Here is a 56,846-nt window from a genome sequence, read left to right as displayed (position 1 = left end):
CTAACTTCCTTTAGCATTACCCAATGAAGTGGAACTCCTCAGAACTGGAAAATGTATTGGGATCCTAATTTTGTGGCTTTCTGTCTTGTGTGCTAACATCATGAAAGTGTAGGAGAACTTAAATGAGATCGGAAAGTTGGTGACCTCATTAGTATATTAAGTGATATTCCCCCCCTTCCTCTCCTCCTGCATCCAGATTCAGAACAAGAGCCTGACTCCTTTGATTTCTTTCCAGATTTTAAGTTTTTGCCCAGTTTCCTCCAAATTTCAAAAATTTTTATTTCGAAAGAATGAGAGAAATAAGACACAATTATCAATTACCAAGAACAGTGACACTGAAGAAAATACAATAACAAGTACTCTCCCCACACACAACCCCCCACCCCTTCCCCCATCCCTGGCACAATAATATTAAAACCATCAAAGCACATCTAACAAGGAGAAACAGCAGTATGTAATGAAGAAAGCAAATTTTCATACTGGTCAATCCAACTAACCCATACCAAATGTCCTTCCCCCAGCTAAACTCCACCCACTGGAATGATAAAAAAGTGTACAGGAGATGACTTGGAACTCTGCTTACACTAGCAGAGTTTAGTGAACAATCAATAGGCATAAGTGAATCTGTTTGGCAAGGAAACACTAGATCCAGCTTGTCAAATTTCAGATGATTTCAGAGGACAGCTAAACTTTGAGATTCACAGACTTATAACAGGACTGATAACTGGTCCCTCAACCACACCAGTGGAGCAGCTGCCAAATCCTGGGTGGCTTCTGAGAATAGTGGAAGTAAGGCAGCTTTGGACTTCAGAAAATCTGAAAAAGATGACAAGTTTACTATTTAGTTTCAAACTATTGAGTAAAGGAGCTTAGTAGGTGGGTCTCCAACAAAAGCAAAGTGAAACTTTCTATTTTTTCACTTAAACAATTAAACTATCTGCTAACTGAATATGCCCCTTGTTTTAATTAAATTCAATATGGAGTGTTTAAAATTTAAACAACTCTTAGGGTAGAGGCTAATTCATTTTATATATAACTCAGTATCTCAAATTGACATAAATGTTTTTCCTAAAGTGGTGAGTTTTTTAGCTTAATCTGTTGAGGAATTCCCCCACTGTGGGAATAGGTCACTTGTTTCATACCAGAAGTAACAGGATTCTCTTTATAGGAGCTTTACTTTATTCTGTCTTTGCTGGAATCAACCTATAAAGAGAAGGATACTTGTGCAGGATTAGTTCAAGATCAGAGCTTTCTCCACACGTGAGTGAGTGCACACAGGCGCACACACACACAGTAGTTAATACATTTTCCCACATATAATCTCACAATCACATGCTTGCTGGAGTCCATCTCACAATTACACTTCCATAGTAGCCATATACATGTACATGCAGCAAGATGTGCGAATTGCCCCAGAGTGATTAAAGGTGGTGCACAAATGTCAATGTGGAGAAGTCATTTTAGGGTGTAGATGTACACAAGCCAATAGGGTCTTGCAGATTATATTTTTCCTTTCCCCAAGATAAATAAATCAAAAGAAAAACACACACTGACATCTTCCTGGGTGTCAAGGAGGCAAGTGCCTGAAAAGTCCACTTTTTGCACTTCTGCTTTCTTATGACACCTTCACTTTGCCCTGAGGGGCCTTCTCATATAAGGAAGGCTGCTCCTCAGCACTCACAGGCAAGGGCTTTTTCTCAGAAGACCGATCTTCAGGCTTGCGAGCAATCAGCAGGCGGCAGGTGAGCAGGATTCCAAACACCAGAGCATGGGCATAGCGTTTGAGAGGATCACCGACCAGCTGGTGGAAAAAGAGCACAGCCAACACCAGCAAGAGTAGGAAGAAGTTGGCCACATCTTTGGGACGCCCAGGCACAAGGGTCATGACGATGCCACAGGCCACCTCAAGGGCACCAATGCTTTTTCGGAGGAGAATGGAATTGATCCCCATTTTCTTCAGCAGAGGGAGAGCTCGGACATAGCTCTTGTAAGCGCGTTTCTAGAGTGGGAATATCATAAGGAAATCATTGCATTAACCATGATTTTAACATTCAAATGAAGTAAACACAAGCAGGGTCCTCCTTCCCTACTGTTCCCCTTCCACATCACCTAAGAGTGTCCCATTTTACAGTTTGTCCCCTAAATAAAAGTTGTAATTAAGACAAGAAAAAAAAGGCTTGGCACCAGTACACAGTGGTTACAGCACTGGCCACATGCACTGAGGCTGGCAGGTTCTAACCCTGCCTGGGCCAGCTAAACAACAATGACAACTGCAACCAAAAAATAGCTGAGCATTGTGGAGGGTGCCTGTATTCTCAGCTACTTGGGAGGCTGAGGCAAGACAATCACTTAAGCCAAAGAGTTTGAGGTTGCCGTGAGCTGTGACACTACAGTACTCTACCCAGGGTGACATAGTGAGACTGTCTAAAAAAAAAAAAAAAAAGACAAAAAAATTAATCAGCCTTGGCGCCAGTAGTCAGTGGTTAAGGACACCAGCCACATGCACCTGGGGTGGCAGGTTCGAACCCAGTCTGGGCCTGCTAAACAACAATGACAACTGCAACAAAAAAATAGCCAGGCGTTTTGGCAAGGCGCCTGTAGTCCCAGCCACTTGGGAGGCTGAGGCAAGAGAATTGCTTAAGCCCAAGAGTTTGAGGTTGCTGTGAGCTGTGACGCCATGGCACTCTATGGAGGGTGACATAGTGAGACTCTGTCTCAAAAAATAAAAATCAATCAGGCCAGGCACACTAGCTCATGCCTATAATCCCACATTCTGCGAGGCCTACGCAGATGGACTTCTTGAGCTTAGGAATTGGATACCAGCCTGAGCAAGAGCGAGACCCCCATCTCCACTGACAATGGAAAAACTAGCTAGGCTTTGTGGAGGGTGCCTCTAGTCTCAGCTATTGATGTGAGATGATTGCTTGACCCCAAGAGTTTGAGGTTGCTGTAAGCTATAACCGCACAGCACTCTACCCAGGTGACAGAGTAAGACTCTGTCTCTAATAAAAAAATAAAATAAAAGATCAATCAACTGGGATCCCTGCAGGTCAAACCTTAGTAGTATCACTGCTATGGTCTGAATGTTTGTGTCCCCCCAAAATCCATATATTGAGATCCTAACTCCCAAGGTGATGGTATTAGTAGGTGGAGTCTTTGGGATGTAATTAGGTCATGAGGGTGGAGCCTTCAAAATGGCATTAGTGCCTTTATAAAACAGTCCCCAGAGAGCTACCTTGCCCCTTCTCCCATGTCAGGACACAGCTACAAGGTGCCATCTGTGAAACAGAAGGTGGGCCCTCATTTGAAACTAAACTGCTGGGCAGCACCTGTGGCTCAAGGAGTAGGGTGCCGGTCCCATATGCCAGAGGTGGTGGGTTCAAACCTAGCCCTGGCCAAAAACCACAAAAAAAAAAAGAAACTAAACTGCTGATGCTTTGATTTTCAACTTCCCAGCTACTAAAGCTGTGAGAAATAAATGTCTGTTGTTTATAAGCCACCCAGTTTATGATATTTTGTGATAACAGTCAGAATGGATGGAGGTAAGCACCAATGGTAGTAAGCCAGAGAATTTCGCTTTACAGTTTTAAAAGTTTCTGACTATAAATCATAAGTAACATTAAGAATTCTTTAAAAATACATTGACTCCATAAAAACTGGCAAATGTTAGCCACATCCATATTTTCTAGTGCCTGTCTTGTCCAAACCCAGATGCATATGAATACCAAGCACAGTGAAACAAGGCAGGACACAGTATAGTAAAGCCTCACTTTTGGACTTCCCTAATTTGGAATCTGTGACATTTTAGAAAAGAGCTGAGCTGGAGTTTATATTTGCGCAACCTACAAAAATAAAAGTTTTTGCTGAGCAAATAGAAAACTTAAAATGTGGCTCGGCACCTGTAGCTCAGCAACTAGGGGGCCAGCCATATACACCAGAGCAGGCATGTCCGGACCCAGCCTGGGCCTGCCAAACAACAATGACAACTACAACCAAAAATACTTGGGCATTGTGGAGGGCACCTGTAGTCCCAGCTACTTGGGAGGCTGAGGCAAGAGAATCGCTTAAGCCCAAGAGTTTAAGGTTGCCATGAGCTCTGACGCCACGGCACTGTACCGAGGGTGACATAGTGAGACTCTGTCTCCAAAAAAAAAAAAAAGAAAAGAAAAGAAAACTTAAACTGTATGGAAATATAAACACCTTATATATCTTTTTAATTTTTTTTCATTTATTTTATTTTATTTTTTTTTTAGAGACAGAGCCTCGCCTTATTGCCCTTGGTAGAGTGCCGTGGCATCACAGCTCACAGCAACCTCCAACTCCTGGGCTTAGGTGATTCTCTTGCCTCAGCCTCCCAGTCCCTCCTCAGCTGGGACTACAGGCACCCACCAAAACGACCAGCTATTTTTTTGTTGCAGTTTGGCTGGGGCCCGGTTCGAATCTGCCACCCTCAGTATATGGGGCCGATGCCCTACCCACTGAGCCACAGGCACTGCCCAACACATATTATACATAGGCAATACAAAGATGAATAAGACAGGATCAAAAAGGTCTTGATCACTTGGACTTTATCTAACAAATGCAAACAATGTAACTAATCATTTGTACCCTTATATCAATCTGAAATTAAAAAAAAAGAAGCAGCAGCAGCTGTTGGTCAGCCTGGTACGGTGGCTCACATCTGTAATCCTAGCACTCTGAGAGCCTGAGGTAAGAGAATCACTTGAGCTCAGGAGTTGAAGACCAGCCTGAACAAGAGTGAGACCCCATCTCTAATAAAAATAGAAAAATTAGCCAGGTGTGGTAGAGGGGCACCAGTAGTCCCACCTACTCAGGAGGCTGAGGCAGAAGATCACTTGAGCTCAGGAGTTTGAGGTTGCTGTGAGCTAGGCTAATGACATGGCACTCTAGCCTGGTCAACAAAGTAAGACTCTGCCTTAAAAAAAAAAAAAAGAAAAGAAAGGAAAAGGAAAGAAGCTCTTGGTCTACTACAGAGAAATAGATATGCAAATAGCATTATAAAAAGCAGCACACTTAGTGGTATATAATAGAAGTCTATACAAGATCCAACAGTAGCCCAAAGGCAAACATCATAGGACAGAGTAGGGAGTCACTGTATATATCACAAAGCAATAGAATTATATTGACCTGAGAGTAATAGATCATTCATATTGTTACTATTCAGATTGACCTGATCCTCATTTTTAAGTAAATTGATAAGATTTTATCAAGTATCTTATTGTATTGGCCCACTGCTTTGTTTTCATTAAGTATCCATTCATTCAACATTTCTTTCTTTTTTTTTTTTTTGAGACAGTCTCACTATGTCACCCTCAGTAGAGTGCTGTGGCATCATAGCTTACAGCAACCTCTAACTCTTAGGCTCAAGTGATTCTCTTGCCTCAGCCTCCCAAGTAGCTGGGACTATAGGCACCCACCACAACACACAGCTATGTTTTTGTTGTAGTTGTCATTTTTGTTTGGCAGGCCCAGTCCAGGTCCGAATCCACAAGCTCCAGTGTATGTGGCCAGTGCCCTAGTCGCTGAGCTACAGGCGCAGAGACCATTCAACATTTCTTGAGTGCTTCCTTGTGCTAGGCACTATACTAGGTACTCTGGATATAAACATCAATCATTCACAGCTTTAAGTTTATAAGGAGAAGAACAGATATGCAAATACATAAGTGCAATAAGGTGTTAGGAGTGATGAATAAAATTATGTAGCACATTAATAGAGGTCCATGAGAGGAAGTGGTCAAATCTCCCTGGATGATGACAGAAAATCAAGAGAGGAATTTTAAAAGAAAAGCAGGTGTTCCTAAGATCAATAATGGAAGGACAATTGCAGGCAGAGGAAGCTGGATGAGTAAAGATCCTAAAGCACAGGTTCGGCACCTGTCGCTCAGTGGCTAGGGCACCGGCTGCGTAGACCAGAGCTGGCAGGTTCAAACCAGCGGGGGCCTGCCAAACAACAATGACAACTACAAAAAAAAAAAAAATAGCCAGGCATTGTGGCAGGTGCCTGTAGTCCCAGCTACTTGAGAGGCTGAGGCAAGAGAATCGCTTAAGCCCAGGAGTTTGAGGTTGCTGTGAGCTGTGACGCCATGGCACTCTACCAAGGGCGACATAGTGAGACTCTGTCTCAAAAAAAGAAAAAAGATCAGGTGGCGCCTGTGGCTCAAAGGAGTAGGGCGCCGGCCCCATATACTGGAGGTAGTGGGTTCAAGCCTGACCCCAGCCAAAAACTGCAAAGAAAAAAAAAAAAAAAAGATCCTAAAGCACAAAATAGACTGGTGTACTACAAATACTGCCTCAGTTCAACATAGGTTGTAGAAGTGATAAAGAAAGGTCAGATGTCAAACAGGAAAGGTATATATGAAAAAGACTGTGGACACAGATCGGTTGTGCTATGAAGCTGGACTTTGTTCTTTTTTTTTTTTCAATGTCACAAAACAATGTTTTATTTCTTTAAATACTTTTAAGACAGGGTCCAGGATGGCCTCCTGGGCTCAGGCAACCCCCAGTAATGCCCGTCTGTGCAGAAGGCTTATGGGGTGGAGAGGGCCTGGCAGGTAACAAAGTGGAAGAAACCCAGGCCAGACCTAAGTGAAGCTCAGGAGGTCAGAATGGGAAGCTGTTTGGGGGCACTGTTGAATCCATCCTTCTAAGTGGAAACAAGTTGCTCTTGTGATGCCAGTGCTGGACTTTGTTCTATAAGCCATAAGGAACAACATAATCAATTTGCTTTTAAGGAAGGACCTTTGAAAATAGTGCAGAGATGAGCGGCGCCTGTGGCTCAGTCGGTAGGGCGCCAGCCCCATATACTGAGGGTGGCGGGTTCAAACCCGGCCCCGCCCAAACTGCAACCAAAAAATAGCCGGGCGTTGTGGTGGGCGCCTGTAGTCCCAGCTGCTCGGGAGGCTGAGGCAAGAGAATCGGCGTAAGCCCAAGAGTTAGAGGTTGCTGTGAGCTGTGTGAGGCCACGGCACTCTACCAAGGGCCATAAAGTGAGACTCTGTCTCTACAAAAAAAAAAAAAAAAAAAAAAGAAAAGAAAATAGTGCAGAGAATAGATTTGGAAGGAATGCCTAGAGTCAAGGAAATCAGGTAAGAGACCTGGACTAGCCAAATGACAGTGAAAATGAAGGGAAGGGGACAGAGCTGAGGATAATCTTAAAGCAAAATCAACAGAATTTGCTGTCTTGCTGGCCATGGACACCATGAGAAATGAAGAGTGAAGTAAGATTCTCAGATCTGTCACTTGGGTGCCTGGAGAGACAGGCGTTACCATTCTACAAAGGTCTATATCAGAAGGTACAGTTTTGGGGGTGTTTAGGGGGGTAACAAGAATCAGGAAAAAATAAGAAACCCAATGTGCAGGGTTTTTAAGTTGAAGTATCTCTAAAACATCCAAGTGGAGATGACCAGTAGGCAGCTCAGTAAGAGAAGTCTGGGTTAAAAGAGAGAGAATGGATGGATAGTCACCAGTGTGCCTAAGAAGGGTATACATGATGGGGAAAGTGTGACAGACAATTAAGAAATGGGGGAAAAAAGAGAATCTACAAAGCATGTAGAGAAAAGAACGGTCAGAAAAGCAAAAGGAAAACCAGGAAAGATGGAGTCATGGACACTAGGAAGAGTAGTCCCAGCTAATTGGGAGGTGGAGGCAGGAGAATCGCTTGAGCCCAAGAGTTGGAGGTTGCCGTGAGCTGTGATGCCACAGCTCTCTACCCAGGGTGACAGCTTCAGGCTCTGTCTCACAAAAAAAAAAAAAGAAGAAGAAGAAGAAGAAGGAAATGGTCAAAAGTACCAAATGCAGCCGGGGGAGGTGGCTCACACCTGTAATCCTAGCTTTCTGGGAAGCCAAGGCAGGTGAACTGTTTGAGCTCAGGAGTTCAAGACCAGCCTGAGCAAGACAAAGACCCTGTCTCTACTAAAAATAGAAAAAACTAGCTTGGTGTCATGGTACATGCCTGTAGTCCCAGCTACTTAGAAGGCTGAGGCAAGAGTTTGAGGTTGCTGTGAGCTATGACTCCATGGCATTCTAGCTTGAGGCAACAGTGTGGACTGTCTCAAAAAAAAAAAAAAACTGGCCAGGCACACTGGCTCACACCTGTATCCTAGCACTCTAGGAGGCAGAGGCAGGTAGATTGCCTGAGCTCAGGAATTTGAAAACAGCCTGAGCTAGAGCAAGACCCCATCTCTAAAAACAGCTGGGGTGGGCGGTGCCTGTGGCTCAGTGTGTAGGGCACCGGTCCCATATACTGAGGGTGGTGGGTTCAAACCCAGCCCCAGCCAAAGTGCAACCAAAAAGTAGCTGGGCGTATGGCAGGCACCTGTAGTCCCAGCTACTTGGGAGGCTGAGGCGAGAGAATCGCCTAAGCCCAGGAGATGGAGGTTGCTGTGAGCTGTGACGCCACAGCATTCAACCGAGGGTGATGAAGTGAGACTCTGTCTTTAAAATATATAAATAAATAAATAATCAAAACAGTTGGGAGGGTGGCACCTGTGGCTCAGTGAGTAGGGTGCCGGCCCCATATACTGAGAATGGCAGGTTCAAACCTGGCCCCGGCCAAACTGCAACAACAACAAAAAAAATAGCCAGGCATTGTGGCAGGCACCTGTAGTTCCAGCTACTCTGGAGGCTGAGGCAAGAAAATCGCCTCAGCCCAAGAGCTGGAGGTTGCTGTGAGCTGTGATGCCACAGCACTGTACCGAGGGTGACAAAGTGAGACTCTGTCTCTAAAAAAAAAACAGCTGGGAGTGTGGCAGGCACCTGTAATCTCAGCTACTCGGGAGGCTGAGGCAAGAGGATTACTTGAGCCCTAGAGTTTGAGGTTGCTGTGAGCTATGAAACCATGGCTCTCTAGTGAGGGCAAGAAAGTGAGACTCTGCCCCCCAAAAAGAAAAGTGCCAAATGCATGACAAGTATTTTAAAAATGAGGCAGACACGGCTCGGCGCCTGTGGCTCAAGCAGGAGCTGGTGGGTTCAAATCCAGCCCTGGGTAGCCAAACAACAATGACGGCTGCAACCAAAAAATAGCCGGGCATTGTGGTGGGCGCCTGTAGTCCCAGCTACTTGGGAGGCATAGGCAAGAGAATCGCTTGAGCCCAGGAGCTGGAGGTTGCTGTGAGCTGTGATGCCATAGCACTCTACCCAGGATGACAGCTTGAGGCTCTGTCTCAAAAAAAAAAAAAAAAATCAGGCAGACAGCCAACTTGACCTCTCAGAAGCATCTGGCACTTAAAATAGTGTTCACACACTCTAGATTTGGAACAAATGTTAAGTCATTTCTTTCACATCTGGACAAGTGAATGCACCTTTATTCATGGATTAATTATCATAAGTGGCACAGGATAATCCTCTATGAGGACTGTTAAAAGACTAACGGTTTAATAAAAAAAAAAAAAGCGTGTTTTTGGATCTAAACAGACTTGGTGTCAAATCCCAGCTCTGCTAGTTTCCAGTTGGGTGTTCACAAGCAAATTATTTGACCTTTTAGAACCTCATTTTCCTGAGCAAGACATGGACAAAAGTGAAGTAAATGAGGTTATTTGCTTTGGGTGGAAATTTTAAGAGGGTACCACAAACACTCATTAATTAAGGTAAATAATACCCATGACAAACAAATATCAAAGTGACACATGAGCCTCCCTTTGTCGCCCTTGGGTAGAGTTCTGTGGCGTTATAGCTCACAGCAACCTCAAACTCTTGGGCTGAAGCAATCTTCTTGTCTCAGCTCCTCAGCAGCTGGAACTACAGGTGCCCACCACAATGCCCAGAGACAGGGGTCTCAATCTTGCTCAGGCTGGTCTTCAACTCCTGAGCTCAGGCAATGCACTCACCTCAGCCTCCCAGAGTGCTAGGATTTCAGACATGAGCCACCATACCTGGCTCTAAATATCAAAATTTTAAATAAAGACAAGCTTCAACTTGGCACTTCCATGACCCTGCTTCACTCACCTCTCCCTAACCCCCACCCTGTCAGACTGTCTATTTAAAATTTTATCTACTCCCTACCCTGTTCCTGTGCTTATAAGGAAATACAAAATGTTAATTCTTCCTCCCTCCTGCTTAGGTTAAATCAGAGATTTTTTAAAATTTTTATATTTCATATTTTTAATATTTTGGGTTTTTTTTTTGGCCAAGGCTGGGTTTGAACCCACCACCTCCGGCATATGGGGCCAGTGCCCTACTTGAGCCACAGGCGCCGCCCTAAATCAGAGATTTTTTAGAGGAAAATTAGGAGATCCGTTGGCCAGTAGGCAGAGTAAAATCCTGGGCTAAAAGGACCCAGATCCTGTGGAGCACAGCAGAGCTAATCTGAGGGTTAGAGTACCTGATGCTGGTGAGAAGCCCTGAAAACATACCACCTGCCTGTTACTTCCAGCCCTTCACTCTGATGAGAGTAGCTGGGAAACCTTAGGGAATGGAATCTAGACTCAGTAGGCTTTGGGAAAACTTTTAAGTAAGGGCCATTTCTTTTTTTTTTTTTTTTTTGTAGAGTCAGAGTCTCACTTTATGGCCCTCGGTAGAGTGCCGTGGCCTCACACAGTTCACAGCAACCTCCAACTCCTGGGCTTAAGCGATTCTCTTGCCTCAGCCTCCCGAGTAGCTGGGACTACAGGCGCCCGCCACAACGCCAGGCTATTTTTTGGTTGCAGTTTGGCCGGGGCCGGGTTTGAACCCGCCACCCTCAGTATATGGGGCCAGTGCCTTACCGACTGAGCCACAGGCGCCGCCCAGTAAAGGGCATTTCTAATTAGCAACACAAAGTTTCTCAAGAGGCAGTTTCTACATCCTAAGTGTAAGTGTCTGATGTGATGAACAAAGGAGGCAAGGTAAGCTTCTTAGTCGGTTCAGAGCCAAGACTTCCAGATGCTGGCTGAGTGGCTTCTGGAAAAGCTACTTTTTTGCCTAGGACTAACAACCCATCATTCAAGAATAGATTCTTATCCATACTATAGTGAAATGTTTTTCAAACTTTATCTCACAGCACACTGAACCTATAGTTAAACTTCCATGGCACACTTAAATTATGTTGATTTTAAAAAGAGTAAAAAGAAAAGACTATACTTACTGTGCTTTAAATTTCTTTTGAAAATAAATTAATTAATGATCTTTAAAATTTTTTGTGGCACACCTGTTGAAAATCATTGCTATGGTGGAATCTGTATCCTAGGATCAAACTCCAGGTCTTTAAATTAAGTTCCTGCCACTTCAGTGATTTTTTTTTTCTCCATTTGGTTTAAGTGCATATTACTTTTTCAGTTGTTTAGTAAACCTCTTAAACTGCAGCTGTGGATATTTCTATGCAGCTGTTACCGCTTTCTTTCCTTCTTTTCTCATGAGGAAACTGCATATGGATAAGCCATTTTATCAAATCTTTAGTTCAAAGCTGAATGGGTACAGATAGGATTTATTCTCTAGGACTTCAGACAGAGAATGTTTAGTTTATTAGAGATGGGTCTAAACTTGGATTGGTCTTGCAACATTATAGGAAGCCATTTATTGTTCTCCTGTGGAGTAGGATGGAGACATCAAAAGAGTCCTATTATTGCCAGCTTCCTCATTATGCTTGTTCCAGGCCACCTCAAGTTTAACAATAGACGGGTCACATGTCTTGAGTCTATAGTGTCTAGGTCTCTTAAGACTTTAATTGTACTTATAGTAAGAATAGAGTTGACAGATTCACTTCCTAAAAGACTCTTGGAATACACTTTATTAGGTCTGTTTTCTTTCCATTGCAATGACCCGGACTCTGAAACCATAGTTTTCTTATAGGGAAAGGAGGCAGGAAAGAGAAGGGTTTAAGCAAATCAAAGGCAATCATCCAGCAATATCCTTAGACTGATTCTTAAATTGAATTCCAGTTTCAGTTTTGCCCCTAAATTGCTTGGAGAAAATTACTAAGTATTTTGTAAATTAAATGAGTATTTTGGAGATTTAGTCAAAGAATCAAAGTGTCATAAGATCAACTGAGGGACACATAGACACATCTTATTACTAATGAACCACGCAATTAGAAATCCATACATTTGCAAGCCACAGTAATTATTTTAATAATACCTATGAATCAAGCAGGTCCATTCTGTGGTATGAGGACATGTGATTTAGAAATGAGTCAAAAGCATATGGAGCATTTCTTTAGTCACACTTTTTGTCACTTATTATTCACAATACCCCAAGGTCTATTATTTCATATTAATGACATTAAACTTGAACAGCTCAAAACTATCAAATAATCAAATAATATTCATCTTCGATCATACTTGATAATTGACACAAGCCAGCTAACAGGACAAAATGGGAACAGGGCAAATGCTTTAGTCCACTTAAAGTTCACTTACACCAATTAGGTAAAAAAAGAAATTGGCTAGTATACTGTATAATTCCACTTACACACAGTTCAAAATCAGGTAAGACTAACTTATGTTGTTAGAAGTCAGGATAGTAATTACCCTTGGAGACAGTAGTAAATGGAAGGGCATGAGAGAGGTTGCTGGGTTCTGTTCATGTGCTAGTTACATGAGAGGTATTCTAAAAATTCCTTGAGCTGTACACTTATATGCATGTTTCAGTATAAAACTTCAATCAAACGTACAGGGGAAAACTATTTGAAAATAGAAGGGAGAACTGACAAAAATATATTTTGGCTAAAAATCTTGGCCTGGTTGCTAATCTTAAACCATAAAGCCTACATAAAAGCTGCAAAATTTACTGACTCATGTATGTTTTCTCTGAATCTCTATAGGAAATAGAGCTACATGTGAATTATATATAATTGTTTAAATGCAATAAAGAGCCATCACGTTTAATTGCCAATTTATCAATTTATCAATGATAAATACTTTGTAAGCAATTCTACTTCCACTGCCATATAATGTCCACCTAAAGAGGAAGCTGGCAAGCCTGGTACTACTAACCAGGACTGAATCTTAGGCAGAAGAGTCTGACTCCTGCTGTCAGTCAAAGGTCACTCTGAAACTCAGCTGTTGGCCATGGTGAGAAGCTACAAGCTCCCTGACTTAAGCTCCAAATGTGTAGAAGTAGTTTAGCTTGTGATGGCAGGCTGTGTGAACAAAGCAGTCACTTCACATCTCAGGGTCTCAGTTTCTTTTCTAAAGGAATAAACATACTGTGCCACCTCAAAGAGCAGTCAAGGCTGGTCTCAAACTCCTGGGCTCAGGCTATCCTCCCATGTCAGCCTCCCAAAATGCTGGGATTACTAGAGTGAGCCATGGCCCTTAAAGAGTAGTCTATAAGCATTAGTGAATTTTATGTTATTACCTACTTGAAAAGCAATTAATGGAAGTAATTGGGAGCTTAAAAGATTACTTATGAACATTAAATAAACTGCGCAAACATGTTGGGAGTGTTTCCTAAAGTTTACACAAACAGGAGAGCACTGAATGGCGCAGTGGCTCATGGCTGTAATCCTAGCACTCGGGGAAGCCAGGGCGGGTGGATTACTTGAGCTCAGGAGTTTGAGACCAGCTTGAGCAAGAATGAGACCCCCCACCATCTCTACTAAAAATAGAAAAAATTAGGCAGATGTTGTGGCAGGTACCTGTAGTCTCAGCTACTCAGGAGGCTGGGGCAAGAGGATTTCTTTAGCCCAAAGAGTTTGAGGTTGCTGTGAGCTATGATGATGCCATAGCACTCTAACCTGGGATGGTGAGAGTCTGTCTCAAAAAACAAACAAGCAAACAAACAAACAAACAAAAACAGGAGAGCATTTAACTACAGATGAGCAAATCAATCAAATTAACAAACATTCCCTATCAGGGGATGCAAAGAATCATTGACTTGCCCATCTTCTTCAGGGCCAAAATCCCTTGGATTTATTGTGACAGCATTTTGGCATGTTCTTACCTGTCTTTGTGTGGCCTCCTGTGTTTACGGGATGAAAACTCTACCACAAAAAGCTGAATATCAAATTTATAGCAAGTCAATATTCATGTGTTCTCAGGCCAGAAGCACAGGAAACTGCTAACCAGCACTTGTTAAGTGCTGTCTCCCAATTTCAAGTGAATTGATGGAGGCATTTAGTCAAGGGAGTGGCCAGTAAGGTTGAATTCACATGGGATTTAGAGTACTCCATAATCATACTTGCTAAATCTGGAGGTGGTATGGGACAACACATGCCAAACAGACTATTCAGAAATGCATCTGGACATTCTACACGGGATCCACTGTGCATTACAAAGCAGCAAGTGTGGATTTTTCAATATTAGCTGATTGCATAAAGATCTGTTCATGAGGGCACATGAAAATAGCATCTTTGTTCTTCTACATGCTTGATTTTGATCCCTTAAATTGGCCATTCAAATTAGTTAGAAAACCACTGCATAAAATAGAATTACTTATCATAATCACCTTACCCAGAGCATTTCTTGATCACCTACTATAGTGAACACTGTACCAGATACCTTTACATGTCATTTCAGTCAATATTTACAACCTTCTGAGGTTTCTTATCCTCATTTTATGAATAAAGAAACTGAAACACCAAGTGTACCAGGACCTAAATCCAAGCCTGTGTAACTCCAAAGCCTATACTCTTTCCACTAACCTTTCCTGGCTTCTCCAGTAGAGGCAGAAGAAAAATTCATAGCTATTTGTCTGGTTTTTATCAGTGATTCCCAATGGAAAGGATAAAACCTAAGCATAACACTAAGAGTTTTAGAACAGGAATAAAAGAATAGTTGGCAGAAAAGAAAAAAAAATCTAAATTTGAAAAATTGGTTTTAAAGTAAAAGAAAACCCCCAAATATGGATTGGGCAGTTACACTGGTACAAAAAGGGAAGAAGAATGTGTCAGATATTTTCAAGAATCAGTATAGATTCTAGCATCTATAAAAACTCAACAGTTTTAACCATAATGACCCCCTTCCTGGGATTACTGAGGCATGGACTTGGTTTCTAACCTCTGCTTTGATAGCTTATCCTACCAGCCTTGGATAAGTCATTAAATTTGCTCTGCTTCAATTTATCCATCACTAAAATAACTAATAAAATAAATCTACCTCCCAGAGATGTTTTAGAGAACAAATAATCTTAATAACAAGAACAATACTTTGAGATCTTAAAAGAAATGCCACTACAGTCGATACATGACTAACCCCACCAATGCAGAGTAATCATTCCTAAATGGAAAACAGAAAATCCTAGATAATCATCCCAGCTGATGCAGGGTTGAGGTTCTGAGGGACTTGTGGTCCTCTTCTAAAAAGCAATAAATGGCTACTGAACTGCATAATCAGGAACCAACCAGAGAAATCTGAAGGGTGGTGACTAGTTCAAGGCAATGCTACATCAACTCATTCACCCATCTATTCCATAAACATATTGAGCACCTTCTTTGTGCTAGAACTGAAATTTCTTCCCTTCCTAGGAGTTCAAGGATAAAGTTGGTGCCATGATCGTATAGTGGTTAAATTAAAAAATAAAATAAAATAAAAAGAATAAAGTTGGGCTAACCAGGCACTATGCAGTAGGCTTTATGCTAGAGAGCCATCTCTGGTCTATGGCCGGATGCTCGATGCAGGAGGGGACCCTGGAAAAGAGCAGTCTGAAAATCCTCTTCAAGCTTCAAACCAGTGTGATGCCTACCTCCTAGTTAGTCTTTCCATTCCCTCCAGATGCCCCTGAGCACAGAAGTACAGAAGTGTGTACACATGCACATACATACACAATGGTTCTATACTAATTAATGTATTAGATTATACTTATTTAGATATGTTCCTATGTATGATATGAAATCTTCATATTTGTTTCTTCTGCCTTTCATTAGGTTACAATAGACAGCTCCATTCCCTAGAAGAAGCCTACTGTAAACCCATTTGTGGCAGGTCCTCATCTTAAGCTCCTGCCAAGCTCGTAGGAAGCTTCCCGGTGACTCCATCTTAGTTGGATTGCCTACAGAGCCTAACACTGTAGGGTACAGCTTGGAGGGACTCTAAAGCAGCTGACCAGGGTCTGGAGGGCAGGGAGTATACTAAAGAAAGGTACTATGTCCCTGAGGCAAGGGAAAGCTTACAAATGCTATGGTGCACACACACAAATATATAAAATACCCATATAAAAAGTAAAGCAAGAACATATTTATTTATTTATACTTTTAACACCAAACTACTACTGCCAAGGCAAAAATATAGTGCCATTTCCCCTCCGTCCTGTCTTTCTGCCCAAAACTCTTCAAGCCCTTAGGTCGCTTCTGCTACCCCACCCGGCCCCTCCTCTCCCCAATGGAGGCTGCCTTGGATACTCATTTTGACCTGATTTCAATTCCATCTGGTCAAACATGCTGGGAGGAGGGGCGGGGAGGAGAAGTATATTAGGATTTGCTACTGGGGCCAGACCTAAACGCTCGAGTCCCAGCCACCCTCCCCCACCCCAGGGTGATCCTGTGGTACGGAAGAAACAGAAAGCTCCAGCTCAAACCCCAAGACAGAAGCCAGAGATGCCTGAAAACATTTTCTGAATGTCCACAATTTTCCAGTCTCCATCCGTTTGCAGCTCACGTTAAGGGGCCCTGGAAAGCTCTGCAGTGGCTTCAAGAGAGCTATTAATTTCTCTTAACATGTGAAGCTATTCCTCCCTGCCTCAGCTCTAACAGGGAGTCCCTTTTGCCTCTTTTTTCTCTCTTCTCTTCTGTTCCTCCCCTAAGCTCCTTTCCTTCTTGACCTTGAGAGTCCAGTAATGTGCTCCCTCTCATTACTGGCAGTCTGGCACAGGCTTCCAGAAACAAGGTCCCTTCAGCTGGGGTGGGGAAACGAAGAGGCAAGTGACGGGGTGAGACCAGAGACGGAAAATGCTGGAAACATCCCTTGCTACCTTCTAGTATTCCACAGCATAAGAGCAAGTCCTCATCACGCCCAACTGGGGAAAGCAGCCCAGCCCCCAGGTTGCAGAGATGTTTTGGCTGGTCACCTTTGGTGATTCCAACTCTGCAGAGGGGAAAACCTGCAGAGGGCCTGGCCTTGGGTGTCCACAGGAGGCAATGTGGAAATTATGGACTGTTTTGCAAGAGAGGAAAGGCAGACTTTAAAGATTTTGCAAATTAGCCTACACACAAAACAAAATAAAACAAAACATCCAGGTCTCCTCTGAGAGAAGAGGAAGAAGCAGGAGCTTAATGACCTTTATTTGGGCCACCACTGCTTTGTCTTAAGGATCCAAATGCATAACCAAGCAGCTAGAGGAATACTATCAGCTCTGCCTGGGACAAGGAATTCCTACCCAGCCCCTACAAATTGCTTGTTTTAGTAGCCCATTCACCCCAGCTCTTTCCCTCTGTCCCCTTTGTTCTGCCCTAAAATAAATAAACTCTCCAGCTTGCTAAACTCTTAGCTCTGAGGGAAAGAATCATACTTGCAGATTGGTTGCCCAGACTTTGGGTGTGTGCTGGAAAGAGGGTAGGGCTCCTGCCAATGACAGGTACTGCAGGTCTCAGCCTTAAGCTTTACCTAGGGCTAGGGGTACTCGCTGGGCAGCCCCTCCCCCAACTGGCATTCCGTAGCTCCAGAACAGCATACCCAACAAATGAAAGCGCTCTTGCCCAGATGCTCCTTCTGAGCTGCAAAGTTGTTGGGGAGAAAGAAGGGTCCGGGGTCGGGTAGGGGTTAAGGGGTTGGGACCGGAGACTGAGAAGGAAAGAAGTCCTCAGTCCCATGGGGGTGCGCTCCTCGTCGCCCGTTCGCTTCACTTACCATCTCACTGTAGGCATCCTTGCTGAGCCTGGGAGTCAATTTGATGGTCCCCATGAAAACAAAGAAGAGTCCCAGGGCCACTGAGAGGGCCACGATAGTTACGGTTCTAGGGGATGCCATGAGGGTCACCAAGGCGGGTCCCAACTAATCCTTTTGCTTTGCGCACCGGCTCTGTCCAAGGCGCAGGCAGTTAGCACAGGGAGAGCAGGAGGGACGCTGCGGAGGCAGCAGGCAGCTAGAATGACAAAGGGAGAGGAGGGAGCTCGAGAGAAAAATTGAGAGATCGAGATTCAACCCCTCTCACTACAACTATCGCTGGGTCCTAATGCCCTACGCTTGCTCCTCACAGGCCAAAAAAGTCTCGAAGTTAAAGGAAGCCCTCAGCTGAGAAAGAAACTTCAAATCTTTTTAAATGGGGAGAAGGTAGATTGTGCTTTGAGTTCAATCACTGAGCTGCCCCCAGAATGGAGAATTAGGTAAAATGGCTTTTTTACCGCTTCCCATCCAGTGCACTTTTCATCTCCCCGCTTTCACCTGTCTGTCCTCTTTCAGTTATTCCCTCTCTTTTTCTCACCTCTCCCTTTCTGGGCCCCTTTCCTTTCCTTCAATCAAAACATTAGTTCTTGGAAAGTTGTTGGTTTCTGAAGTTGGTAGCTGTTCAAAGACAAAACTTCAAAGGTGTCAGGCTTGATTGCTACCCCAAGAGGCTTTATCTTCCTCTTCCTCAAAAACTTTTAGTGGCTCCAGTGCCCAGTGGTGAACTGTAAAATTTTTAAATTGGCATTCAAGCCCCTTAGCGTTTTGACCCTTATCTCTCTTTGGAGATTTAACTTGCAATAGCTCCACTGCCAGGTGCCACCCCTATCTATCTACTCCTGGCCCCATACAACCTGAGCCTTCTCTCTTTTCCTACATTTGATGCCCCATATTTTGATCCTCCCATCATACTTTATTAGCATTCAACATTTTCTTCAACATAATCTCCTCCATAAAGTCTTTTCTGGCTCATTCCCGGCTGGATGTAATTTCTCTCTCCTCCAATTTTCTATAACAATAACGAATATTTTTGTTCACTGTTTACTAGGTATTAGACACTGATATTAACTTATCTCTATTTTTTCCAGCAATAGTTATGCTTTATTAAAAGTGTCATTTAATTGTTAAAGCAGTACTTTGGGCTAGGTATTAGTCTTCATGTTTTGGATGGAAACATTGAGGTTCACGGAAGTTAAGTAACTTGCCAAAGAGTATCCAGTGAGTAAGTGGAGAGCCAGGATTCAAACCTAGGCAGTTGGCTCAGTGCCTGTAGCTCAAGCGGCTAAGGTGCCAGCCACATACACCAGAGCTGGCGGGTTCAAATCCAGCCCAGGCCTGCCAAACAACAATTGACAACTAGAACCAAAAAATTGCCTGGCGTTGTGGTGGGCGCCTGTAGTCCCAGGTACTTGGGAGGCTGAGGCAGGAGAATTGCTTGAGCCCAGGAGTTGGAGGTTGCTGTGAGCTGTGATGCAACAGCACTCTATCTAGGGCGACAGCTTGAGGCTCTGTCTCAAAAAAAAAAAAAAAAAAAAAAACCTAGGCAGTTATTTCTAGAGTCCAGACTCTTACCCATTGCTCTGCTACCTCTCCTATAATATTTTGTACAATTACTACGGTACTTAACAAAAATTACTTAGGACCATAGATGTGTACCTGTATGCACACACACACACACACACAACATTGTCAGACCCAGAAGGTCCAGGGTTCGAATTCCAGATCTGGCACTAACTGTGTGAACTTGGATAAGTCATTAATTTATCTGTGTTTCCATTTCTACTTTTATAAATTTGAATGAAAATTCTCCCTCAAAGATTTGCTGTAAGAATTCCATGTATGTAGGCCAGACACCTTGGCTCATGCATATAATTCTAACACTCTGGGAGACCAAGGCAGGTGGATTGTTTCAGCTCAGGAGTTTGAGACCAGCCTGAACTACAGCAAGATCCAGTCTTTAAAGAAAAAAAAAAGATAGGCTTTGTGGCAGGCTCCTGTAGTCCCAGCTACTGGGGAGGGCGAGGCAACAGGATCACCTGAGCCCAAGAATTTGAAGTTGCTGTGGGCTATGATACCATAGCACTCTACTGAGGGCCACAAAGTGAGACTGTGTCAAAAAAGAAAAAAAAAAAAAGAATTTCATGTATGTAAATTGCCTAATACAGTGTCTAACATAACTTCCACTCAACAATTAGATTATAAGCATTTAAAAGGTAGACACCACTTCTATATGTCCCCCAGAGCACCCTGAACTATTAGATCCTAATACATTTTTGTTGGGGGGAAAAATGGATGAATTTTTTTTTTTGACTGGTGCTGGGTTTGAACCCGCCACCTCTGGTATATGGGGCTGGTGCCCTACTCCTTTGAGCCACAGGCGCCGCCCAAAAATAGATGAATTTAAAAGCAAATATTTATGGGAGTGGTAACACTAAGATTTAGCAATCGTTTGCATCTTATGATGAAAATGTTCAGACTCTTCATTATGATTCAACTGATAAATTACTGAGCACCTACAATATGCATACAAGTGAATTTTGGCACTGTAGGAACATGCAGACAGATGAAGCACAGACCCTGTTCCCAATGGGTTTATTAGACATTAAACAATAGAATTTATTAGAATGTTTTTTATACTTTTTTGTTTGTTTGTTTTTTGAGACAGAGACTCACTTTATGGTGCTCAGTAGAGTGCCATGGCATTACAGCTCACAGCAACCTCTAGCTCTTGGGCTTAGACGATTCTCTTGCCTCAGCCTCCCGAGTAGCTGGGACTACAGGTGCCCGCCGCAACACCTAACTATTTTTTGTTTTTGTTGTTGTTGCAGTTTGGCTGGGGCTGGGTTCGAACCCTCCACCCTCGGTATATGGGGCCGGCGCCCTACCCACTGATCCACAGGTGCTGGCCCTAGAATGTTGTATATCCATACAACAAACACTGAAAAGAATACACAAAAACAAAATGCTTGTCTTTATAATTTTTTTACGAATGTTCTACTTTGAATATGGCAGTAAAATGAGCATTAGAGAAGCCTATTCATGTAGCTAAGCAACTAATCATTAAAGATATATATAAGACATTTCTCCTTTTAAATTAGATGATAATGAGAAAAATACATATTTATTATAAAAATGTATAAAATATTAAGTAATGTAAGGGAAAATAACTCTTGGTCTCACCATGTTTTTGCAGTTTTTGGCCGGGGCTGGGTTTGAACCCGCCACCTCTGGCATATGGAGCCGGTGCCCTACTCCTTTGAGCCATAGGTGCTGCCCATATTGTTAATATTTTTATTGATCAATGTATTAATTGACTTTTTTTTGAGACAGAGTCTTACTATGTCGCCCTCCATAGAGTGCTATGGCGTCACAGCTCACAGCAACCTCCAACTCTTGGGCCCAAGCAATTCTCTCTCTTTTTTCTTTTTTGCAGTTTTTTTTTTTTGGCCGGGGCTGTGCTTGAACCCGCCACCTCCGGTATATGGGGCTGGTGCCCCACTCCTTTGAGCCACAGGCGCCGCCCCCAAGCAATTCTCTTGACTCAGCCTCCCAAAGTAGCTGGGAGTACAGGCGTCTGCCATACACCGGCTATTACGGCTATTTTTTGGTTGCAGTTGTCATTGTTGCTTAGCAGACCTGGGCTGGGTTCAAACCCGTCATCCTAGATGTATGTGGCCAGTGCCTTTGCCGACTGAGCTTCAGGCACTGTCCAATTGACTTTTTTCTTAAATGCTTCTCTATGAACAAAATGGTTTTTAGGGTTTTCTTTCTTTCTTTTTTTTTTTAAGGAGGTGTGGCACCTTTTGGGAATGCTGTTTTATTTTATTTATTTATTTATTTATTTATTTATTTGAGACAGAGTCTCACTTTGTTGCCACAGTTGAGTGCTATGGCGTCATAGCTCACAGCAACCTCCAACTCTCATGCTTAAGCAATTCTCTTGTCTCAGCCTCCTGATAGCTGGGACTATAGGGGCCCGCCACAACGTCCAGCTATTTTTAGAGATGGGGACTCCCTCTGGCTCAGGCTGATCTGGAACCTGTGAACTCCAGCAATCCACCTGCCTCGGCCTCCCAGTGCTAGGATTACAGGTGTGAGCCACTGCACCTAACCAAAAAATACATTGATACACATTATGAATGTACTTTCCAGATAGGAAATTTACCCTCCCATCAGCAGTATAGGCAAGTGTGTTGGCTTCCCCACATGAGATCTGCACTGAGAATTTCAGTGTTTCTCATTTTCATCAATTCCACTCATTTAAAATTTATATTTCATTAATACCAGAAAGTAGGATAGGATATTGTAGCTTATCGTTCTTCTGATAAGGTTGGCCCTGAGAAACAGGCTTAAGTTAAGCCACTAAAAATAGTTTATGAGAGGCCCTTCCTAACACCCCGAGGAGGTAAATATGGTAATATATCTGTAAGGATAGTTGGCCTCTACAGCAAAATAATAGAAAAACTATTAACTCATAGTTTTTCAATAAGGCACAAATTCTCTCTACCTCCTTTCTTTCTCTTGCCAGCCCCCACTCCAATCCTTGCAGATCTCTGTCCATAGAAGAACCCAATAGACCTAAAAGGAGTGTAAATTCTGTTTACGGCCCCAGCTCCTTTGTCTTCTAGAATTTGTTTCTTTAAGGTTCAAGTGATTTCTGCGTGTCCCAGATAGATGAGCAGTTCACAGCAACCTCCAACTCTTGAGCTCAAGCGATTCTCCTGCCTCTGCCTCCCAAGTAGCTGGGACTACAGGCACCTGCCACAACACCTGGCCATTTTTTGGTTGCAGCCATCGTTGTTTGATGGGCCCAGGCTGGATTTGAACAGGCCAGCTCAGGTACATGTGGCTGGCGCCTTAGCCATTTGACCCACAGGCGCTCCCTCTCTTAAAGCCAGCTACACACTGGACCTCAGGGCAGGCATTCTTCCCTTCTTTGGGATGCAGAAGCCATTCTCTTGATCCTTTTCTCTCCCTCATCCCCATCTTCCCTTCTCTCACTCCCTCCTCTCTACTCTCTTCTCTCTCACTTTCTCATCTCTTCCCCCAACTCCCTTCCCCTTTATCTAATATAAAATAAAATTATACTTTTTTTTTTTGAGACAGAGTGTCATTATGTCACCCGTAGAGTGCTATGGCGTCACAGCTCACAGCAACCTCCAACTCTTGGGCTTAAGCGATTCTCTTGCCTCAGCCTCCCAAGTAGCCGGGACTACAGGTGCCTGCCACAACACCCAGCTATAATAAACTTATACTTTTTTTATATAAAAAACTCATTTATTGGGTGGCGCCTGTGGCTCAGTGAGTAGGGCGCCGGCCCCATATGCCAAGGGTGGCGGGTTCAAACCCGGCCCTGGCCAAACTGCAACAAAAAAATAGCCGGGCATTGTGGTGGGCGCCTGTGGTCCCAGCTGCTCGGGAGGCTGAGGCAAGAGAATCACTTAAGCCCAAGAGTTGGAGGTTGCTGTGAGCCGCGTGACACCATGGCACTCTACCCAAGGGCGGTACAGTGAGACTCTGTCTCTACAAAACAAAACAAAACAAAACAAAACAAAAAAAACTCATTTATTGGGCGGCGCCTGTGGCTCAGTGAGTAGGGCGCCGGCCCCATATGCCGAGGGTGGCGGGTTCAAGCCCAGCCCCGGCCAAACTGCAACAACAACAACAACAAAAAAAATAGCTGGGCATTGTGGCCGGCGCCTGTAGTCCCAGCTGCTCGGGAGGCTGTGGCAAGAGAATCGTGTAAACCCAAGAGTTAGAGGTTGCTGTGAGCAGTGTGACGCCACAGCACTCTACCCGAGGGCGATACAGTGAGACTCTGTCTCTACAAAAAAAAAAAAAAAAACTCATTTATTTTTAAAAGCATTAACAAGAAAGAAAAAGAGAAAAGGAATGTAGCGGAAGACATGCTCCTTAGTAGTGTTCGGTGGGAAGGTGGGATTTTTGGTTCTCTGGAATTGAATGTTTAGTGTTTTTATAAATGAAAGAAAAAAGTTAAAGGTCCCCAAAAGCCCACAGCTGTTTTATTACCCACACCCCACCGAGGGAAAAAAAAAAAAGAGCACCAGGAAAAGAGCAGAAGAGGACAAGAGAAGCCAAGAGTGGAGCCAGGTCTGGACAGGGAATATACTTACTTATTCTAATCTTGGCCTACAGAAATTCTTTTCTGGTCCCTTAAGCAGCATCTACTGAGCAACTGAGCTTTATTTATTTTTTTTTTTTTTTTGAGACAGAGCCTCAAGCTGTTGCCCTGGGTACAGTACTGTGGCATCACAGCTCACAGCAACCTCAAACTCCTTGGCTCAAGTGATTCTCCTGCCTCAGCCTCTGAAGTACCTGGGATTACAGATGCCTGCCGCAAAGCCCAGCTATTTTTCGGTTGCAGCCATCATTGTTCTTTGGTGGGCCAGGCTAGATTAGAACCCGCCAGCTCAGGTGTATGTGGCTGGTGCCTTAGCTGCTTGAACCACAAGCGCCAAGCCAACTGAACATTTTCTAAACCTATCAATACCCATGAGTAAAATACAGAGTAAAGTAACATGTTAAATGAGTGGGTCAGGTTCTAAACATTATGTGTGAGTTTCCCTCTTTCAGGTCCCTGCCCTGTTTGAGAGCAGAAAGTAGAAATGACCCTATGAAGTGACATCAATGAGTCACACCTTGTAAAAATTGTCAGAAATGGGGCGGCGCCTGTGGCTCAGTGAGTAGGGCCCCGGCCCCATATGCCAAGGGTGGCGGGTTCAAACCCAGCCCCGGCCAAACTGCAACAAAAAAATAGCTGGGCTTTGTGGTGGGCGCCTGTAGTCCCAGCTTCTCGGGAGGCTGAGGCAGGAGAATCGCCTAAGCCCAGGAGTTAGAGGTCACTGTGAGCTGTGTGACGCCACGGCACTCTACTGAGGGCAATAAAGTGAAACTCTGTCTCTACAAAAAAAAAAAAAAAAAAAATTGTCAGAAATGAAAACCTTGGATCCATCACACCAAAATAAAGAGGTGTTCCATGAAAGAAGAGCACTCAGACTCCCAAGAGGGGCCAACCTTCACATAATCTAAAGTGACCGTATAAGAAAAAGGAAAAAAATGAAAATGTTAGGGCGGCGACTGTGGCTCAACGGAGTAGGGCGCTGGCCCCATATGCCAGAGGTGGCAGTTTCAAACCCAACCCCTGCCAAAAAAATGCAAAAATAAAATGTTAATATATTTGCTACCCTTTCTTTGATTATTTATTTGTTCTAGCTATAGTTGGAGAGACAATTCTTTTTTTTTTTTTTTTGTAGAGACAGAGTCTCACTGTACCGCCCTTGGGTAGAGTGCCGTGGCGTCACAAGGCTCACAGCAACCTCTAACTTTTGGGCTTACGTGATTCTCTTGCCTCAGCCTCCCGAGCAGCTGGGACTACAGGCGCCCGCCACAACACCCGGCTATTTTTTTGTTGCAGTTTGGCCGGGGCTGGGTTTGAACCCGCCACCCTCGGCATATGGGGCTGGCGCCTTACTCACTGAGCCACAGGCGCCGCCAGGAGAGACAATTCTTTAGTGAGAATTGTCTCAGGCTTTCACCTCTCTGTTGACCTGTCTTGCTACTGGATTTGTTATCCTAACCTTTGTTCAGTGTTGTAGATGATATTTTAATTTGCGCAAGCTGGACCACCTACATGGTGGAACAAATAAATAGTTCTGTGCTCCAAGGTCCCAGTGTTTCTTTTTTTTGTTGTTGTTGCAGTTTGGCCAGGGCCGGGTTTGAACCCGCCACCCTCGGCATATGGGGCCGGTGCCCTGCTCACTGAGCCACAGGCGCCACCTGGTCCCAGTGTTTCTTTCAAGCTCATCACTGTATCAGACATTATGTACAACAGTCCATCATGCTTGTCTGTCCTCACTGTTAATACTTGTTGCTTATGATTTCTTTTACCTAGTAATCTTGTTACACGTGTACTGCCAAAAGTTTTGCAATGACATGTATAAACCCCCCTTCCATCTAAAACATCACCCCAATTCAGCACCCCTCCTTGGATGGATATAGAAGTGAGAAATCAAGAGTGAGGAATAGGTAACAGAGGAAATAGCCTGATGTGTTCCGTCTCTTTAAAACTTCCCCAGCTCTTTCCCCTACCCACTGAACCACAGATGCCGCCCCCATATATGCTGAGGGTGGCGGGTTCAAACCCGACCCCGGCCAAATTGCAACAAAAAGTAGCCGGGGCGTTGTGGCGAGCGCCTGTAGTCCCAGCTACTCAGGAGACTGAGGCAAGAGAATCACTTGAGCCCAGGAGTTGGAGGTTGCTGTGAGCTGTGTGACGCCACAGCACTCTACCAAGGCCGATAAAGTGAGACTGTCTCTACAAGAAAAATAAATAAATAAATAAACTTCCCCAGCTCTTTTTGGAAACTAAAATCTTCATCCCTGCCTTGGGTGGTGGTCTTCAGGGGCTGGGGAGTGTTTTCTGTTCTTGCACTATAGAAGACAGGCCTGGAGGCTGGCACCTGGCCAGCAGAGGTGTGGAGGCCTCAGAAGTGGGCAGAGGTCACACTTTTGTCTTCCCTGGAGATGGGAAGATAAGAATTATTAACTGTAGTTGAATGACAATAGCCCTGAATTTTAAAAACTTTGTGTTTGTGGCTTGGCGCCTGTAGCTCAGAGGTTAGGGCGCTGGCCACAGGCAAGTGGGCTGGTGGGCTTGAGCTGGCCTGAGCCTGCTAAACAAACAAACAAACCAAAAGAGAATCTGTTGAGCCCAAGTATTTGAGGTTGCTGTGAACTGTGATGCGACAGCACTCCACCGAGGGTGACATAGTAAGACTCTGTCTCAAAAACAAACAAACGAACTTTGTTTTTGTGCTTCTGTGCATGAACAGTTTATCTTTTTTCCTCCTTTGCTGGCAAAGTAATACATTTTTCTTTCCTTCTTCCCCCAAAAAGAAATTTGTATTTCATTATTAGGATGTTAGAACATTTTTTCATATATTTGTTGGTCGTATGTATACCTTCTGTTTATGTTCTTTTTTTTCATCTCTATTTTGAGTATTTGGTGTTCTTTGATTGAATTATAAGAGCTCTTTGGAGCATACTGACATGAATTGTTTGTTTTAAATATTTTCCCAGTTAGCCAAAAAGTGTTATGAAGTCAGATCTGGCAAGACTTATATGATCTTTTCCCATTGCTTTTCTGTTTAGAAAATTCTTTCCAGGTGGCACTTATAGCTCAACAGAGTAGGGAGCCAGCCCCATATGCCGGAGCTGGTGGGTTCAAACCCAGCCCCAGCCAAAAAACGGCAAAAAGGAAAAAAAAATTCTTTCCAATCTCAAGATTAAACATTTGCTTATATTTTCTTTTCTTTCTTTTTTTTTTTTTTTTTTTTTTTTTTGTAGAGAAGGAGTCTCACTGTACCGCCCTCGGGTAGAGTGCAGTGGCGGCACACGGCTCACAGCAACCTCCAGCTCTTGGGCTTACATGATTCTCTTGCCTCAGCCTCCCAAGCAGCTGGGACTACAGGCGCCCGCCACAATGCCCGGCTATTTTGTTGTTGTTGCAGTTTGGCCGGGGCTGGGCTTGAACCCGCCACCCTCGGCATATGGGGCCGGTGCCCTACTCACTGAGCCACAGGCGCCACCCCATTTGCTTATATTTTCTTTTTTCCATCACAATTTGTCAAGGGATACCTATATTTTCTTAAAGCTGTTTCATGTCTTTTTTAATATTTAACAATGTTGGTTAATTCTGTCCTCATTAGTTTGTGATGCTTCCTTTATTGTATATCAGATTCTTGTCTTTTTACTAGGCTTTCTGTTCTGTTCCACTGATTTGTTTGTTGATTCTTGGTGACAGTACTGCAATATTTTGGGGGTTTTAAAAAATATTTTTTATAGGCCAGGCATGGTGACTCATGCCTGTAATACTAGCACTCTGGGAGGTGGAGGTGGGTAGATAGATTGCTTAAGCCTGAAGCAAGAGGATTGCTCAAGCCCAAGAGTGTGAGGTTGCTATGAGTTATGATGATGCCAGGCCACTCAACCCCGGGGCAACAGAGTGAGACTCTGCCTCAAAAAAATAAAATTATTTTTTTCATTTTTTAGTGTCCAGCATCTGAAGATATGTTTTCGATATTATAACTTACGTATATATTTTAATACCTTATAAGCCAACTCTCCCATCACTATTATTCTTTTTTCAAAATATTATTATCATTCTTCCTTATTTATTATTTTAGGTGTATTTTAGAAACACTTTATCAAGGTGAAATAATTTTGAATTAGACCGGATTGAATTACACATGTAGGGCGGCACCTGTGGCTCAAAGGAGTAGGGCGCCAGCCCCATATACCGGAGGTGATGGGTTCAAACCCAGCTCTGGCCAAAAACTGCAAAAACTAAATAAATAAATGAATTACACATGTAATTAATTTTTAAAAATGGATGTCTTACAAAATTTAGCTTTCTCTTCCAGGAATAGAGTATAAATTTCCATTTATTCAAATCCTAGTTGCTGAGAGATATACAAATACCCTTGTTTTCTTTGTATAGACAGAGTCAATGAATTTTTTTTTTTTTTGGTTGCAGTTCAGCCGGGGCCGGATTTGAACCCGCCACCCTCGGTATATGGGGCCAGCGCCTTACCGACTGAGCCACAGGCACCGCCGGAGTCAATGAATTTTTGAAGTGTTACTCTTCGGGATTTTATGCTATTTTTTTTGTCATCATGAATCATTTTTCCTCCATTATATCTTCTAACTAGTTGTTGCTGGTGTACAGGAAAACTATTGATTGTTCTTCAGCCACTTTGCTGAACTCTTTTCTGAACTCTTGTTAAATTTATGAGTGTTTCAATTGATTCCCTTGGGTGTTTTCTGGTTAGACAAATCAACTGCAAATAATGGTAATTTCTGTCTCCCTTCCAATAGTTATACCTCATTTCTTTTTCATATCTTACTTAACTACAGACCAGCTTTTAACATTTGCCTAGCCTGGGGCAAGAGTGCAAATTGAGGCCTACTTATCATGAGAGAAAATCATGAATTGGAACACAAAGAGAATCAAGAAAGCCCATGCAGGTACTATTCGGAAACAATCATTATTATGGAAGAATTTATTACTTTTTTTTTTTTGTAGAGACAGAGTCTCACTTTATTGCCCTCGGTAGAGTGTGGTGGCATCACACAGCTCCCAGCAACCTCCAACTCCTGGGCTTAGGCGATTTTCTTGCCTCAGCCTCAAGAGTGGCTGGGACTATAGGCACCCGCCACAACGCCTGGCTATTTTTTTGTTGCAGTTTGGCCGGGACCGGGTTTGAACCCGCCACCCTCAGTATATGGGGCTGGTGCCCTGCCCACTGAGCAACAGGCGCCGCCCAGAATTTATTACTATTGAGAGCAAAAGGATTTGATAAGTTATTTGTCTTTTCTCTTACTAAGCACTTGTGCTGCTCAGATTTTCCCTGTCCTTGAAAGCTGTGTCGGACATCAGCAACAGCATTAAAAAACCTTCAAGGCATTTGAATACATTTGCCTTTTGTTTCCAGTACAGAGGGCAGTGTTTTTTTTTTATTGACAGAGTGTAACTCTTTTGCTCTGGAGAGTGCCTTGGTCTCATAGCTCATAGCAACCTCAAACTCTTGGCAAAAGCAGTGTTTTTCTTTTTCTTTTTTTTTTTGTTTTTGTTTTTCTTTTTTTGAGACAGAATCTCTGTCACCCTCAGTAGAGTGCTGTAACCTAATAGCTCACAGCAACCTCAAACTTTTGGACTCAAGCAATTCTCTTACTTCAATTTTTTTTTCTTTTTGCAGTTTTTGGCCAGGGCTGGGTTTGAACCCCTCACCTCTGGTATATGGGGCCAGCGCCCTACTCCTTGAGCCACAGGCGCTGCCCACTTCAATTTTTTTTTAATTTTATTTATTTATTTATGTTGTGCCCACTTCAATTTTTTTTTTTTTATTCTGGGTATTGCTCAAAACTCAAACTCCTGAGTTATTATTATTATTTTAAGACAGAGTCTAAAACTGTCATCCTGGATAGAGTGCCGTGGTGTCACAGCTCACAGGAACCTCCAACTCTTGGGCTTAAGTGATTCTCTTGCCTCAGCCTCCCAAGTAGCTGGGACTACAGGCGCCTGCCACAATGCTGGGCTATTTTTTGGTTGCAGTTGTCATTGTTGTTTTATCTGGCCCAGGCCAGGTTTGAACCTACCAGCAGGGATTAAAGGGATGAGCCACTATGCCCAGCTAAGAACTTATTTCGAAAATAATTTAATTAATGATCTTTAAAAATTTTTGTGGCGAGGACGCGTTGAGGTGAGTGTGGGTAGTTCACGTGCACCTCAGCCGGGAAGGATGCGTTGAGGTTGGCATACCCATCAAGGACAGCGACTACCATGGCTTCCAGTGCTTTGGCCAAACCTCAGATGTGTGGCCTCTTGGCCAAGCGCCTGTGGATTCATATTGTTGGAGCATTTGTTGTATCCCTGGGGGTTGTAGCTTTCTATAAGTATGCTGTGGCTGAACCAGAAAAGAAGACATATGCAGATTTCTACAGAAATTATGATTCTATGAAAGATTTTGAGATGAGGAAGGCTGGTGTCTTTCAGAGCGTAAAGTGATTTTGGAATATAAAGAATTTCTTTGGGCTGATTTACATAGACATTTGTCGCTGACCCGTGTTCCTGAGCTATGAATATGAGTGATAAATAAACTATTAATAAATTGAAAAAATATTTTTTTTGTGGCATACCGGTTGAAAATCACTGACACAGGTTGGGCACAGTGACTCATGCTTGTAATCCCAGTGAAAGAAAATATTACCATGAGAATGTGACCACTTCTCGCTCCCTACCATAGGAATGTGACCTTTTGTAACTGTTCCAGGAGATAGCCCCAGGAGCTTCAGCAAATGTTTACTATTAAGTAAATATTTGACCGTTAGTCTTGTCTTAAGACAGTTGAATAGTGAACTAGAGTTCTCCTTATCTAGTTAGAATCCCAGGTGTGTGTATTCTCTCTTATTAGAGTCCCTGGCATGTCTGCTATTCCCGCCTACTTTGTAGTTTTTGCCTTTATAAGCTTGTAAAAAACTGCTGTGGGGGACTTGATTTCTCGGCTCCTAAAAGAGTTGTGAATCAAGTCCCCGTATACAGGAATAAAAATCCTCTTGCGTTTTTGCATCAAGAGACGACTCTTGTGGTTGATTGGGGTGGTCAGAGCTCCGGGCTGAGTGGGGGGTTCTGCCCCAAGTCTTTCACCAGCACTCTGGGAGACTGAGACAGGTGGATTGCTTGAGCTCAGGAGTTCAAGAACAGTTTGAGCAATAGTGAGATCCTGTCTCTACTAAAAATAGAAAAATTAGATGGGCATGGTGGCGGATGCCTGTAGTTCCAGTTACTCAGGAGGCTGAGGCAAGAGGATCACTTGAGTCCAGGAGTTTGAGGTTGCTGTGAGCTATGATGCCATGGCCTTGTAGCCTGGGGCAACAGAGTGAGTGTCTGTTTTAAAAAAAGTCACTGACATAGCTCAAGAGATAGGAAGTAGTCCCTTTAAGTTTGAAAGATTTTTTTTTTTTGAGACAGAGTCTCATTATGTCACCCTCGGTAGAGTGCGGTCACAGCTCACAGCAACTTCAAATTCTTGGGCTTAAGCAATTCTCTTGCCTCAGCCTCCCAAGTAGTTGGGACTACAGGCGCCTGCCACAACACCAGGCTATTTTTTTTTCAGTGTTTGATCAGGATTGGGTTTGAACCCGCCACCTCTGGCATATGGGGCCGGCACCCTACTCCTTTGAGCCACAGGGACTGCCCGCCTGGCTATTTTTTGGTTGCAGTTGTCATTGTTTAGCAGGCTTAGGCTGGGCTCGAACCCTCCAGCCTCGGTGTATGTGGCTGGCACCCTACTCACTGAGCTATGAGCACCAAGCCTGAAAGATGTTTTTTTCAAGTTTGAATAATGTTAATCATGAGAGCAGATGGGCGGCACCTGTGGTTCAAAGGGGTAGGGCGCCAGCCCCATATGCCAGAGGTGGCGGGTTCAAACACAGCCCTGGCCAAAAACTGCAAAAAAAAAAAAAAAATCATGAGAGCAGAGACACTGGGTTATGTGTTATGTTGCGCCAACACTGAGCTCTGGGTCCCGAGTGGCACAAGTGCCCAAATATTCTTTAATAAATTTGAGTCTTTGTAACATGAGGTATCCTCTAAAAAAGCAGGGGCCCCTGGGCAGTAGTCCCTCTTGCTCAGGTCTAAGGGTAATACTAGTTATTCAGAACACTATTAAGTACTTGCAAATGACAACAGCCTGGTGGGAATGCTTTTAGTTTGTGGAGCACTGTCAATTATTGAGGGCTTATCACCACTCAAGTTTCATGATAAGTGTTTTTTTTTTTTTCTGTTTGTTTGAAAATTTTTTTTTTTTGTAGAGACAGAGTCTCACTTTATGGCCCTCAGTAGAGTGCCATGGCATCACGCAGCTCACAGCAACCTCCAACTCCTGGGCTTAAGCGATTCTCTTGCCTCAGCCTTCGGAGTACCTGGGACCACAGGCGCCCACCTCAACGCCAGGCTATTTTTTTGTTGCAGTTCGGCCGGGGCCAGGTTTGAACCTGCCACCCTTGGTATATAGGGCCAGCGCCTTACCGACTGAGCCACAGGCACCGCCCGAAAAAAAAAAAAAAAAAATTTTTTTTGGAGAAAAAAAATTTTTTTAGAGAGGGGTGGAGTGAGGTTCTCCCTGTGTTGTTCATGTTGACCTCAAACTTCTGGGCCCAAGAGATCCTCCTGCCTTAGCTTTCTGAGTAAATAGGACTAGGGGTGTGCATCACTGCACTCAGCTAGAGCCTATTTTCTTGAGCACGATTGGCTCTTTTTTTTTTTTTTTACTATTCTTTTTGTTTGTTTGTTTGTTTTGTTTTGTTTTTTCTGGCCGGGGCTAGGTTTGAACCTGCCACCTCCGGCATATGGGACCGGCGCCCTACTCCTTGAGCCACAGGCACCGCCCGCACGATTGGCTCTTAACCAGTGGCTAGCTTTAGCATCACCTGGAAATTTGTTTTTAGTGCATATATCCGGTTCCTGCCTAAAGACTTTTTTTTTTTTTTTGAGACAGAGTCTCAAGCTGTTGCCCTGGGTACAGTGCCGTGGCATCACAGCTCACAGCAAACCGCAAACTCTTGGGCTTAAGCGAGTCCCTTGCCTCGGTCTCCCGAGTAGCTGGGATGATAGGCGCCCGCCACAACACCTAGCTATTTTTTGGTTGTAGTTGTCATTGTTGTTTGGCAGGCCCCAGGCTGGATTCAAATCCGCCAGCTCTGGTGTGTGTGGCTGGCGCTCTAGCCGCTGAGCTACAGGCACCCAGCCTGCCCAAAGACATTTTGATTTAATTGGTCTAGCCTGGGGTACCCCAAACTACTGTTTTTTAAAAAATTTCCCAGAGGCTCGGCACCTGTAGCACAGTGGTTACGGTGCCAGCCACATGCACCGAGGCTGGCAAGTTTGAACCTAGGCTGGGTCAGCTAAACTAGACAACTGCAACAAAAAAATAGGCAGGTGTTATGGCAGGCACCTGTAGTCCCAGCTACTTGGGAGGCTGAAGCAAGAGAATCGTTTAAGCTGAAGAATTTGAGGTTGCTGTGAACTGTGATGGTACAGCACTCTACAGAGAGAAACATAGTGAGACTCTGTCTCAAAAAAAAAAAGTTTCCCAGTGTTCACACTAATGAACACTGCACTATGCTTCATTTGCTATAGACTCAGTGATCTCAGGTGTGTAGCTAAGGGAAATACACGTTTAAGGCATAAGGTGGAAAAATGAAAAGAAAAACAAGGTATGGGGCCGCGCCTGTGGCTCAGTGAGTAGGGCGCCGGCCCCATATGCCGAGGGTGGCGGGTTCAAACCCAGCCCCGGCCAAGCTGCAACCAAAAAATAGCTGGGTGTTGTGGTGGGCGCCTGTAGTCCCAGCTACTCGGGAGGCTGAGGCAAGAGAATTGCATAAGCCCAAGAGTTAGAGGTTGCTGTGAGCCGTGTGACGCCACGGCACTCTACCTGAGGGCGGTACAGTGAGACTCTGTCTCTACAAAAAAGAAAAGAAAAGAAAAGAAAAACAAGGTATGGTAGAGTGACTGTTATATTCAATGTGTGTCTTTCTCTGTCTATTGCAGGCAATGTATGTCCTTTGTAAGGTAGGTGTGAACAACAGCTCTGAGGAGAGCTTGCACTGTAATGGCTCTTTCTTCAGCTTTATAAGATAGTGCTAGTCGAGACCTAACTGAATGTGTCAGTTATATCAAAACCTCAACTGACAGGTAGCTATACTTGGTAAATACTGTTTTTCTATTTTAACTCTTTGAGTTCCCTCCAAAAGAGAAGACAGACCACAGTATACATGGATACATGGACCAGCTTTTAGTGATAGTCAAGACTAAGAAACTGAGCTGAGCCCAGGGTCTTTAGAGAAATTTTATGTGAGCACAGCCTATATACTGTATTATTCTCCAGAGTGGAGTCTAGCTAGTTATCTATTTTTTCTGGGGAAACAGATCAGAGCATCCCCCAGGATCCTAGAACATTGAGCCCTAAGGAATGCCCAAGCCTTCTATTGTGTATAAGTTTTTTCTTAGCTTCATTACAGTGGTGGGCTCTTCTGCCTTTGATGAGGAGGTATTGGAGTACAAAGCAGAGGTCCTCTGTACTCTCCAAACCAGCAATTTCATCATCACTTGGGAACTGGTTTGAAACACCTATTCTCAGGCCTACTGAATCAGAAACTCTGGAGGCGGGACCCAGCAATCTGTGTTTTAACAAGCTCTCCAAAGAATTCTGATGCACACTGAAGTTTGAGAACCACTTGTTAAAAGTTTAAAGATACAAAATGGAGTCATGTGGATCAGATAGCTGAATTAAATTTCTGGTTCCACCATATGCTGTGTGACTTTGGACAAGTTATTTATCCCTCCCTAAGTCTTGGCTACCTCATCTTAAAATATAGGTATTGATATTCTCATCTGTAAATTAAGTATCCACCTGGGCTAATACACACAGAGCACTTAGCACAGTGTGAGACACAAAGTGAAGATTTAATAAATGTTGAATACTCATTATTATTGTAAGTGCTATTCTGGATAATCACATTTCCAACATGATTAAGTTTCTTTGGAAAAAGTCCTAATTATAAGTTCAGGAACCAAATAGCACAACAGGAGTGGGGCAGAAAGTATTTCATCTACCAGTTTCTTTAAAGAATCATGGAACATAAAAGTGGGGAGGCACCCTAAAAGCAATTGCTTTTGACAGAAATTCAGGTGCATATCATCTGTAAAAAGTAGAAATTAGTATCTTTGTTAAGTGTTTGCTGAGGATGATGATTTGGAGAGGATGGAAATTATTAGTTTCCGGGGATTTTTACAATTTGTGCCCTTGCTGCTGAGTCCTAGGCATGAAGCTGATAGTAGTTCAATGTGCAACAGGACATGGGGTAGATGACCCTATGTTATTTCTCTACATCTAGCTCTGAGAATTGAGCCTCCAGTATTAGAATGCTATTAACATTGAATTGCAAATTTCAGCACTATAAAAAGCAAAGGGTTGGGACCTTATAAAGTGAGAAAATGAACATCAGCATCAGCCATGTAATATAAGGTAGTAAATATCTGTGTTACCCTAGAAACCAGAAGTATAAAGATATCTAGGTAGTTTGGTGACAGTTTCCAGGGTAATTCCTCCCACATACAACATAAGAGCTTTCCTATAATATTAACTCTTTCTCTACATGCCTACTGGACCTTCATTCTATGTTTCACTATCTCCTCCTTCTCCCAAAAGACTTCCTGTCTGATTTCCCTATGTTTACGTCAGTGCCATCCTTGTAAGTACTATTATTAAAAACCCTATGCTTATCAGCAAACTGAAGGCCCCCAAAATGATGTTTATTTCCTAACTTAAGAGATACAGTTTAGAAAAAAGTAGAAAAAATCAGGGAATGATAGACTCTTCAACTAAAAAATTAAAAAAATTAAAAGGTTCACAGTGAATGAAACTAGCCATCTGTGACTCTTCCCAGAAGCGACTTCTGGTAAATATAATTTGCAGATATATGCAGATGAGATTAAGATGCTTCCCAATATCTCACCTGGGAGCTACCAACCTACAATGTAATTCATGTAAGATGAGTTGTTACCTTGGAAACTGTGACATGTAATGAGAATAGGAGGCAGGTAATATTGTAATGACAGAAGATTCTGATAACTAGTTAAAGATGGTGGAAAAAAGAACATTGGCGAGTCAGTGTTTATGTGACATTGTTCTAGTAGCATAAACACTGGTCTGGTAGACATGTTAAAATAACCCACTCAAGGCTTGGCGCCTGTAGCACAGTGGTTATGGTGCTGGCCACATACACCCAGGCTGGCGGGTTCGAACCCAGCCCTGGCCAGCTAAACAACAATGACAACTGCAACTAAAAAATAAAGTAAAATAAAATTAAATTAAAATAGGCTTGGTGCCTGTGGCTCAGTGGCTAGGGCACCAGCCACGTACACTGGACCTGGCGGGTTCGAATCCAGCCTGGGCCAGCTAAAAAAAAAAAGACAACTACAACCAAAAAATAGCTGGGCATTGTGGTGGGCACCTGTAATCCCAGCTACTTTGGAGGCTGAGGCAAGAGAATCACTTAAGCCCAAGAGTTTGAGGTTGCTGTGAGCTATGACACCATAGCACTCTACTGAGGGCAACATAGTGAGACTCTGTCTCAAAATATATATATATATATATATATTTTTTTAAAAACATTAAACCTCCCTTAAAACCATTCAGCTACATTTGTTCAAATTACAAGTGCCCTTCTGATTACCTATGGTTTCTCAGGTACATTAATAGCTGGTAGATATGACCCTAAATGGTAGGTAAGACTATTTCTGTCACTACTGTGTGGCTGGCGCAGTGGCTCACACCTGTAATCGTAGCACTCTGGGAGACAGAGGTGGGAGGATTGCTTGAGCTCAGGAGTTGGAGACCAGCCTAATCAAGGGCAAGACCCAGTCTTTACTAAAAATAAAAAGAAGTTACTGTGGGTTGTGGTGGGTACTTGTAGTCTCAGCTACTCAGGAGGCTAAGGCAGTAGGATCACTTGAGCCCAGGAGTCTAAGGTTGCTATGAGCTAGGCTGATGCCACAGCGCTCTGGCCAGGGCAACAGAATGAGATTCTGTCTCAAAATAATAATAATAATGATTTAAAAAGTGGGCCGTGCCTGTGGCTCAGTCGGTAAGGCGCCGGCCCCATATACCGAGGGTGGTGGGTTCAAACCCGGCCCTGGCCAAACTGGAACCAAAAAATAGCCAGGCGTTGTGGCGGGCGCCTGTAGTCCCAGCTACTCAGGAGGCTGAGGCAAGAGAATCGCTTAAGCCCAGGAGTTGGAGATTGCTGTGAGCTGTGTGATGCCACGGCACTCTACCGAGGGCCATAAAGTGAGACTCTGTCTCTACAAAAAAAAAAAAAAAAAAAATTGAGGGAGGCGCCTGTGGCTCAGTGGGTAGGGCGCCGGCCCCATATACCGAGGGTGGTGGGTTCAAGCCCAGCCCCAGCCAAACTGCAACAAAAAAATAGCTGGGTGTTGTGGCGGATGCCTGTAGTCCCGGCTACTCAGGAGGCTGAGGCAAGAGAATCGCCTAAGCCCAGGAGTTGGAGGTTGCTGCAACAAAAAAATAGCTGGGTGTTGTGGCGGACACCTGTAGTCCCAGCTACAAGGGAGGCTGAGGCAAGAGAACCGCCTAAGCCCAGGAGTTGGAGGTTGCTGTGAGCTGTGTGACGCCACAGCACTCTACCGAGGGCGATAAAGTGAGACTCTGCCTCTACCAAAAAAAAAAAAAAAAAAAAATTGGAAGTACAGAAATGGAAAAGAAGCCAACACATGAATCATCCCCAAGCCCACTATCCATCAGCAATCACTATAAATATTTGGCATATTTCCTTCAGTTTTTATTTCAGCACAATCTTTTAAAAATTTAAGATCACACTGATTTGTTTGCATTTTTTGTAGATTCTGGACATCAGCCCTTATCATGTGTATAGTTTGCAAATATTTTCTACCATTCTGTAGGTTGTCTATTTACTCTGTTGATTATTTCCTTTGATGTGCAAAGCTTTTTAATGTAATCAACTATCATTTATTTATTTTTCTTGTTGCTGTATTTGCGTATGGGGTTTGGGTTCTTTTCCTCTGAGACAGAGTCTCACTCTATTGCCCTAGGTAGAGTGCCCTGGATTTGTAGCTTGCAGCAATCTCAAACTCAAACTCTTGGGCTCAAGTGATCCTCTTGCCTCAGCCTCCCAAGTAGCTGGGACTACAGACATGCACCATAATGCCTGGTTAGTTTACTTTTTTTGTTTGTTTGTTTGTTTGTTTGTTTGTTTTTTAAGAGATAGAGTCTCACTTTATCACCCCTGGTAGAGTGCTTTGGCGTCACAGGTCACAGCAACCTGCAGCTCTTGGGCTTAGGCAATTCTCTTGCCTCAGCCTCCCAAGTAGCAGGGACTATAGGCGCCCACCACAATGCCTGGCTGTTTCTTTGTTACAGTTTGGGGCTGGGTTTGAACCAACCACCCTGGTATATGGGGCCAGTGCCCTACTCACTGATCCACAGGCTCCACCCCTAGATGAACCATATTTTATATAACCATTCCCCACTTTCCAATGTAGGACATTGAAGATGCATTTTTTTTTGAGGCAGAGTCTCACTGTGTTACCCTCAGTAGAGTGTCATGGCATCTCAGCTCACAGCAACCTCAGACTCTTGGGCTTAAGTGATTCTCTTGCCTCAGCCTCCCAAGTAGCTGGGACTACAGGTGCCCACCACAACGTCCAGCTATTTTTTTTAATTGCAGTTGTCACTGTTGTTTAGCTGGCCTGGGCTGGGTTTGAACCCCCCAGACTGTGCTATGGGCGCCGAGCCTGAAGATGAATTTTTTTTTTTTTTTTTTGGTTTTTGGCCAGGGCTAGGTTTGAACCCGCCACCTCCAGCATATGGGACTGGCGCCCTACTCCTTGAGCCACAGGCGCCGCCTGGAAGATGCATTTTTTTTTTTTTTTTGTAGAGACAGAGTCTGACTTTATGACCCTCGGTAGAGTGCCGTGGCCTCACACAGCTCACAGCAACCTCCAACTCCTGGGCTTAAGCGATTCTCTTGCCTCAGCCTCCCGAGTAGCTGGGACTACAGGCACCCGCCATAACGCCCGGCTAGTTTTGGGTTGCAGTTTTTGGCTGGGGCTGGATTTGAACCCATCATCCTCGGCATATGGGGCCGGCACCCTACCGACTGAGCCACAGGCGCTGCCCGGAAGATGCATTTTTTAAACCACAATTGAAAGACTTGGGGCAGGACCCCCCACTCTGCCCTGAGCTCTGACGACCCAAATCAACCGCAAGAGATGGCGCTTGATGCAAATAGCAAGAGGATTTTATTCCAGCTTGCTGGGGCTTGACTCACAACTCTTTTAGGGGCCGAGGAGTCAAGCCCTGAACAGCAGGTTTTACAAGCTTATAAAGGCAAAACCATAAAGTAGGGAGGAGTAGCAGACATAGCAGGGGCTTTAGAGAGGGGTAGCAGACATAGCAGGGGCTTTACGGAGGGGTAGCAGATATAGGGGCTTTTCCAGATAAGAAGAACTCTGGTTCATTACTCATCTGTCTTAAGACAAGATCAGCAGTTAAACATTTGCTTAGCTTTTTTTCTTTCAGAACCAGTTACCGGTTATCTGCTTCAGCTCGGGGCTATTTCTTAGGACAGTTACAAAAGGTCACATTCTTATGGTAGGGGGCGAGGGGTGCTGCTACATATCTGGTCCCCTCCCTTTTAGGATTTGGTAGTACTTTCCTTCATTCCCCCATTTGTTTTTTGGGAAGTTCTAATCATGGAACTTCTGGCTCTATGTATTCATTCTCATGGCTATCGTCCTGGCGGAGAGACTGGTAATGCTGTCTGAGCATTAACACTTGTACAGCACTTACTTTCTCCCGGACGAAGGTGACTATACGGTTGAAAATGCAGGGCCCAAAGGTACGGGTATTAAGTCCCAAGAGGAAATGGGGTGCCAGGAGGCCTGCCCAGTCGTTTCACATTCCCATTGCTTACAATAGAAATTTTCTATCCCCCCTCATCTGTTGGCCTGGCTTCTCGTTCTCCTGTCCCGGGGACAGATACAGAACTCCGTTTGTCGCATCCGGCGCTGGGTGGGCGAGTTGCCACAGCCAGGGGCGTCTGCAACATACTGGCCTTGGGATGTGGAGCCTTGGGTAAGCGAGCGCTTTGCTAAATGGTGGTCAAGGCTCGATGGAACCTCTTTAAAGGTCTCATCGGGGATATTCCAATTATCTAGCCCTGCTATTAAGGCGCAAATTCCTGGGGTGAGGGACGGCCACCAGGTCCAAGGAGGGTCCTCTTTTGTAGTACTCCATACTACAGCACCAGTCTGAGAGAGAACCTGCCAGGTTAACCTCTGGGGGGCATGGGGATTGGGACCAGAGCTACTTATCACCGGGAGTTATATCAGCAGGAGCAGGGCTACTCTGTGGGGGATGTGGAGCTTGAGGGGGTTGTCCGTCTTTTCCACTTTCCACCCGGAGTCTGGCGGCGGTGCTGGTTTGACATGAGATGCGTGGATCCAGGTTGTGATGCCATCAACTTTTACTGCGGTCGGGGCTGTGAGCAGTACTAGGTATGGTCCTTTCCACTGTGGTTCAAGGTTGGCTGTCTGGTGGCGCCGGATGTACACCGAATCTCCAACCTGGAACTGGTGAGGTATTTGCAGATCTCCGGGCTTGTAGGCTTTGATCAGCTGGCTCCACACTTCCTTTTGCACAGTTTCAAGGGCTTTTAATCTGGTGTATAGAGATTGAGAGGAGTAAGATTCTGGGGAAGGGAAGTGCTGCATGGCAATGAGTGGGGGGTGAGCTCCATATAGGATTTCAAAGGGGGTCAGCTTGAGAGTACTAGGGGTGTTGCGCACACGTAACAGGGCAAAGGGAAGGAGGACTATCCAGTCAGTAATGCCAGTCTCTAAGGATAATTTAGTCATGGCCTCTTTTAGGGTTCTATTCATCCTCTCTACCTGCCCTGAGCTCTGGGGTCAATAAGCACAATGTAATTTCCATTCAAGCCCCAGGATTTTGGCCAAACCCTGACTAACCTGGGCAACGAAAGCGGGACTGTTGTCGGATCCGATTACTTTGGGTAGCCCAAATCTTGGAAAAATCTCTTCTAATATTATTTTGGCCACAACTTGAGCAGTCTCCCTGTTTGTAGGAAAAGCTTTGACCCATCCTGAGAAAGTGTCTATGAACACTAGCAAGTACTTGTATCCGTACTTAGCCGGCTTAAGCTCAGTAAAATCTGTTTCCCAGTAGCTTCCAGGGTGATCCCCTCGGAGTCGTTTTCCCTGAGGTAGTGTGCTAGGCTGGGTGTTTACTAATTGGCAAGGTCTGCACTCTTTTACAGCTGCATCAACGAGTTTACTTAATTCTATAATATAGTATGGAGAGGACTGAACAATGGTTTTCAGATGCTTGGGGCCCAGATGGGTTAATTTATGAAGTTGCCTGAGAAAGGTAATTGCCTGCTCTTCAGGGAGGATGTTTTTCCCTTCCGGGGTTTCTCGGATCCCCTCTGGGGATTCTAGGTGGAGGCCTAATCTGTCCATCCTCTCGAGATCCCGCTCCGAATATTTAAAGTTTTTGATAAGGGGGGGTGCTATTTCTTTAAGGCTAGGCCTTAAAGTGTTTTCATATAGCGGTAGGATGTTGAGCCCTTGAGCCGCTAGCTTAGCTTCTCGGTCGGCTCTTTGGTTTCCCTCGGCAACTCTGGACCCCCCTTTCTGATGTCCAGGGCAGTGGATTATGGCCACTCTCTTAGGGAGGTGAACAGCCTCTAGTAGACTTAGGATTTATTCCCTGTGTTTAATTTCTTTTCCTGCTGAAGTCAACAGTCCTCGCTGTCTGTAAATGGCCCCATGGACATGGGCCGTAGCAAAAGCATACCTGCTATTGGTGTATATGTTAACTTTTTTCCCTTCTGCCAAACGTAAGGCCTGGGTCAAGGCGACCAGCTCGGCCTTCTGGGCCGACGTCCCTTCAGGCAGACTACTTGCCCAGATGGTCTGCTTATCATCCACCACCGCCGCCCCGGCCACCCTTTTACCTTCTATTATGGAGCTGCTCCCATCAGTGAACCAGGTCAGTTGGGCATCCGGCAGGGGCTGATCACAGAGGTCCCTCCGAGTTCCAGTCTCCTCAGCCAGTACTTCTTGGCATGTGTGTAATACATCCTCCCGGACAGAGGTATCAAGTAGTAGGGTAGCCGGGTTGAGGATGACAGGCGGGCCAAACTGGACTCTGTCTCCATTTAATAGGAGACTCTGGTAGTGTGTCATGCGGGCATTGGACAGCCACCGGTCAGGGGGCTGTCTGATGATGCTTTCTAAGGCATGGGGGGCAATGACTGTCAACTTCTGCCCCATAGTCAATTTGTCTGCATCTTTTACCAGTACCGCCACTGCCGCCACAGACCTCAGACAGGCTGGCCAACCACCAGTGACGGGGTCTAATTTCTTGGAGAGGTATGCTACCGTTCTTTTCCATGGCCCTAAAGGCTGCGTCAGCACCCCTCGGGCCACTCCTCTCTTCTCATCTACGTATAGGACAAAGGGCTTTGTTACATCTGGTAGAGCCAGGGCCGGGGCTGATAATAATGCCTTTTTAATGTTGTCAAAGGCCCGCTGTTGGCTGGCACCCCACTCGAAGGGAGTGCTTTCCTTGGTCAAAGGGTAGAGGGGGGCTGCCAGAGTAGCAAACCCCGGTATCCATAAGCGGCAGAACCCCGCAGTCCCTAAGAATTCTCGCACCTGGCGGGGCGAGCGGGGAACTGGAATCTGAGTCACAGTATGCTTCCTGGCTTCTGTTAACCATCTCTGCCCTCCTCTTAGGGTGTAACCCAGGTACGTTACCTCTTTCTGGCAGATCTGGGCTTTCTTGGCGGAGGCTCGATATCTTAAGCGGGCTAGCTCTTCCAGTAACAGTTCTGTGCCCCGATGGCACTCTTCCTTTGTCGTTCCAGCTAGTAGTAAGTCATCTACATATTGTAGGAGCGTTACCTGAGGGTGGCTGGCGCGAAAGTGAGCTAGGTCTTGGTGGAGGGCTTCATCAAAGATGGTTGGGGAGTTCTTGAACCCCTGTGGAAGTCGGGTCCATGTCAATTGCCCCGTCATTCCAGAGTCCGGGTCTCTCCATTCAAATGCGAAGATGTTCTGGCTAGAGGAGTGTAGTCGGAGGCAGAAGAAGGCATCTTTCAAATCCAGGACGGTGTACCAGATATGGTCCGGAGGGAGAGAGCTTAACAGATTATAAGGGTTAGGCACGGTGGGATGGATGTCTTGTGCCTGCTTGTTTACTTCTCTCAAGTCCTGCACAGGGCGATAGTCTCCTGTGCCGGGTTTCTTGACGGGTAATAAGGGGGTGTTCCATGGTGACTGGCACTTTACTAGTATGCCCAGCTGTAGGAGACGCTGAATGTGAGGCTTAATTCCTTCCCGAGCTTCCTTAGTCATAGGATATTGGCGCACTGCCACAGGAGTGGAAGTAGCTTTGAGTTCTATGACTATAGGCGGCCTTTCTGCGGCCAGTCCCATTCTGGCAGTTTTGGCCCACGCCCCGGGATATTTTTCTAGCCAGTCATGCATGAGACTAGTCCCTTTCTCCCGTTGCTTTTCAAAGAGTCTATGTTCATCCTCCAAACGCATGATCAGGGCTGTTACTCTCTTATTCTGGGTTACCTCTGGGCCATCAGGAGTGAAAGTGATCTGGGCTTCCATTTTAGTGAGTAAATCTCTCCCAAGGAGGGGCGCAGGGCACTCAGGGATAATTAAGAATGAGTGGGTTACCCGTCCCACTCCCAGATCTACTGATCTTCGGGTAGTCCATGAGTACTGCTGATGCCCTGTGGCCCCTACAACCCATGATTTTTTCTTGGAGATGGGTCCTGATGGTTCGAGTAGGACTGAGTGTTGAGCTCCGGTGTCTACTAGGAACTCAACTGGCTTCCCCTCCACCTTAAGTATTACCCTAGGCTCTGGGAGGGGTTCCGAGCCCCGTCCCCGCTAATCTTTTTCTTCCTCTAAGGCCAGTACTTTCTTCCTTTTTTTAGGACATTCCCTGGCACAGTGCCCCTTCTCCTTACAGTAGGCACATTGATCCTTATCTAACGGGATGCGGTTGCCCAGGCTACCTGACTTCTTAGTTCTACCTTGGGTCTGTTCTTGGCTCTTCTCCCCTACTACTGCAGCCAAAATCCGTGTTAAGTTTTTCTCCTGTCTTCGGTCTCTCTTATTTTCCCTTTCCTCTCTCTCTTTCTCCTTTCTCTGCTCTTTTTCTTCCTCAGTTTCTCTTTTATGGTATACTTTCTCAGCTTCCTTAACTAAATGCTGCAAGGTATAGTCCTGCAATCCTTCAATCCTCTGCAGCTTTCTTTTAATGTCTACAGCTGACTGCCCTATGAAAGTCATAGCCATGGAAGCCCTCTGTCCTTCAGAGGCAGGGTCAAATGGGGTGTAGCGCCTAAAAGCTTCCATTAGGCGCTCAAGAAACACTGAGGGGGGTTCCATGGCCCCCTGTATTACTTCTCTTACCTTAGCCAAATTAGTGGGGCGTCTTGCCGCCCCACGGAGGCCAGCCACTAGAGCCTGGCAATAGACTGTCAGTCACTTCCTACCTTCTGCCATGTTGAAGTCCCAGTCAGGTCTGGAGAGGGGAAAGGCAGCCTCGATGATGTTGGGGAGCTGGGTAGGACGCCCGTCCGCCCCGAGTACATTCTTCTTAGCTTCTAGTAAAATCCTCTCCCTCTCTTCAGTAGTGAAGAGAGTCTGTATGAGCTGCTGGCAGTCATCCCACGTGGGCTGATGAGAGAACATCAGGGACTCTACCAGCCCAGTCAGGCGTTGGGGGTCTTCTGAAAAAGGGGGGTGATTAGTTTTCCAGTTATACAGGTCTGCGGAAGAAAATGGCCCGTACTGGTGGGGCTGGAGAGGAGGTGGTCCCTCATCTGTTGCCACTGGCGGGGGGCCGTATGCCCTCAGGGGCAGGGCAACAGTAGTGTCGGGAGACATTCCTCCCCGGCGGTGACTCCTGGTACCTTGTGCGGGCCCCAGTGAAGGTTCCCCTGGGGGTGCAGAGGGGGCAATCGCCGGATCTGGCAATGCTGGTCCTCCCTGTCCCCTGACAGGAGCCAAGGCGGGAGGGTATGGGGGAGGAGGGGGCGGAGGGTCGAGGAGAAGATGATCAGTCTGAATTTCCGGGTAGATCTTCTTAGGGGGGGGTCCGAGCTGTCGCCCCCTTTTCTGGAACCAGAAGATTGGACAGCGAGCACCCGAGGATTAGACGGGGGCCTGGATGTGGCAGTCCACGGCCGAACCCAGGGGGGCGGATTCTGCATCCTGCCAGACTATGATGTAAGGTTGTTGATCCGGATGGGCTCCCGGTCCTCTCTGAAAAACAATCTCTTTGATAGCAAAAATTAGAGATAAGTCAAAGGTTCCTCCTGAGGGCCAGCCGACGTTAAAAGTGGGCCACTCCGAGGAGCAGAAAGTCTGCCATGGGCCTTTTTTAACCTCTACTGACAGGTCACGACCTCTTCTTTTCACTTCAGTCCAATGATCTAGAGTCAAACTCAGAGGGGTTGTCACAGTCTGTCCCATCGTCAGTAGATATGTCAGAAACACAAATAACAGGAATAACAGAAATATTACAGATACAAGGACCTACCTACCACACTTGGTCCCTCACAAGCCTACAACAGAATCAGACGGGCGCGTTTCCCGTAATTTCTGATCGAACAACTGGACTCGATCAGTGCCCTTACAGCAGGAGACAACCAGGCGTCCCTGGTTCTCCTCAGTTCCTGGGGTGTCCCCCAGGATTTCAGCCTGTGGTCCTCCGGGCACGTCTACCAACCACTGTCCGGCCACTCTCACGAGGTGCCGAACGGCTGCAAAACCGAAAGTGCACACACAAAGTCAAACAAAGGACTGAAGACACAGACCAGACAGTTTTCGGGGTACCCCTTTCTTACCTCCAAGGTCGACTCTGCAGGTGAAGGGTGGTCGTCAAATCCCGGACGAGCCCCCAAATGAAAGACTTGGGGCAGGACCCCCCACTCTGCCCTGAGCTCTGACGACCCCAATCAACCGCAAGAGATGGCGCTTGATGCAAATAGCAAGAGGATTTTATTCCAGCATGCTGGGGCTTGACTCACAACTCTTTTAGGAGCCGAGGAGTCAAGCCCTGAACAGCAGGTTTTACAAGCTTATAAAGGCAAAAACCATAAAGTAGGGAGGAGTATCAGACATAGCAGGGGCTTTAGGGAGGGGTAGCAGACATAGCAGGGGCTTTACGGAGGGGTAGCAGATATAGGGGCTTTTCCAGATAAGAACTCTGGTTCATTACTCATCTGTCTTAAGACAAGATCAGCAGTTAAACATTTGCTTAGCATTTTTTCTTTCAGAACCAGTTACCGGTTATCTGCTTCAGCTCGGGGCTATTTCCTAGGACAGTTACAAAAGGTCACATTCTTATGGTAGGGGGTGAGGGGTGCTGCTACATATCTGGTCCCCCCCCTTTTTGGATTTGGTAGTACTTTCCTTCACAATATCCTTTGGACATTTATCTTTGTTCACATCTGTTTCCTTAGCATAGGTGGAAGTTTTGCAGCAAATGCCATAATTTTTTTTTTTTTTGAGACAGAGTCTCAGTTGGTTACCCTCAGTAGAGTGCATACCTCACAGCAACCTCAAACTCGTGGGCTCAAGTGATCCTCTTGCCTCAGCCTCCCAAGTAGCTGGGACTACAAGGCAGTCGCCACAATGCCCAGCTATTTTTTAGAGATGGTATCTTACTCTTGCTTATGTTGGTCTCGAACTCATTAATTCAGGCAATCCACCCGCCTTGGCCTCCCAGAGTGCTGGGATTACAAACCTGAGCCACCGTGCCTGGCCTTAATGCCATCAAAATTTTATTTTTTATTTATTTTTTTGAGAAAGAGCCTCAAGCTATCGCCCTGTGTGGAGTGCCGTGACATCACAGCTCACAGCAACCTCCAACTCCTGGGCTCAAGCTGAGAGAGGATAGCCGAGAAGGGTGAGGTCTAGAAGAACAGGTCTTCTCAAGGATACCACAAGGATACACATGCAGGGTCCTCTATGGTGACTCCGCTCTTGGGAATTTGTAAACTTAACTTCCTGAAACTTGGAAATTTCCAAGTTCTGTGAAATCCTGTAGTTCTGTGGGGGCGGGAATAGCATCTCCCGCTTGATTCAAACTGGCCAATGAGAAGGGTACCTGTGGGGTGGAACTTTTTGACTGTCAATAAAAAGGGAAAGACCAAGGCAGTCGGGGAGCATGGCCATTTGAAATTCTTCTATGCCGTAAGCTCCCGGCTGGAGAATAAAGCCCTTCCTCTTATAAACGTGGTGTTTGGGTGCTCTTTCTCTCCCTTGGGCCTTGTCTTCCTGCAACAAAGCGATTCTCCTGCCTCCACCTCCCAAGTAGCTGGGACTACAGGTGCCCACCACAACGCCTGGCTATTTTTTGGTTGCAGCCGTCATTGTTGTTTGGTAGGCCGGGGTTGGATTCGAATCCACCAGCTCAGGTGTATATAGCTGGCGACTTAGCTATTTGAGCCACAGGCGCCGAGCCGCCATAAAAATTTTAAAGTCTCTTGATTCTAATTGCTTTCCAGGAGGGTTGTGCTAATGCACAATCCCATAGGCAGTGTAAGAGGGTTTCTGCCTCACTGCTCAGTGTCTACTTTGAGAAATATCAGTTCTTTTTTAATCTTCACTAATTTGATATACCTTGCATGTTCTGTTGTAGGAAGAAGAGGCCCAGTGGAGAGAAAGAGCACACAAATACTATGTTTAAAAGGGGAAGGGCTTGGGCGGCGCCTGTGGCTCAGTCAGTAAGGTACCAGCCCCATATACCGAGAGTGGCGGGTTCAAACCCAGCCCCGGCCAAACTGCAACCGAAAAATAGCCGGGCGTTGTGGCGGGTGCCTGTAGTCCAGCTACTTGGGAGGCTGAGGCAAGATAATCGCTTAAGCCCAGGAGTTGGAGGTTGCTGTGAGCTGTGTGAGGCCATGGCACTCTATGGAGGGCCATAAAGTGAGACTCTGTCTCTACAAAAAAAAAAGGGGAAGGGCTTCATTCCAGCCAGTGGAGCAACAGCAGACCCAGAGTCCCAAAATGGCTGCATTCACCGACTGGCTCAGTCTTCTCCTTTTTATCTCCAGTCAAAAAGTTCTGGCCCTGGTCAGTGCCCGTGACTCAGTGGTTAGGGTGCTGGCCATATATACTGGGGCTGGTGGGTTTGAACCTGGCCCTGGCCTGCTAAACAACAATGACAACTACAAAAACAAAACAACAACAACAACGAAAAACAGCTGGGCGTTATGGCAGACGCCTGTAGTCCCAGCTACTTGGGAAGCTGAGGCAAGAGAATCTCTTAAGTCCAAGAGTTTGAGGTTGCTGTGAGCTGTGACGCTATAGCACTCTATTGAGGGTGACATAAAGAGACTCTGTCTCAAAAAAAAAAAATTTGGCTCACAGGTACCTTTCTCATTGATCAGTTTGTTCATTTTTATTTATTTTTTATTTATTTTGTAGGGACAGAGTCTCACTGTCAGTAGAGTGTCTCACTGTCAGTAGAGTGCCATGGTGTTACACTGCTCACAGCAACCTCCAACTCCTGGGCTTAGGCGATTCTCTTGCCTCAGCCTCCCGAGTAGCTGGGACTACAGGCACCTGCCACAACGCCCAGCTATTTTTTTTTGTTGCAGTTTGGCCGGGGCTGGGTTCGAACCGTCCACCCTCAGTATATGGGGCCGGCGCCCTACCCACTGAGCAATAGGTACTGCCCTCATTGGTCAATTTCAATCAAGCTAGAGAAGCAGGTGCAGGCTTTTACAGAACTGTGGGCTTCTATAGAATGAGAAGAAAGTGTTAGTTTTCAGGTCCCAGGAAATTAAGTTTCTATAAATTCCTAAGAGCTGAGTCATCACAGGGAGGATGTCTCAGGTGTATCCTTGGGGTCTCCTTGAGAAGACCTCAGTTCTCTTAGACCTCACTTTTTCTGGGTATCCTCTCTCAGTTCTATTATTACTAGTGAGAACGAACAATGCACTTTATTGAGCAGTGGTTTCTTTTTCTGTGAATTCTCCATGCCTTAGTCACGGTCTTTATTGAGGTCGAGTTTTTCTTGTAAGTTTATACAATTACTTTATATAATAAAGATAATGACTTTGGTATACCTGTATATATTTTCCTGGTTGTTTGTTTGTTTTTTGAGACAGAGTCTCACTATGTCACCTTCAGTAGAGTGCCGTGGCATTACAGCTCATAGCAACCTCAAACTCTTGGGCTTAAGCAATTCTCTTGCCTCAGCCTCCCAAGTAGATGGGACTACAGGCACCCGTCACAACACCTGGCTAGTTGTCGTCGTTTAGCAGGCCTAGGCCGGCCTCGAACCCACCAGCTTCGGCCTCGAACCCACCAGCTTCGGTGTATGTGCTACAGGTGCGGAGCTATTCTTGTTTGTGTTTTTTTTTTTTTTTAAATAGAGTCTCACTCTCATCCTAGACAGAGTGCCATATCATCATAGCTCACAGCAACCTCAAACTCTGGGGTTCAAGCAATCCTCTTGCCTTAGCCTCTTGAGGATCTGGGACTACAGGCCTGCACCACCATGTCCAGTTAATTTTGCTATTTTTAGTAGAGGCAGGGTCTTGCTTTTGTTCAGGCTGTTCTTGAACTCCTCAGCTCAAGTGATCCTTCCATCTCAGGCTCCCAGAGTGCTAAGATTACAGGGGTGAGCTGCTGTGCCTGGCCATGATTTTTTGTTTGTTTGTTTTTTTAGAGACAGAGTCTCACTGTGTTGCCCCCAGTAGAGTGCTATGGCGTCACAACTCACAGCAACCTCCAGCTTTTGGGCTTAGGTGATTCTCTTGCCTCAGCCTCCTGAGTAGCTGGGACTATAGGCGCCCACCACAATGCCCGGCTATTTTTTTTTGTTGCAGTTTTTGCCAGGGCCAGGTTTGAACCTGCCACCCTCCGTATATGGGGCCAGCACCCTACTCACTGAGCTACAGGCATCGCCCTGATTTTTTTTAATCTTTAATTAATTCATCTAGAATTTCAGTTGGTATGTGGTAGTGGTGGGGCTCAGATTTTAAAAGTTATCACCTGGGGTGCTTGTTATAAACCCTGATACTCCAGAACCATACCTCCCTGAGATTTTAATTTAGTAAGGGTGGAGTGGGATTCAGGATTCTGCATTTGCTACAATCACCTCAGCTGATTATGTTGAAGATGTGCCCCAGACTATATTTTGAGAAACTTCTGCAGTGTGTGCGATAGCCTGGTTTAACATAGACTTATCACCTCCCGTCAGAATGGCTGCAGCTATCTCCCCCACCTTCCAGGTCACTTCATCCTATAGACAGCTATTAGAATTATCTTGCTGAAATATCTCATGAAAAAAACCTCTTCATTAGTGTCCTATTGTTATAGGAACTAGTTCAAACTCCTCATGCCAGCACTCCAGGTCCTTCCTTACCTTCCTGGACCTATTTATCTAATCAGCTGGATAGCTAATGACTTCCAAATTGGTCTTTCATGTAGCAGTCCTACCTCCTCATGGGTCTTATCTAAAAGTTGCTCATTCCCATCTCCTCTCATATTGTACACACTCTATATATTCAACTCAATCCTCAAATTCTCTTCCTCCCCTGACTACTAAGATGACGGCTGCTTTCCTAAAATTACTTCAGCCCCACTTGTGCATTCTTATGTTATGGATCTTATCTTATCAAATCACCAAGTCTTTGAAGGTGTGGACTGTGAATCTATCTCTCATAGCCTCTAGCACAGTCCTAGTACACTGAGGAACCAAACCAGTGCTAACTGGCAAATAATTTTGATGCATGTTATTTCTGAGAGATAATGCTATAGCCTCTTAGATATCTTTTCCTTACACCAAATGTTTGACAAATTTCTAGAGATTTCACTTGTTGCGATTTGGTTTACTGATAACAAAATTAAGCAAAAGGTTATCTTGATTCCAGCTCTTATTTCATTTTACAATATTGCTTATCGCCTATGACATGTCCATTCATTGACTTTTTCAGTTGAAGAGTCTAACCTTTCCTATAATGTGGGATATTTCTTTCCCCTCTTACAAATGTAATGAGTTCTCTTTTATAGAACATGCTTTATCAGATTAAACAAACATAAAGGGGTTAATGGTTAAATAATTACATTACAGCTTCCTTAATCTCTTCACTCTTTACCCCTCGGGATTCTGCCTCCTCCAATGACAGACCTGCTTTAATTGCTTGGATGCTTGGAATGGGTGGAGATGAGGTTGAAGGAGGAAATGCCCTTTCCCTTTTAGTGGACAAGGTGGGAATCAGTTCAATTAATCAAATATTTATTGAGCTCCTATTGGGCACCTGGTTCAGTGCTACGCACAAAACAGAGAATGCCATGAAAAGAAATGAGAAACAGCGTGGGAAGGGGAAGAAAGTGGAAAAGGAGGTGAAGAAAGGAGTAGAGCTGGCTATTAGCACAAGAAAGAACTAAAAGAGGACAAAAGGATAACAGAGCCAAAGATGCATTTTATGGCGTGGTGTCACTTGACAGCACTGTGTGGAGCTAGAAACCTGAAGCAGTGGTTTAAGCTCAGAAGAAAAACATTTTTTTTTTTTTTGCAGTTTTTTGGCCAGGGCTGGGTTTGAACCCACCACCTCCAGCACATGGGGCTGGCACCCTACTCCTTTGAGCCACAGACTCTCTGGCTGGGCATGGTGGCTCATGCCTGTAATCCTAGCATTCTGGGAGGCCGAGGAGGGTGGATTGCTTGAGCTCATGAGTTTGTTACCAGCCTGAGCAAAAGCGAGACCCCCCCATCTCTACTAAAAACAGAAAAAAAAAAAGGCCTGGCTTCCGTAGCACAGTGGTTATGGTGCCAGCCACATACACTGAGGCTGGAGGGTTTGAACTCTGCCCGTGCCAGCTAAACAACAATGAAAACTGCAACAAAAAATAGCCGGGTGTTGTGGCAGTGCCTGTAATCCCAGCTACTTGAGAGGCTGAGGCAAGAGAATCTCTTAAGCCCAAGAGTTTGAGATTGCTGTGAGCTGTGATGCTGCAGCACTCTATTGAGGGTGACATAGTGAGACTTTCTAAAAAAAAAAAAAAAAGACCGAGTCTCACTGTCACCCTCAGTTAAAGTGCTGTAGTGTCACAGCTCACAGCAACCTCAAACTCTTGGGCTCAAGTGATTCCCTTGCCTCAGCTTCCCAAATGGCTGGGACTACACGTACCTACTACAACACCCAGCTATTTTTCTTTTCTTTCCTTTTTTTTTAGAGACAGAGTCTCCGTGGAGTGCCATAGTATCACAGCTCACAGCAACCTCCAGCTCTTGGGCTTAGGTGATTCTCTTGCCTCAGCCTCCTGAGTAGCTGGGACTACAGGCACCCACCACAATGCCTGGCTATTTTTTGTTGCAGTTTGGCCAGGGTCGGGTTTGAACCCGCCATCCTCGGTATATGGGGCCTGCGCCCTACTCACTGAACCACAGGCGCCTCCCTATACTCAGCTATTTATTTTATTTTATTTTTTTGAGACAGAGTCTCACTATGTCACCCTCGGTAGAGTGCAGTGGCGTCACAGCCTACAGCAACCTCAATCTCTTGGGCTTAAGTGATTCTCTTGCCTCAACCTCCCAAGTAGCTGGGACTACAGGCGCCTGCCACAACACTCAGCTATTTTTAGGTTGTAGTTGTCATTGTTATTTGGCAGGCCCCTGCCTGATTAGAACCTGCCAGCTCTGGTGTATGTGGCTGGCACCCTAGCTGTTGAGCTATAGGCACCAAACCATTTATTTATTTATTTATTTATTTATTTATTTATTTATTTATTGTAGAGACAGAGTATCACTGTACCGCCCTCGGGTAGAGTGCCGTGGCGTCACACGGCTCACAACAACCTCTAACTCTTGGGCTTACGCGATTCTCTTGCCTCAGCCTCCCAAGCAGCTGGGACTACAGGCGCCCGCCACAACGCCTGGCTATTTTTTTTGTTTGTTTGTTTTGTTGCAGTTTGGCCGGGGCTGGGTTTGAACCGGCCACCCTCGGCATATGGGGCCAGCGCCCTACTCACTGAGCCACAGGCGCCGCCCTATTTATTTATTTATTTGAGACAGAGTCTCACCTACATCACCTTTGGTTAGAGTGGCGTCAGAGCTCACAGCAACCTCAAACTCTTGGGCTTAAGCAATTCTCTTGCCTCAGCCTCCCACGAAGCTGGGACTACAGGTGCCCCCCACAGTGCCCGGCTATTTTTTTGCTGCAGTTATCATTGTTGTTTAGCTGGCCTAGACCGGGTTCGAACCTGTCAGCCTTGGTGTATGTGGCTGGCACTGTAACCACACTATGCTACAGGTGCCGAGCCCAGCTATTTTTAGAGACAAGGTCTTGCTCTGTCTCAGGGTGGTCTTGAACTCATAAGCTCAGGCAATCCACTCACCTCAGCCTCCCAGAGTGGTAGGATTACAGGCAGACGTGAGCCATTGCGCTTTGCCCCCTGAGCTCAAATTTTGCTTAGAGCAGCTTGGATGATGGCAATGTGAGTCAAATATTTATTTGCTCAAGACTCTAAATGAGAAGTAAAATATCTCTTTAAAAAGAGATGGGGGCGGCGCCTGTGGCTCAAAGGGGTAGGGCGCCGGCCCCATATGCCGGAGGTGGTGGGTTCAAACCCAGCCCCAGCCAAAAATCACAAAAAAAATAAAAATAAATAAATAAATAAAAAGAGATGGAAGGCTCAGTGCCTGAAGCTAAGTGGCTAGGGTGCCAGCCACATACACTGGAGCTGGCGGGTTCAAATCCAGCCTGGACCTGCCAAACAACGATAATTATAACAAAAGAAAAATAGCCGGGCTCTTGCCTCAGAATTACTTTAAGTCCAAAGAGTTTGAGGTTGCTGTGAGCTGTGATGCCTTAGCACTCTACCGAGGGTGACGTAATGAGACTCTGTCTCAAAAAATAAATAAATAAATAAATAAATAAAATAAAAAGAGATGGAAGCTGGCGGAGGTGGTTCACGCCTGTTCCTAGCACTCTGAGAGGCTGAGGTGGGTGGATTGCCTGAGCTCACAGGTTTGAGACCAGACTGAGACAGAGCGAGATCCCCGTCTCTAAAAATAAGCCAGGCATTGGGGCAGCACCTGTGGCTCAAAGAGGTAGGGCACTGGCCCCATATGCCGGAGGTGGCGGGTTCAAACCCAGCTATTTTTAGAGCCCTGGCCAAAAACTGCAAAGTGAGACTCTGTTTCAAAAAAAAAAAGGAGCAGCACCTGTGGCTCAAAGGAGTAGGGTGCCGGCCCCATATAAAGGAGGTGGCGGAGGGCGGTGCCTGTGGCTCAAGGAGTAGGGCGCCGGTCCCATATGCCGGAGGTGGCGGGTTCAAACCCAGCCCCGGCCAAAACCCACAAAAAATAAATAAATAAATAAATGAAAAATAAATAAATAAAAAAGTATTAAAAAAAAATAAAGGAGGTGGTGGGTTCGCACCCAGCCCCAGCCAAAAAAAAAAAAAAAGAAAAAAAGACAGTTTATATATATATGTGTGTGTGTATGTACACACAGTATGTAAAGTTATTTTTTAAAGATAATAGCTAACAGTTTTGAATACTTACACTGTTCTAAGCACTCTGCACGTATTAACTCATTTGCCCTGCATTGCAACTTTATGAGGTAGGTACAATTATTATGTGCATTTTTTCAGATGAGGGAAACTGAGGCACTGAGCAATTAAATAACTTGCCCAAGTGTACCCAGCTTATAGTGGCATTTCTGGGATTTAAACCTTGGTCTGACTGACTCAATATTTGCTGTTATTTGAGGTACTGGCCCCTGTTTAATTTACTGCTGCGTTCATTAGGGCTAATGCACTGCCTTACACACAATAGGCATGTTATACTTTTTTTTTTTGTTTGAGACAGAGTCTCATAATGTTGCTCAACGTCCAACTCTTGGGCTTAAGTGATTCTCTTGCCTCAGCCTCCCCAGTAGCTGGGACTACAGGCACCCGCCACAACACCTAGCTATTTTTTGGTTGCAGTTGTTTAGCTGGCCCAGGCCAGGTTTGAACCCACCACCCTCAGTGTGTGTGTGTGGCAGGCATTGTAACCACTGTGCTATGGGTGCCTAGCCGCATATTATATTTTGAATAAATAAATAAATGAGCTGGGCAGCACAGTGGCTTCCACCTACAATCTCTCCTCAGGCAGGAGGGTGGCTTGAGGTCAGGAGTTGGAGACTAGCCTGGGCAACATACTGAGACCCTGTCTCTACAAAAATAAAAAAATAGTGCCAGGCGGCACCTGTGGTCAAGCGGGTAGGGCGCTGGCCCCATATGCCGGAGGTGGCAGGTTCAAACCCAGCCCCAGCCAAAAAAATAAAAAATAAATAATAAATAAAAAAAATAAACTTAAAAAAAAAATAGTGCCATGGTAGTGGTATGCACCTATAGTCCCAGCTATTCAGGAGGCTGAGATAAGAGGGCTAAAGCAAGCTATGAGGCATCCAGCACGCTTTGCTATAAATTTTATTCTGTTAAAAAGCAACAACAGGGCGGCACCTGTGGCTCAGTGGGTAGGGCACGGGCCCCATTTACCGAGGGTGGCAGGTTCAAACCCAGCCCCAGCCAAACTGCAACAAAAAATAGCCGGGTGTTTTGGCAGGCTCCTGTAAGTCCCAGCTACTTGGGATGCTGAGGCAAGAGAATTGCCTAAGCCCAGGAGTTGGAGGTTGCTGTGAGCTGTGATGCCACAGCACCCTACCACAGGTGATAGAGTGAGACTCTGTCTCTAAAAAAAAAAAAAAAAAAAAAAAAAACAACTAAGGCGGGGCGTGGTGGCTCATGCCTGTAATCCTAGCACTCTGGGAGGTGTAGGCAGGTGGATTGCTTGAGTTCAGGAGTTCAAGACCAGCCTGAACATGACAGAGATCCAGTCTCTAAAAAATAGCTGGGGTTGGGCGGCGCCTGTTGGTGAGGCGCTGGCCCCATATACCGAGGGTGGCGGGTTCAAACCCGGCCCCGGCTGAACTGCAACCAAAAAATAGCTGGGCGTTGTGGCGGGCGCCTGTAGTCCCAGCTACTTGGGAGGCTCAGGCAAGAGAATCGCTTAAGCCCAGGAGTTGGAGGTTGCTGTGAGCTGTGTGATGCCATGGCACTCTACCGAGGGCCATAAAGTGAGACTCTGTCTCTACAAAAAAAAAAAAAAATAGCTGGGGTTTGTGGTTGTCGCCTATAGTTCCAGCTACTAGGGAGGTTGACACAAGAGGATCACTTGAGTCCAAGAGTTTAAGGTTGCTGTGAGTTACCATGCCAGGACACTCTACCAAAGGGGACGTAGTGAGAGTCTGTCTCAAAAACAAACAAACAGGGCTTGGCACCCATAGCACAGTGGTTACAGCGCCAGTTACACCGAGGTTGGCGGGTTCAAACCCCGGGCCAGGTAAACAACAATGACAACTGCAACAAAAAAATAGCCAGGCATTGTGGCAGGCACCTGTAGTCCCAGATACTTGGGCGGGAGGGGGGGGGGGGTTGGGGGGTGGGGGTGGGGTTGAGGCAAGAGAATCGCCTAAGCCCAAGAGTTTGAGGTTGCTGTGAGCTGTGACGCCAGGGGACTCTACCCAGGGTGACATAGTGAGACTCTATCTCCAAACGAAAAGACAAAAAACCAAATAAAGAGCAACAACTTTTTTTTTTTTTTTTTTTTGGTTTTTTGGCCAGGGCTGGGTTTGAACCCGCCACCTCTGGCATATGGGGCCGGCGCCCTACTCCTTGAGCCATAGGCGCCGCCCAAGAGCAACAACTTTTTACAGCACACATTTGTATGTATTTTTTTATGTTCTCTCACTCATATGGCTGGGCTAATGAGTCATCTAAAAATTCAAGGAATTACTGAAAGTGGTCAGGTATCTAGTTAAATGAGCTAGAGGTATCTGGCCTCCCTCTGAGTTCTG

General features: G+C 45.2%; 2 protein-coding genes across 3 annotated transcripts; both read right to left on the bottom strand.

The window, feature by feature from the left end:
* Positions 1-258: 258 nt before the first annotated feature.
* Positions 259-17,991, bottom strand: TMEM35A (transmembrane protein 35A). Of its 2 annotated transcripts, XM_053580549.1 has the most exons (3): positions 17,715-17,991; positions 1,682-1,999; positions 259-816 (listed from the first exon to the last, which is right to left on the bottom strand). In XM_053580549.1, the coding sequence occupies exons 1-3, from the start codon at positions 17,832-17,834 to the stop codon at positions 808-810; spliced, it is 447 nt and encodes a 148-aa protein (XP_053436524.1). In that variant the 5' UTR covers positions 17,835-17,991; the 3' UTR covers positions 259-807. The 2 variants fall into 2 exon arrangements, with proteins under 2 accessions (XP_053436524.1, XP_053436523.1); XM_053580548.1 differs by having other exon boundaries at positions 259-1,999.
* A 22,828-nt stretch (positions 17,992-40,819) lies between these two features.
* LOC128578517 (uncharacterized) lies at positions 40,820-44,700 on the bottom strand (the record flags this gene model as incomplete). Its single annotated transcript, XM_053581173.1, is given in 2 exon segments — positions 40,820-40,980; positions 40,983-44,700. Coding segments are annotated over 2 exon segments (3,804 nt in total), but the record flags the coding sequence as incomplete, so codon positions are not given.
* Between the last annotated feature and the right edge of the window lie 12,146 nt (positions 44,701-56,846).

The sequence above is a fragment of the Nycticebus coucang genome, chromosome X, assembly GCF_027406575.1.
Source record: "Nycticebus coucang isolate mNycCou1 chromosome X, mNycCou1.pri, whole genome shotgun sequence".
NCBI lineage: Eukaryota > Metazoa > Chordata > Mammalia > Primates > Lorisidae > Nycticebus > Nycticebus coucang.
The sequence above is the reverse complement of the archived record's forward strand: the minus strand, read 5'-3'. Positions and strand labels throughout refer to the sequence as shown.

Coding starts and splice junctions, on each gene's coding strand:
- TMEM35A (XM_053580548.1), bottom strand. CDS start 17,834: ATGGCATCCCCTAGAACCGTAACTATCGTGGCCCTCTCAGTGGCCCTG. Junction 2,000..17,714: donor AGGATGCCTACAGTGAGATG/GTAAGTGAAGCG, acceptor TTCCCACTCTAG/AAACGCGCTTACAAGAGCTA.